Raw genomic sequence first — 72,089 nt, 5'->3', positions numbered from 1 at the left:
TATGCCATGCTATGATAAGCATCTCTTAAACATATGGACATTTTTCCCTCAATCACAATATCCATATGACCCCTAATAAAAGCAATAATTCCTTGGTATCATTTAACATGGACTCCACAGGTAAGTTTCCCCAGAAACTTTTTTTTCTGTTTGTTCAAATCACAATCAAAAGATAGACTACATGTTACATTTGGCTGTTACAGCAATTGAATTTTTTTTTTAATTTTTATGTTTATTTTTGAAATAGAGAGATATTTTGAAATAGAGAGATAGGTGAGAACGGGGAAGGGGCAGAGAGAGAGAGGGAGACACAGAATCTGAAACAGGCACCAGGTTCCGAGCTGTCAGCTCAGAGCCCAATGCGGGGCTTGAACTAGGAAATGGCAAGATCATGTCCTGAGCTGAAGTCAGATGCTTAATGACTGAGCCACCCAGACACCCCACACTTGAATGTCTTTTTAAAAATTATTTTATTTATGGAATTTACAGCAAAAAAAATTAAAAGGAATGTACAGTACAATTCACCTTTTTTACTGTACCATTTTATGACTTATGAATTTATAAGGCATAAATTTGTGTAACTACCACCACAAGATACAGATAGTTCCATCACTATCAAAAAATTCCCTTTTGCTGTCCCACCATAGTGCCACTCTCTTCAGCAGCTACTGAGCTCTTCTCCGTCCCTAGAATCTTGTCTTTGTCAGCATACCATATAACCCCGAATAGTACTCCATTTCTTAGGCATACCACAACTTGCTTATCCATTAACCAGCTAAAGGCCATTGGGCTGCTCCCAATGTTTGGGGGGATTATAAGTAAAGCTATCATACTTTAGGCTCTACTACAAAGCTGTAGTCATCAAGACAGTATAGTATTGGCACAAAAACAGCCACATAGACCAATGGTATAGAATTGAGAACTCAGAATTTGACTCATAATTTTATTGCCAACTTATCTTTGACAAAGCTGGAAAGATTATCCAATGGAAAAAAGACAGCCCCTTTAACAGGTGGTGCTGGGAGAACTGGACAGCAATGGGCAGAAGAATGAAACTAGATCATTTTCTCACACCATACACAAAAATAAACTCAAAATGGATAAAGAACCTGAATGTGAGACAGGAAACCATCAAAACCCTAGAGGAGAAAGCAGGAAACAACTTCCTGGACCTCAACCGCAGCAATTTCTTACTTGACACATCCCCAAAGGCAAGGGAATCAAGAGCAAAAATGAACTACTGGGACCTCATCAAGATAAAAAGCTTCTGCACAGCAAAGGAAACAATCCATAAGACTAATAGGCAACCGACGGGAATGGGAAAAGATAGTTGCAAATGACATATCAGATAAAGGGCTAGTATCCAAAATCTATAAGGAACTCCCCAAACTCCACACCCGAAAAACAAACAATCCAGTGAAGAAATGGGCAGAAGACATGAACAGACACTTCCCCAAAGAGGACATCCAGATGGCCAACAGACACATGAAACGATGCTCAGCATCCCTCCTCATCAGGGAAATACAGATCAAAGCCACACTGAGATACCACGTCACGCAGGTCAGAGTGGCTAAAATGAGCAAATCAGAGTACTCTATATGCTGGTGAGGATGTGGAGAAACGGGCACCCTCCTACACTGTTGGTGGGAATGTAAACTGGTACAGCCCCTCTGGAAAACAGTGTGGAGGTTCCTCAAAAAATTAACAGTAGAACTTCCCTATGACCCAGCAATAGCCCTGCTAGGAATTTACCCAAGGGATACAGGGGTGCTGATGCATAGGAGCACATGTACCCCAATGTTCATAGCAGCACTCTCAACAATAGCGAAAACATGGAAACAGCCTAAGTGTCCATCAACAGACGAATGGATCAAGAAGATGTGGTTTATCTATACCATGGAATACTACATGGCAATGAGAAAGAATGAAATCTGGCCATGTGTAGCAACATGGATAGACCTTGAGGGTGTTATGCTGAGTGAAATAAATCAGGCAAAGAAGGACAGATAGCATACGTTTGTACTTATAGGAGGATTAGGAGGAACTTAACGGAGGACCATGGGGGAGAAGAAGGGGAAAAATAGTTGGGGAGAGGGAGGGAGGCAAACCATGAGAGATTCTTGAATGCTGAGAACAAACTGGGGGGTGAGGGGGATAGAGGTGAGGGGAAGGGGGATGATGGGTATGGAGGAGGGCACTTGTGGGGATGAGCACTGGGTGTTATACGGAAACCAACTTGACAATAAACTATTTAAGAAAAAATATATAACATATAACATTGAACTTGGGAAAAAATAAGAGCATTATTTTATTTTCAAAAAAATTTTTCAAAAAATTAAAAATTAAAAAAATAGGTAAAGCTGTCATAAACCTTCACATCTAGTGTACATGCAAAGATTTTCATTTCTCTTCAGTAGGTACCTCCGAGTAGGATCGAATCATACGGTGAGTGCATGTTAAACTTCGTAAGAAATGGCCAAAGTATGTTTCTGAAGCAGCTATATTATTTCGTATTCACAACCTATGTGTAGGAGGGTCCTAGTTTGCTCTGCACCCTTGCCAGCATTTGGGGTTGTCACCATTGATTATTGCAGTCATTCTGATAGGTGCGTAGTGCTACATCTTTGTGGTTTTAGTTTGCATGCTCCCAAGGACTAGATAATGTTGAGGATGCGTAGATGTGCTTATTTGCCTACTATGTATTTTCTTTAGTGAAGCATCTGGCCCAGTGCATGCACCGCACAAGGGTTAGTCTGACACTGGAGCAGTGGCTTATATGGAATTCGGTTTTCAAACACTTTGCTGTGCGTATTTGGTCTGTTACACATACAGAGCTCACAGGAGGCCCTGGAACGTATGTCAGTTCATACAGAGAGTTGAACAGTGTACTTCTCCGGATCTCTGCAATCTGGGATCTTTCCTACTACCTCAGCCCCATTCCGTCTTTCCTAGTCCTCTGTCCAGAAAGACGGACCTCTCCAAGTTCAGCCTCCCACACCGACACACAGTTCCACGCAGCTGAAGCTGTCCACATCCTACATCATTATTCAGATTTAGACTTTTTCCTCCAGTCTGCCTGTGGTTAACTTTTCAGGAGCTTTTTTTTTTTTTTTTTTTTTTTTTTACAAATAGTTTATTGTCAAATTAGTTTCTACATAACACTCAGTGCTCATCCCCAAAGTGCCCTCCTCCATGCCCATCCCCCCTCCCCCCCACATCCATCAGTCTTCAGTTTTTGTCAGCATTCAAGAGTCTCTCATGGTTTGCCTCTCTCCCTTTCCCCCACCATTTCCGCCCTTCTTCTCCCCCTTGTTCCTCCGTCAGGTTCCTCCTAATCCTCCTATACGTGCAAACATATGGTATTTGTCCTTCTCTGCCTGACTTATTTCGCTCAGCATAACACCCTCAAGGTCCATCCATGTTGCTACACATGGCCAGATTTCATTCTTTCTCATTGCCATGTAGTATTCCATGGTATAGATAAACCACATCTTCTTGATCCATTCATCTGTTGATGGACACTTAGGCTCTTTCCATGTTTTAGCTATTGTGGAGAGTGCTGCTATGAACATTGGGGTACATGTGCTCCTATGCCTCAGCATTTCTGTATCCCTTGGGTAAATTCCTAGCAGTGCTATTGCTGGGTCATAAGGGAGTTCTATTGTTAGTTTCCTGAGGAACCTCCACACTGTTTTCCAGAGGGGCTGTACCAGTTTACATTCCCACCAACAGTGCAGGAGGGTGCCCGTTTCTCCACATCCTCGCCAGCATCTAGAGTTCTCTGATTTGCTCATTTTAGCCACTCTGACTGGCGTGAGGTGGTATCTCAAGGAGCTTTTTGATATTCCGTCCAGAGTTTTGAGTCGCGATCAGTGGTGGAGATGGGCTGTCGTCAGTCTTGTCCAGCTTGGCCAACACTAGACGTCACCTCGAGTCTCTAAATCTAGAAAGTTCTCCCCCTGTTTTTCCACTGTTCTATTGGATTTTTGAAGAGATTGGATCAGTAGGGCTGGATCACGTCCCACAGTCTGGCCTCACGTACTTCCACATATTGTTATGAACATTCCTTCATCCATGTATTTTCAGTCAACTAGACACTGGTTCCAAAGACTTGTTTAGCTGTGTGACTATGGACGAGTTCCTTCAGGTCTCTGGACCTCAGTCTCTTCTGAAGGTACAATAATAGTAGTTATTTAATTGCATTGCTATAAGGCGTGAATGGAATAGTACACATAAAGAGCTTAACAAGATTTCTAAGATAGAGTCATATATACTTTACAGAAACCTGAATATAGTGGTTTAACCAAAGAGGGGTTTTCTTTTCCTCAAGGAACTGGAAGTGCAGAGATACTTGGCCCAAGGCTGATGGTGTTGCCGATAAACCACCACACAGGACCCAGTATGTCTAGCTCTGGCTTTATCGCTCTGTCATATAAATGGCCCTCTGAGTACTGGCCCCAGAGTTGATTATTCCTTCACTGCAGGCTGACACCCATTAGCTCCAACTCGTGCCAGTACCCAACTCAAATTTTCACATATGCAATTATTTTAAAGATAGTCCAAACAACTAGATTGTTAGCCGCTTGGAGCCTGCCTGCTTTGCATACCTCACAAAACATAGCTCCACATTCGCTAGCAATAGATGGTATAGACAGAGCCTTATGGTTCTAAGACCTCGAGCTGCTGTGGCCCTTTGGGGTTCTCTGACCCGCAGACTCTTCACTGTGCTGCTGAGGGACATCACTTGGGCACATGAGACCCCTCTTCAATCCCCATCTCCTCAGGGAGTCTCCTTGCCTTCCTCCCCTTCCTGATAGTGGTCCCTCCTCACTGTGACCTTCTGGACAGCCCCATGTTGTGAAGACTTTCCATCTTGTTCAACCCTGTCCAAGCACAACCCAATTAAGTGTGTTGTGTGTTACTCTGCCTGGTGGCCATGTCTTTTTTCTCGATCAGCTCCCAAATCCCTCAAACCCGGCTACCCTTAGGGTATGGCTTTCATTCTCATCCCTGCAGACTAGGCTCTTTCTGAAGGGGAAACAAAAATGGTGCGTGTCATCTGACTTGGTCACCCTTTTATTAGAAAAACAAGTTTTCCTGTAAGTGCCAATGAAAGGTAAGGGGCTCACTTATATCTCATTGTCCAAAATGGCAAAAGAATCTGGAGAGGTGAGCATTTAAGCCGGAAACTTCTGGGGGCACATGGATGGCTCAGACGGGTTAAGCATCCGACTTTAGCTCAGGTCATGATCTCCGGGATCTCCGGGTCCATGAGCTCGAGCCCTGCATCAGGCTCTGTGCTAACAGCTCAAAGCCTGGAGCTGCTTCCGATTCTGTGTCTCCCTCTCTCTCTGCCCCTCCCATGCTCATGCTCTCTCTCTCTCTCTCTCTCTCTCTCTCTGTCTCTGTCTCTCTCTCAGAAATAAATAAACATTTAAAAAAATTAAACTGGGAACTTCCATACTCTGAACAAAGTCAGTTTTCTGTAGGAAGCAAGAGAAGAAGAAGGGATATTATCTAGATAAATCGCAGTGCTTGTCATCCAGACTGGCGGCTTTTCTGGTACTTAAAGAGAGGTGTTGAGCCACTGGCAAAGACTTGCTCCATGTGTCAGAAAAGAATAATGTGCTGGGTTTTTTAAATCACACATCAAACGTCACACCCTCTCACACACAGCTCGTTCAATTCCTTGGTCTTTTGCATATGGCAAACAAGCATCATTTTTTACTTTAGTTTTACTTCCCAAATAGTTTACAACAACAATCATTTTCCTGTGAAAAGGAACATCTTGGTGGAGGGACTTTTTCCTACCAGAATCATAGCCTCCCATAGCGGCATTATGGAATCACACTGTATTTGTGGAAATGGGGCAAAATCCCAAATATCAGTATATAAGCAAATATGAGTTTTACTTCTTTCATCTTTCCCTTTTGCCCGGAGCTAGCTATTAGTAAAAACTGCAGGAGGTGGATGGAAGAGTCTCTGTTACTGGGATTCAAGTGAAGAGAACATGCTCAAGTTCAAGAATCTACATTCAAATTGTTTTCAATAGGGAACTCTTGGTTGAACATGCAGTAAACGAAAGAAGTTTTTGCTTGTTCATTTGTTTTTCAAATGAGATCTTTAAGTTTTCTTTTCCTTTTTAAATGGAGCTGTAGTAAACCACATTAAAACGTGTACTTTGATGAAACTTTGATAATTCTCTACAGTTGTGTAACCACCACCCAGAGCTCGTATATAGCATTTCCTTTCAGGTAGACTGTTTCTTCTTGTCATTTGTCAATTACACTCCTCTTCCCCCACCCAGCCCCTTAGAATCACCATAGCTTTGCTTTTGCTGGAATTTAATATTTATGGAATCATCCATTATGGAGTCGGTTGTGTTTAACTTTTGTCCCTTAGCAAAACATTTTCAAGAGCCATTCATGTTTTGCGTCCTAATTTTCTGTTGTTCCGCAGTATGGATAAACAACCGTGTGCTTATCCATTCCTCAGTTGAATATTTGGGGTTCTTCCTGTTTTTTGCTACTATGAATCACATTGTTATGAACTTATTTGTGTACATGTCTTTGTGTGAGCATATGCCTTTATTTCTCTTTGGCAGTGCCTAGAAGTGGATTGCTGGGTTTGACAGAATATTTATGTTTTAATTTGTAAGGTGCTGCCATATTGTTTTCCAAAGCATATGAACCAGATTCGCATTCCCACCAGCAGTAGTGAGAATGCTCCACATCCTCATCAACATTTGTTATTGTCAGGCTATCTTAACTTCTATTACTCTAGTGGGTATATGGTAGTATTTCCTTACCATTTTAAGTTACATTTCTCTGGTGACTAATGATGTTGAGTATATTTTCTTGTGCTTACTAGCCATCAATGTATCACATTTTATAATGTATCTATTCAAATCTTTAATCTACTTCCCATTGGGTTATTTAGTCTTATTATTGAATTATAAAAAAATCGTGAGGGTTTCTGGATAAACCCTTGTGAAACATATGTTTCACAATTATTGTTCTGAATATGACTGTGGCTTGCTCTTTCCCCCCTCAGTTATATCGTTCAAAGAGAAAGTGATTTCATCTTAATGAAGGCCATTTTACAATGTCTGTGCATGTTATAGTTTGGACTTTTTATACCTATTTAAGAAATCTTTGCCTAACATAAAGATTTCTTCCTATGTCTTGGTTTTGAAGTTTTATAATTTTAGCTCTTATATTTAGGTGATGATACATTCTGAGTTAATTTGAGTGTGTGGTTTGCTTCAGTGTTCAAAGGTTTTTTTCCCCCTGAGATTCAGTTGTTCCAGAAACATTTTTTGAAAAAAAAATTATTTTTTGCTCTTTGAATCTGGTACTTTTGAAAAAAAAATTGACCATAAAACTGAGTTTATTTTTGGGTTTTCTATTTTGTCCCATTTATTTATGTGTCCCGTCTTATACATGATAATGCTGTCTTGATTACTGTACCTTTATAGTAAGACTTAAAATCAGGCAATGTTTAAGTTCACGTTTTTCTTTTCTTCTGGAATTATTTCGGTTATTTTGTGTCTTTTTCCTTTCCATATGAATTTAGAATTATCTTGTCAATCTCTTTCAAAAGCAACCAGTTAAGGCTTTGATTGGAATTGTATTGAATCTATGATCAGCATAGGGAGGACTGCCATCCTAACAATGTCACGTCTTCCAATCCATAAACATGGTACATCTCTCCATTAAGGCCCTCTTTAGTTTCTCTGTGCAAAGTATTCTAGTTTTTGGTACAAAGGCTTTATGTGACTTCCATTAAATTTATTCCTACATACATTTGATGCTATTGTAAATGGAGTGTTGTCTTATTATTTCATTTTGTAATTGATGCTCTATCTAGACTTTCGATTCCTTTTCATATATTGGGTTTGCATCCTGCAACCTTGCTAAATTCACTTATTAGTTCTCATAGCTTTTTTGCAGATTCCTGTCATCTGCAAACAAGGAAATATGTACTGCTTCCTTTCTTGTCTGTATGCCTTTTATTACTTTTTCTTATCTTATTGGACTGACCAGGATCTCCAGTGCAATGTTAAACAGTGATGTTGAAAAGCAAAATCTCTCCTATGTTTTTAATCTAGACAACATTAAGTATGTGAATTGCAGGTGTTTAGTACATGCCCTTAGTCATGTTGAGAAAGTTCATAGCTATTTCCTGTTCGCTGCATGTTTCTACCGTTAAATTTGATCAGATGTTGTTTCTGTACCTATTGAAATAATTATATTTTGTCATTTATTCTATTAATATAGTAAATTTACATTGTTCAATATTTAAATGCTGAACAAGCTTTGCATTTCAAGGATAACTCTACTTTTTCGTGATGTGTCATCTTTATATATACACATACATATACATATACATATATTTCTGGATTTGATTTTCCAGTCTAATAGTTTGACAAACATTTTTGCATTTATGTTCCTGATGGATATTAGTCTGTAGTTCTCATCCTTTGTGGTATCTTTGGCTTTGGACTCAGGATAAAGCTGTCTTCATAAAATGAATTAGGAAGTGTATCTTTAACTTCTGCTTTTCTGAAAGTTTGTATAGGAATGGTATAATGCCTTCTTTAACTGATTGATGGGATTCAACTGTGAAAGTACCTGGACTTTATCTGTGAAATTGTTGGGATTTTTTTTTGACAGAAAGTAAAATTTATTGGGGGTCATAAATGAGGAAAGCAATGGTGAGGCTTTCATGAGTACAAAGCCTGCCATTTGTCTAAAGAGGCCATGATCGGGGACGTATTTGACCCCACAAGCCATCTAGAATTAGTTGCTTTTCAACCTCCCTGTCTTCAAATGTATCCACATTAAACTTAGTAAAGCCCACTTGGAAATGTGGATCTTCTGGCAGTCAGGGAACTTGAACTTGGCCCTGCCTAGGGCCTCAATCACATGCTCCTTATTCTACAGCTGGGTACAGATGCCATGATAACTCCACCAATGTTCACTGTGCACGGGACTTTCCAAAGGGACCCCACATACCTGTCCGGAGCCTGTCAGCCTCATCGCAGGACAACATCTTGTTGAGACGGATGACGTGAAAGGGTTAGAGCCACACTGGGATGTGAACACCATCTTTGCTACAGCTTGCACCATGTGCTTGTTGGAACAAATACTGGGCAGCCAGTATTTAGAGGAGTGCTGCTCATATTAATCTGACACTATGGGAACTCATCCACTTTGGCCTTCTTCCACCCCAGGTCAAAGACACAGATCTTGGCATTAGAGACACCTGGGCAGATGCCAGACTTTAGATATGGCCTGTTCTCACAATACTGGTTACGCCAGGTGGGGTGGCAGCCCGTGGCAACACCAGAATCCTTAGTCCACCGCTAAAAAGGGTTGAATGTGAAATTACTTTTAATTATAAAGTTGACTTTTAAACTGAGATAGCAATGCTCACATTTGCTCTTTCTTCTGTGTCAGTTTTGGTCACTTGTGTCTTGCAAGGAATTTATCCATTTCGTGTAGGTTGTCAGATTCATTGGCCTAAAGTTGTCCATAAAATTTCCTTATAATTTTTTTAAATTTAAATTTGTAGTGAGTTAACATACAGTGCAATATTGGTTTCAGGAGTAGAATTCGGTAATTTATCACTTACATACACCACTCGGCACTCATCACAAGTACCCTCCTTAGTACCCATCACCCATCTAGCCTTCACCCACCCTCCTCCCTCCATCAACAGAGAACAAACTGAGGGTCCTTAATATCTTGCTAATGGTTGAAGGTTCTGCAGTGATTCCCTTTCTTTTATCCCTAATATTGTTAATTTATGCTTTCGTTTTTCCTAATGAGTCCAGCTGGGGATTGATCTGTTACATTAATCTTTCCAAATATTAGCTTTTAGTCTGAAGAGTTTTAGCTTATTTTTCTGTTTTCTGTTTTATTGATACCAGTCCTTACCTTTATTATTTCCTTCTTTTAGCTTGTTCTGGATTTAATTTATTCGCCTCATGGTGGAAGCTTACTTTGACCATTAGAGACTTTTATTTCTAATATAGGCAGTTAATGCTATTAGTTTTTCTCTATGTCCTGCTTTAGCTCTGTACATTTCTTAATTTCTCTTGTGATTTTTTTCTCTGACCCAGTTCATTAGAAGTGAGTCATTTAATTTCCAGGATATTTTGGGTTTTCCTGGTTGCCTTTTTTTTAATATTTCTAATTTAATTCCACTGTGCTAAAAGAACCTACTTGATATGACTTCAATCTATTTAAATTCATTAGGGCTTGTTTTATGGGTCAGACTATAGTCTATCTTAAGCGAATCTGCATTTTAAAAGAATGTGAAATATTTATTCTGCTGGTGGTGGTGGAGTGTACCATAAGTATCACTTAAATCAAAGTGATTGACAGTGTTGTTCAGATAGTCTACATCTCTGATGACTTGGTCTAATTTTATTAATTACTACGAGATGGCTGTTAAAATTCTCCAACTGATGTAGAATTGATCGCTTCTTCTCTTGATTTTGTCAAATTTGCTTCATGTTTTGGATGCACACACATTTATGATTATTATATATTTCTGATGAAGTGACCCTTATGTCTTTATTAAGTGTCTTCTTCTCTGACTATCCAATATTGTTAAAGTCTATTTTATTTGATGTTAACATAGACTCTTAAGCATCCTGTGCTTATGGTTTTCATTGCATATCTCTTTTCCATCTGTTTACTATCACCTTCTGTATCTTTATATTCAAATGGGATCCTGGTAGAAAATGGCTTGTTTTTGTTTGTTTGGTAACCCATTCTGACCATCTTTCGGATTGTTCAATCCATTAATATTTATCATAATTATTAATTTAGTTTAGTTGGGTCTATTATTTAAGCAGCCATTTGTCTCTTCAGGTTTTGTTCCCCTATTTCTGTTTTCCTACTTCTTAGATTATTTGAATAATTTTTAAAATTCCATTTTAATGTTTCTTCTGGCTCTTTTGCTATGCTATTTTGCATTTTTTCAGTACTTGCCCTAAGAATTATAATATGCAGTCTTAAATTTTCATTGTCTACTGGCAGTAAAAAATATAACTATTACAGTGTTCCTGGGATGCTCAGTCAGTTGAGCGTCCAACTCTTGATTTCATCTCAGGTCATGATCCCAAGGTCATGGGATCGAGCCCCGAATCGGGCTCTGCACTGAGCATGGAGCCTGCTTATGGTTCTCTCTCTCCTTTTGCCCCTCTCCCCCACTTGTGCATTCTCTCTCTAAAATAAAAAAATATATATTACTACTAAAATAATAGCAGTGATCTGTGTTACAGCTACATATGTTATAAACCCTAGCAGAAAGATTACCTCTTTCTTTACACAGCTCAATTATTTACAAAGGAAATGGAAGTAAAGGGAGCCAAAAACAATCTTTTGCAATATCCAGATATTCATCTTTTCTAGTGCTTTCCTTTTGTTTCTTGAGGATTCGTGTTTCCATCTGCGGTCATCTTCCTTCGACCTGAAGAACGTCCTTCAACATTTCTTGTAATGCAGGTCTTCTGGTGACAAATCATTTTAATTTTCTTTTATATGAAAATGACTTTTTGGTCTCATTTTTTAAAAATCCTGTGTGTGAGGGATACAGATCAAGTAAGATACCTTAAGCTTTGCCTCTAAAGACTTTCTACACTTCCTAATGAGGGAGAGTGCTTAGTTAATATGACATTGTGCTTTGCACACGTTTTCTTCCTAGAAGTCTTTTTTCTCCTCCCCCTCCTCCTCTGAATGGAAATTTTATCCTCATACTTTGACATACAATTCAAATATCATCACTTCTTGTGTGCTGTTCTGCCCACTGTGCTAGCCAGAGAAGTGTTATCTTCTCAGACTTCATGTTTATATATTATATATTACATCTCCAATAGGAAAAGAACAAATCCTAAGCACAGATGGTGAGGATGTCCTAAATGAGAGCATCTCTTATCAGAAAGTTTCATTTTACTTTCACTCCCACTTGCCCTGCACTGAGAATTTCTGTGTGCAGCTATGTTTTCCTCTTGTTTGTTAATCCAATTATGTGCCCTCCTCCACTAAATGTTTCATGAGCTTTCCCATTGCTATCTCTATGGGATCCTTGATTGCAAGTCTGTTACATTCTTTGCTGTTTCCTACATCTACATTTATGGCCCTTTTTTTTTTAAGATAGTACTGGAGAGTGCATGTGGTCCTTCACCTGGAAAAATCCCAATAAACAGAATGGCCAGTTGAATTGAAAAGTATCAAGAATGTTCCAGAACAGCTCTCCATTATCCCAGAAACCACATCTGGCTCTGGTCCCAGGGGCAAGTTTTTGCAAAGAGATCTGAGAGACTATACCACTGCTCTGGGCAGTTGCCTTTAATCCTAAATAATATTTTCTTTTTTTTTTTTTTTTTTTTTTTACAAATAGTTTATTTATTGTCAAATTAGTTTCCACATAACACTCAGTGCTCATCTCCACAAGTGTCCTCCTTCATGCCCATCCCCCCTCCCCCCCATAACTTTAGCATTTAAAAGCGCCTCCTAAACGCTGTCCACTTTTCAATCCCAGCTTGTCCGTTAACTATGTCTTGTCTACCTTTTCCACTATGTCGATGCAAAATGAACGAGCCTCTCTTAAAAAGTTTACAGAGAAAGGAAAAGAGTTTCCTTGGACCCCAGGTGAGGAGGGCTGCCCGGGATACACAATCTTCACAAAGAAGTCAGCCATCTGGGGAAGGCCTCATCATTGGGCACAGAGCTTGCCCCCCCCCCCCAAAAAAAAGGGCGCCTGGGTGGCTCAGCCGGTTAAGCGTCCGACTTCAGTTCAGGTCATGATCTCACGGTTCATGGGTTCGAGCCCTGCGTCGGGCTCTGTGCTGACAGCCAGTTCAGAGCCTGGAGCCTGTTTTCAGATTCTGTGTCTCCCTCTCTCTCTGACCCTCCCGCGCTCGCTCGCTCTCGCTCTCTCTCTCGCGCTCTCTCTCTCTCTCTCTCTCTCAGAAATAAATAGAAACATTAAAAAATTTAAAAAATCAATCACAACATCAAACGTCTCGTTTTGAGTGGCCCATAGAGCAACTCAATACACATAGAATTCTAGTTTGACAGTTGTTTTTCTGCTAGCATTTTCAAAAGGTTATTCTATTCTTTTCTGTCCTTAAGGGTTTCTGATGAGAAGTTGGCTACTTAACCATCACTGTTCCTCTATATGCAATGTGTCAGTGTGGTTATTTTTTTAATTATCTTTGGCTTTTAACAATGTGCCATGAGGTGACTTAGCCCTGTTTTCTGTGCTCATTTGGTTGTTTTTTGTATAACATGTTATATTTAAGCATTTCTATCATCGAATTCAGGAAGTGTGCAGCTATGATGTCTTCTAATATTTTTTTCTGCCCCGTTCTCTCTCTCCTTCTGGTATTCCTGTACATTTGGTGATTCTATCTGACCTAACAAGACATTGTTTCTTTTTCCAAATCTTGTTTTTCCTGTTTTTCATTTTTTAATCATTTCTATTGCTCTATATTTGCATTCACTTACTCTTCCCTCTGCCATGTCTATTTGACTATAAAGTTTTTCAGCAAGTTTTTTTATCAGCATTCTAATTTTCAGTTCTGTACCTTCCATTTGCTTATTATTTTATTGTTTTTATATCTCAGCTGAGACTACCCATTTCTCTGCTGAGATTCTCAATTACCGAAAACATGTTCTGTTTTACTTCATTGGCTATCGTTACAATAGCTGCTTCAATATCCTTATCTGTTCTTTCCAGCAATTTGCTCACCTCCGGGTGAGACACAATCCATTTTCTTTTCTCTCAAGAATGTGTTCCATTTTGGGCAATCTTTGTATGTTGGACAATTTTGGATGTATCTCAGACATTGTAAATGTTAACAGATCCTGGGTACTGTTTTTGTTTTTTGCTGCTTGTTGTTTTCTCTGACAGTGTGGTTTTCTTTGTTTGAGCGGTGAATTTTCTTGGCCAGTCGTAAAGTGCAGATGGTCTCTTGGACAGCAGATCCGGTTTGATTCAGATTTTTTGTCTTTAGCTGAGCTGCTTTGAGTCTATTCCATGCATGCCTGTTTCTGGCATCAGTCAGAGATACTGATAGACAGAGACTGGGGACCCCTTTTCTGCCTCTTACCTTTCCAGGATTACCCCCACTTCATAGCTTCACTATGGTTTTGCAGAAAAACCGAGGACCCCTGCCCCTGTTGTGTGAGCCATGCAGTTAACTCCACCGCTTAGCCCCACGGCTACTAAAAGGCATGGAGATGGAAACTTGACTGTATAGACCCACAGATCTCCTCCTGCAAGTGCCTGTGCACTCCCATCAGTCTGTGCTTCGGTTCACTGTCTAATACCATCAGGTAGTCTTCTCCTACCTCCAACTTCCATGCTCGTTTTCTGCAAAGGAAGGAATTGTCCAGTAGAGTCTAAGTCTATCAGACTCATAAGTGGAAGTGTCTGCATAAGTTTATTTTTAAAATAATTCTGTACCCAGGGGCACCTGGGTTAAGCACGCACTCCTGGATTTGGCTCAGGTCATGATCTCATGCTTTGTGAGTTTGAGTCCTGCATCTGGCTCTCTGGGGACAGCATGGACCTTCTTAGGATTCTCTCTCTCTCCTTCTCTCTCTCTGCTCTTCCCTCGCTCGTGCATTCCCTCCAAAAATAAATAAATAAAATTTAAAATGATAAAACTAAATAATTTTTGCCGGGTGAAAAAAAGCCTCTGTTACATAAGTATTAAGAAACTACTTTTAAAAATAAAAAGAAATTAAAATAAAAAGAAATTTTAAAAATGCCTTTTAATTTAAATGTAATGGAAGGAGTTTAAAAAAGCTATCTTGTTCACTTGCTGAAGGAAATCAGTGAAGATACCAGATCAATCCATAAATGCCTTGGAGATGTGAGGTTCTCTAGTCCTCAAGGCAGAAGTGGAGTAGAATAATTTTTAAAAGAGCAAATATTCACTGAATGCTTGTATTTACTCTTCAGAATGGCATGATGATTCCCATACTGTTTTCATTCCTGTTTTACAGCTGCAGAAATAGAGGCATAGAAAGTTAAGTAACATGACCAAGGTCACAGAGTGAGGGAGCCTGGACATTTCAGGGGAATTCAGGGACAGCCAGAGCTGGTTCTTTCCTCCTGTGGGCTAAACTTTGAAAGACTCTCAGTGTCCTCCGCAGAGTGCTGGGGCCGACAGAGCAAAAGGGAAGTATTAGCTTGTAGAGATACCTGAGGACTGGCTCAGAGAGGGCCGCCCGCTCTTTCAGGGAGAATAAAAGTCAAACCCACCCTAGACAGGAAAGGCAGAGGTCACAGTCACGTTCTCGGGTAGGGATGGGAAGGCTGTAGAGTGTAGGACCCTCACAACCCAAGGTGCTGGGGGAACGTGGCCAGCAGTGTGCACCGGCTCGAGGCTCACAACTAGCAGAAGACACTAGCCACACTCAGGGGACACCAGGGCAGGACACCCAGAAGAATCAGAGAATGCACAAATGCTGTCACCATCAACCCTTCCCACACTCAGATGCTATCAGGGAAAAAGACTGTGAGGGAAGAACCTTGAGAGACAGCTCTGAAGGAAGTTTGATTAAATACTCTCAAGACATCCTGAAATTAAAAGGGATGTATTACTAGCAAGCTTAAGGGTCTTCTCCTTCCCATTCACAGCTGATATGGAAGTTTTAAAGTAAGATGGCGTCAGTGACAGAAAAAAAAAATATTATTATTTTTTTTTTGGTCCACCTGAGTCTTAGCAATTTGTACATTTGGACCCTTCTCCCTTACACCAGCAAACAGACATCGGCAATGCAATGTGTTAGTCGGTCACTGGAGAACAGCAGAATCTTCTAAGAAGACGTGGCGTCTAAGCTAAGAAGCTGATGCACAGGCAGCAGCAAGGCTGGGAAGGGGCTGACGGTGCGAAGAGTGGAAAAGGGAAGGTGTTTCACGATGTTGCCTTCAATTGCTTCAGCCAATTAAAGGATTTAGAGGTAAGCATGATTGGTGTACAGAACTTCAAGTATACCGTTAGGGCTAGACTTTTCAGAATAAGGGAGAAAGCAGAAATGAGGGTAGAAGTGAGCGAGGGGTAGATCACTTGTGCTCAGTTCTCCATAAATTAAATGAATTATGCATAATGTCTTGGAAAAATACAGCAGGATTATTATGCAACTAGAAAAGCTGGCTCTAAAGTTAATAATGGAAAATACTAAGCAAGAAAACCATACCATATTTGAAGTGTAAGGGCGATAAGGAATCATTTGTTGTAGCGTACTGCAAATCTATACTCTAAAAAAACACAGTGTGGTTCTGGTGCTTGGGTAGATTGATCAAAGGAACAGAAGAGAAAGTCTAGAATTAGACTCAAATACATAAGGTAAGTTAGTAAATTATAAAAATGACATTTCAAGTCGATGGGTGGGGGGGATTGATTACTCAATCTAGGGTGTCTGAACATCTGAAAAATATAATAACAAAGGGAGAGCCATACTGCACACTTTGGTCAAAACAAATGCAGACTTCTGATGAATAAAAGTTTTAAGCATCAAAAGTAAAACCATTAACATTCTGGAGGAAGCCATAATTTTTTAAAAATAATGCCAGAATGAAGAGGACTTTTCTCAGTATGAAGCAAATCTCAGAAGCCAACACTTCTTGATAGATTTGGTGACATAAAATTGTTCCTCCCAGAGAAAAATGCCACAAGCAAAGTCAAGACAATGACAAGCTAGAAACCAAGTTTTTGAGAGAAACTTAGTCCACAAAGAACTCATTTCTTTAATGTGTAAAGAGAAGGACAACAGTATGATCGGGAATGAGCAAAATATATTCAGTTCACCAAAAGAGCTAATAAGAATATGAGAATGTGTTCAATGGCCCTTGTAGAATTTTAAAAATGGAAGTATCATAACACCCCGATTTTTACTTCTCAGGTGGACAAATCACCCCCGGGGGACTCTGTAGGCTCTTCCTGGTAATGAAACACTTGTTCCTTTCAGGGAAGGCGTGACCTGGGTCGGCCCAGAAGGGAGGGATTCTCAACTCCAACTGTACTTCAGCATCACCTACAGCCTCTGCAAATTCCTGATGGCCAGGGAATCACCCAAATCCCTGTGGTGGGACACAGGTACCTGCAGTTTTAAGCTCCCTGGGGGATCCCCGTGTGCAGGCAGGTTGAGAATCGTTGCTGGAAAGGATTGAGGGAATTAGGCTGCAGATACACGCACACACATAACACGATATGCACAAAGGTTAGTCTTCGGGGCATGGTTTGCAGTAACAAGGACAGGCAACACGGTAAGCACCCTCCAGCGAGGCACTGATTAGATGATCTCATGCCCCGCCATGATGGAAAATTCTGCCAAAGTAATTCTATGGAGGTTGACTTGGAGCCGTTGTGATAATGTACAATATTTTTAGTGAGAACAATGGAGCGTAAGAGAGAATATTGCCATTGGTGTTCATACAAACACTCTGTGCACATAGTCTGCTACCTGCACGGAGACTGAAGATGTCAGGAAGGTCCAGGGGGCGCTGGTATAGGAACTGCCTCTGAGGAAGGGATTGGGAGGGAGACTTCTTCTCATTATGTAACTGTTCCTTTTGGATGTCGGGCTGTGTGCATGCATGAACTATTTTTTTAAGTTAAATAACTGTTTTAAGTTTATGTATTTATTTAGAGACAGAATGAGAGCGAGCGAGCACACGAAGGGAGGAGGGGCAGAGAGAGAGGTGGAGAGAGAGAATCCCAAGCAGGCTCCTCGCTGTGAGCGCAGAACCCACCGTGGGGCTCAATCTCACCAACCATGAGATTATGACCTAAGCCCAAACCAAGAGTCTGACGCTTAACCAGCTGAGCCACCCAGGTGCTCCTAAAGCCAAATAAGTTTTTTTTTAAAGCAGATGGGTGTCCGATCTCTCAGGTAGATGTGAATTATTGTCCTGCACAAGGGTTTAAACTTTTTAAATTCATTGCCAGCATTTGAAAATCAATAGCTATACATTAAAACCCCACTTTTTGTGTTTCTTGAAAAAATCAGAAAACCTGGTAGCTCTGGGCCAAAAGCCCCCCCCCCCACCGTGCAGCATCCATGAACCAATAGTGGCAAGTGCTACTGTCCCTTACAGACTGGGCAGGGGGCTCCCATGGGCCACAGGAACCTTCTAGGGGCTCTTGAGGCAGGATTTTTACTGTGTTTATTTCTTACTCACTCTCCCAGGATAGTGTCACGCACATAGGACGTGGCTGATAATTTTTATTTCACAATGGAACCAAATTTCCATATTAATTATAAATGCCAGTTTATTGGCATGATAAAAAGGGGGAATAGTTTTGGAAGGGGGTGCTGCAATGATTATTCTTATCTTACCCTGAAACGATAGCTGTTAACATATAGTGCATGTGTTTGGTATTTAAAGAAGCTCTAGCTATTCTTTTCTCACGATATTGCAAGACTTAACAGACACCAAAAAATACAAAGGTACATGAAGGGTGGAAATTAATGTTTCCAAATCAACATTTCCAGAAAGATGGACCTCTCCTTCAGAAAGATTTTGCTTACTTATTGATGTATTCCAGGGAAACTAATCTGTAATCTGGTCAGGATGTGCTTATGAGTTAATACATTCATTTTTCTCTCACCAAAAAAAAAAAAAATTAAAAATTAAAACGTCTATCAACTCGTATGCAGTTCAGAGAAAGGAAATTGGCACGGGAACTAATTGCAGCTCACAGAGGAAAAAAAAATCTGCTCTCTTGATGAATATGTGTATTCCTCGCGTTTCTGTTATTTCCGTCGGTAATTGCAGAAAACAGTTTTCGTGGGAACAATGGTTATGGTTCTCTATGTATTTCTATTCTGAGTTGTGAATAAGGCAGTGTTCCTGGCAGATACTGAAGGATCCTTCTGGAAGAGGGAAAAACGAAAATTCCAGAAGAGAAGCCTTCCTGGTGTCAGTGTGTCTCCTGGCTTTAAACTGTTGGTTCCATGAAAAATATGCATGATGTGCAGGCGACTCAGAAACCCACGCGTATATGTTTCAGTTTCGAAAGAACAAAAATCCATAGGATACTTAAATATCTGTCCGGACACCAAAACGCTAAACAACTGTGTGCTCTCGGTCTGCTGGATACAGGTTAGGGTCAGTTCAGAAAGTCTAGCCCACAGCCAGCTGTTTAGTTTGGAGGGTGGTAGGGACATTCTTTGGCAGAGGGCGTTTTGAAAAATTTTAAGGATTCTCTTCCAGGGTCCCATGTGGCCCCAGAGCTGACTGTAGTCTCAGCTGTCAGGATGAGGAGGCTGCTGGGGCCCAAGGAATGTGAAAACAGAGGAATTAATATGTAAAAGAGAGATCTGGTTTAAAACAGCATGGAAGTGCCAGTATTTTCTAGATTTAGAACCATACATTTTCAAATCAATTTCACAATTTATTCTATAATGAGTTAAAAATCCCGCTTGCTACTGGCATGCATTTCAAATTTGAAGCACATTTTTCTATTCAATCAATGTAATAAACGATGCTGCCTGGAGCCTCAGAGGAACCCCTGAAACTTAGGTGCAGCTGCAAAGTTGCCCAAGACCATATACTTTAAAGGAAACAAAAATAGTACAAAATAGGAAAACAGTAAATTTGTATTTGAAATAGTTAACAATTGCCTTAAAAGCAGTTTCTTGCCATAGAAAGAAACTAATCAGTAGTGATGAGACAGATAGTACAAAAATGGGGAAGATCTATTTCATCATTACAGGGACTTGAAAGTCCCTTCTTTTCTGTCCTCATTTTATATACATACCCTGTCCCTTTTTTAAAAAAAAAATTTAATGTTGCTTAATTTTGAGAGAGAGGGAGAGAGATGGAGTGTGAGCAGCAGAAGGTCAGAGAGGGAGGGAGACACAGAATCCGAAGCAGGCTCCAGGCTCTGAGCTGTCAGCACAGAGCCCAACGCGGGGCTTGAACTCATTAACCGTGACATCATGACCTGAGCTGAAGTCAGACGCCCAACCGACTAAGCCACCCAGACATCCCTCCTGTCCCTTGATATAGAGGAATCCTTACCCATATGTGTTAAGGTTGTAGGGAAGAGAGATTGTCCACAGACAACTGGGCACAAACTGGAAAGGAGGGAGAAGATTGGGGGTATGTGCATATATCAGCAAGAGAGGGCAAGCTTTCCATGAAATAACTTGAGCTGATGACAGAAACGACAAATCTGAGCATAATGGGGCGTGAGACCCTCAAGAGAAGGTAGCAGCCCACCAGCTAGAGAGTGAGGTCCTGTCTGTTGGTTGACCCTGGGACCCAAAGGACTGTTTTCAACTCATGGTTTTACCCTAGAGCTGGGCATGTAGCAAAGGGTTCACAAACATTGGTAGAATAAGTGACTGAACAATTACATGGACATATGAATCCTGACCGCTGGGGGGAGTCTGGTGTCTTCATGCATGCTTGCACTTACACACACACACACACACACACACACACACACACACACCTCCCTTTCTGGAGAATGGCAGAAGTAGGAGAGGCAGGGGGGGAGGGCATTCAGGGGAGGGGTCTGGGGCCGTCTGGGGAGGGGCAGGAGGGCCGTCCTGCCCAGGGTGCCCTTGCTCCACTCCACCAGTCCTTGGGGATGTGGATCCGACTTGAGCTGGGCACCCTCCCTCAATCTTGCTTCTCCACCCCTTCAGGCTCTGAGGATACATTCCAAGATTCATTCTTGCACTTGAAGGTGAGAGAGAGAGAGAGAGCCCAGAAGAGTCCAGGCAATTTTTCCAAGAGGACTCGCCGAAAACTGATCCCTGACCCATTTGGTGCTGGGAAAGAATGACTGAGTCAACCATGGTTAACGCAGTAAACTGTATTCTTCCGATGTAGTTCTCCTTTCTCGTGTTTACATGGGCTTGATAATGGGCACAAGCGATTATTTTATTGGTAAGAAGATCTTCACTGTAACTATTTTCCCATGAAGCAGTGTGAGACGAAGCAAGGTTAACTGACTTACTTGAAGTTAGGAAGTGACAGAGCCAGGACTGGGCCCCAAAGAACCGGATCATAAGGCCATCACTCCTGCCACCAGTTGATAATTAGCCCCCCAGTTGTTATTATAGGCAGAACATCGAGCTGAGCCTAGATCTCAGTTCCACAGCCTTTGTTCTCTTGCAGCTGGGCTTAAACTCCACCCACACACTTGGCTTTGTCTTGGATCGTGCTGTTGCCATCAGCCGGGTGCTGGCCCCTGCCCTGGTCTCCAGTCCACTTATCCTCGGGCTCGGGCCACCTGGCTGTGCTTTCGGTTGCCCCCACCCAACGACTCTGATAGTTGGCTTCTGCCCTCTCCTGCCTCCCTGGGGGCCTGGCCATGGACTTCTGCAGTGACCTTCCACTTTCCGCTCCAGTGATCTCTGCTCCTATCATCTATTCAGCATGGATTGGTATCATCTATTCAGCATGGATTGGTATCATCTATTCAGCATGGATTGGTATCATCTATTCAGCATGGATTGGTATCATCTATTCAGCATGGATTGAGCACCTAGAGAGGCGGATACCTGTTCACCACGAGGAGCCAGCAACAGGTGAGTCAGAGCCCTGCCTTCAGGAGGCTTACAGTCTGTCAGCTAAACTGACATTGGACAAGGATGACAAGGCTCCTGACTGTCATAAAATAAAGACCACAGGGTACTGTGAGCCTACCGGGACCAGACAGAAGTCATTCAGGCCTCTCGACAGACTTTTGGATGACACCGCCATTTGCACACCAGACTGGAATGTGAATGAAGCTGGATCATGTGAGGTTCTGGCCTGTCCTCGCCCACTGTGGTCACACACCACATGCCACTCCCATGTCAGAATATGTCAGAAATGATATCTCGTATGAACACATCCTCGATCCGCAGCATATTATTCATTTTTCTCCTTTAATCCACACCTCTCCACAGACGCATGCCCCTTATCAGAGACAATGTCCCCGAAGTGGGCATTGAGTAAATGCGTCACCCTGTATCACCCTGGCCACACAAGTCTTATCGGAGCATGAAAGAGCGAGCTCCGGAATATATTGCCAATCGACTCTGTTAATTCAATTTTTAAAATGCAGCTCGTTCATGTGAACATGAGTCAGCCTGAGTCCATTCGTGGGCTTTCAAGAGGCACTTAAAGAGTTTCTGAGTCTCTCCCCAACCCACTGAGTTCTCTGGGGGAGTAGCTGAGGGGGAGCGTTTACATTGCCAAGGTGCCCAGATCTCTTGGTCACTTGGAAAGCTATGCTGGCCAGGTAAAGGCACAGGGAAGGGGGCATCCCTATGGCCCCCGCATGCTCCTGCCCATTGAGGAGAGAATCACTGAAGTGAGGTGGGGGTGCGGGTGGGGGATGGAAGAGCCAGGGAAAGAACAGAACCAAGCATGACAGAGTAAAACGATAGTTTTGGCTTTTGGCCAAAGACGAGAAAGAGCCTGATTATGTTGCATATTTTAGGATCCTTTTTCTATTTCATAGAAAATGAGGAGGCAAAAAGCTTCTCTTTGTCATAAGAAATCAATTTCTTAGCTGCCGTTTCTGCTTAGCACAATGTTTTTCTGCTATGTCCTTTAAAATGCCATTTGTTAGTGTGATTACAGAATGAATTCCGCTCCATGTTTAATTCTTTAAAATCATCTTTTGCTGTTTAAAGGGTATAAAAAAGCATATGGATGAGCATATTAATAACAGCTACTATTTCCAGGGTCTGAGTGAAAAGTAGTTATGTTAATGGTGTATGTGGCTGAGCATACAAGTCTAGAAATGTTCCCAATTACCAAAATTATCTCTTTTGCTGCAACGAGAATATAACTGAAAGAATAAATTACCATTAAGGACCACAGCACACCCCATCCAGGGTAGCTCTCTGGGGTTAAATTCCTGCTCTTTGGATCGAGGTTACAGAATATATATTACCAGTCACACCACTTAGGCCATGATTGAATGAGCCAAAATGTTTGGCCACATTCTCTGGCTCTGACCCGGAATTAATTTGGAAAGTCCCAAATGCACCCAGTTGGGCTCCCCAGAGAATCAAACCTTACAAAATTATTCCTTGTTCGCTTCCAGTAAAATCTCTTGCAATCAGTAACTTGGTTGAAAATTGGTACCAGCAAGCCATACGTCACACGCGGAGGCCACCAAAGGGCTGGGTGCCAAATGTCATGCAAGTGTAAATCCTACACATCATGTCAGAGTCAGGCCGGGGAAGCTATGTGCACATCCTTCAGTGGCCTGGGTCTTCGAAGAGTATTTTAGAGCCAAGGTGGGGAAGTCTTAGGAATGATAAGCCAGTGTCACGTATCAAAATCACATGAAACAGGATAGGACTAGCTGTCTCGGATTTCTCATCTGCTATTTTTCGTTCCATGAAGTAGGACAGAGTGTCCATCACACGCATAAAGGAAGCTCAAGTCAGTATACTGTTTCCAGAGATGAAGTTTCCATTGCTGTTAACTCTGAATTACAACCGTGAAAACAAGTGACTTTTTTTAGTCAATTCCAGAAACACTGTGAGTAACCACCATTGTTTTCCTGTCAAAAAAAAAAAAAAAAAAAGATGAGCTAATACCTGAGCATCTAGGGATGACAGGTTAGGACCCCAGGAGCCTAAAATGATCAGACCCTGGATATCAGTTTCTGCTGCTTCTGCTAGGTTTCAGTCCCAGGAACAAAAATTACGAGAAGCTTCTGAGATGAAAAGAGTGCGCTTCGCCATGTAAAGCTGAGGTTTTCCTACATTACCACATATTTCTTCAATGTATGAGAATAAAATGTTAGTAAGCACAGAGACCCTCGTGTCATATTTCAAATTCATCAGGGGGCCCTTGCTAGCATTGCATTTATTGTTCAGGAGTAAAGAAAGAAAATTAATGAAAGGTTTTAGAACTACCACCAATCGAAGATGTCACCCCCATGGCACATCTGTGTGCCTGAATGATGGTAACAAGAGCAATAATTGTTAGACTTTCACCAGAGAAAGGTGCTGCTTGGCATCAATACATCAACAGGCAGGAGCTCTGTCACTTAGGCTAACTGTCATCTTTCTCAACATCCTCATGTCCAGCAAGCATCTTCAATCACCCACTACATGCTTTACCCATGTTAATTCATTTAATCTCTATGGCAGCTGTGTTTGTTTGGGTCCTTCCAAAAACAGGCAGAAAGATGGAATTAGATCTGCAGGAGATTTAAGGGGAAAAAAACAGATTTGAGGGCATAGGAAGTGCGCTGAGGAGGTCATGATGAAGACTAAACTGGAAAAGACTGGGAGGGAAGGAAGGTTGGGTAAGAAAAGTCTACAGCATAGTTTTTGAGGAAGTCTGTGGAGAGTCTCTGAGCCAAGGCTGCCCATCCAAGGAGCCCACATTGACCAGGAACAAGCATGGCTCCCTGTCTGTGCCTCACTTGGTCATTGACACCAGAAGTGTGGCCTTGGCGGGGACACTGCCATGTATCAGAGCACAGAGGTGGGACTGTGTGCCCATGGCACCTCCCTGAACCAGAGATCTGAGAAGGACCATGATCATTCTGGGGCCAATTAAGAGGGAGAAACCACATAGTGAGTTAAACAGGAGGGGTTTAAAAAAGAATAATTCAATTCTGATAGAAGAGCTGCTATAAGACCCAGAGATGCTCTGTATAAGACCCAGGGCTTAAGGAGGGAAACCCAAGGAAGGACTTGAAGGGCCTCCTCCCCCAAGGCTGGTGTTCAGACTTCATTGAGAAGTAGCCCAGGGACATTTGCTGGTTGGCCCCAGCTAGAGCTGGGTTGCTGTCACCAGGCAGGCAGAAAGTTGTCCTCTGGGGTACATGCGGGGTGCTGGTGATCAACAACAGGTGGCTTGGGCTGTGGACAGAGTGCCTGCTCAGAGGGAACTCATGGGTGACAGCCAGGCATACCCCAGCCTGCAGAGGGGGCTGGGGACCAGCGTGGGCAGGAGGCTTCAGGACGCGGGGGTAGGGGGTGCAGCTTGCAGATTGAGCCACGGGATCAGCAGGTCGGGAGGAGGTTCTGGGCACACAGCTGGGGGCAGGGCTCACTAGATGCCTCACCCTCATACGGGGACCCACCGTGAAGGAAGGACCCCTTCTCCCGCAAGGACTCTGCAGGGCGTGGCCCTGAGAGGGTTCACCCTCCGACTCACTGGGAAGGAGAGACGTGGAAAGGAACACCGTCCATTTGCGGGGAGCATCTATGGAAGGTGAACCCGGACCCGAGAGAGGGGATCCATTGACAATGGGAGCAGTCACCTCAGGAACCCGGGAGATTAGTGTGCCTCTGGTCCCTATGTCAAGAGGGGAAAACAGAGCCTTGGGGGGGGGTATATAATTTGCTCAAGGTCACCTCCATAGCAAGGGGAGGAACAAGCATTCCATCCTAAGTTTGTATTATTCCAGGACACATGTTCTTCACCACCCCACTCTTTTATCATGAATCATCACAGAAGATACTAGAGGCCTTCATAAAGCCCCTGATTATGACAGGAAACTCTTTTCTAATAAGCTCTGGGATTTATTGGTATACCATCAAAATAAGTGGTATTTTCCTGCATCCTTGAGAAGACATTCTTCTCTTACGTTCTGTAATCATTCAGCTCTGCCAAGAGCACAGAGACAACTGTTTAACCAGATGTGAAGAAAATAACCCCCCTCGTGTAATGGGATCAGAGATGACAGAGCAATGGTGGCCAGCGTCCGTGAGGGACTGTGGGAGACCCTTGGCTATTCAGACCGGGGAGAAACAGGAAAGGGGTGTTGATTGAATATGGTGAGGATTTTCTGGACTGGGAGACTCAGCAGCTGTTCTCTTGCCCTGGGGTCTGAATCTGAGGAAATGAGCTTGCTGATTTCTGCTGCATCTAAGGAAGAACGTCTTAACCATTGAGATGACGAAACACTAGAAGAAAATTCCTTGTGAAGTAAGAGAGTCTCCATTCCCGGAGATATTAAAAAAGAAAAATCAAAACTATTTGTCATGAATGGGTCAGACATTCCTCTAGATGAAAATAACAGCTCTTCAAGGTCTTTTCGTGTCCCAGATTTCCCATATGCCTTAGTCATCTTAAATTCTTCCTTGCCACTAGAGAGAAAGGCCTTCTAAGGACGTGGGCTAAAAAGGGGCATCATTAATAAGAATTCATATCTATGGGCTGCTCATATTTGCCAGACACTTTATGTATACTGTCTCTCATCTTTACAACAGTACAAAATAAGCATCAGTATTCCCAGTTTCCAGATTCTGAGGCTCAGAGAGGTCAAGTAGTGTATCAAAGATCACACAGCAAATAAGCAGTAGTCAGAATCCTAACCCAGGACTGTCTGTGAACGAGCCTGTAAGACCGCATGGGTAAACTGTGCTTTTTTAGCCTTTCAGCAGGTTACTTAGCAGGAAGCCCTTAGAGGCTTCCCTCCACTCCTGAAATCTCCCCAAATCTGCCAAGTCTAATTTGTACAACTCATTTAATACTGCATGCCTGGAAAACTAGCAAATAAGTAAGCTACAGATGGAAAAAGAAAGATAACTGATAAAGACAGAATAGAAGCAAAAGTTTCAAGAACACACACGATCTTGTATCTCTACTGCCCAGGCTCCCATCAAATAGCAAAGAATTGACTCTGTTCACAAACCTAATCTAAAGGGAGAAATACAGGATACACAGCCCTTGTCAAGCATGTGAAAACTGGGACACCACCCTCTCCCATGATTTTTGCAATGGGAACGTGTGAAAACCGAATAAGTTTTGTTTTATTACATGTGCGCATAGAAACGGAGATGCCTGAAGTACATAATCCCATGTATTTCTCTGAGGGATTGGATTACGGTGTTTTGACAAGTGAAGATTCTTTCTTATTCCCTTGCCGTTCATCTTCTGCATCCGAGGTCACAGAATGAGGGAGCAAATCTCTTTCACATAGAGCCTCACTGGGATAACTCCACCTATCGTAAGCATTAACTAAGCGTAGTGGCTGGTACCCTACCCAGGAAGGGGGGCTCACTACCGCCTCCCCGGCCACGCCAGCTGGCTGGCTCAGGACCTCTGTCACTCTCTCTGTCCAGATGAACTCAAGCTGAAGTTACTTATGAGAGCCCTACAGCAAATGTCTATCTGCCTTGAAAGATTTTTACAAAATACTCTGAAATGATCAACCGGCCAAATATCGTTCTTCCGTACCTCTCTCAACATTAGCATAAACAACTTATGTGCTGGAGGTTTTGAAACAGAGATGAATAAAAGACGTTCCTTGCCTTCAAGGAGCTCACAAGAGTAGTGCGGAAAATCGAAATGACAGTAACCACAGTAAGATGTGGGGCTCTGATGAAAGTGTTCAGGGATTCCGTGTCGGCAGATGAAAGGCCTCAAACCTTGGACCTTGGGGCTCGCTCTCCAGGGCCTGGGGTTTGAGCAGAGCCTTCAGAGCCAGTCACCTCAGGCTGTGTGACCGAGGGGCTTTCAGCCACAATTTAAGGTCTCCGCAGCTCTGGAGACCGGGAGTCTGGTATGAGAGTGCCAGTAAAGTTTGTTCCTGTGCCCTCACACAACAGGGAGAGAAAGAGCTCTCTGGTATCTCTTATTATAAGGACCTTAATCCTATGGGATCAGGACCCCACTCTTGTGACCTCATTACTTCCTAAAAGCCCTATCTCCAAATACAGCCACATGGGGTTAGGGGCTCATATATGAATGGGGGGGGGCTGTTATGGCTATTCAGTCCATAGCACCTTCGGAATGAAGTTGACCAGGTGGAAGGTAGTCAGATCAGGGCTGGCCTCCCAGGCAAATACATCAGTGAGCACAGGTTGAGAGGCTTAGATACAGCAGGTTAGAGGAATGGGGATCAGTCCCACATGGCTGACCACGGACCGTATGGTGGGGGGTGGGCAGGAGGGAAAATCTGTAATGATTTCTAAGCAATCGGGATTTTTGTAGGACTTCGTGATAAAGGATCTGAACAGATTTGTATTTTAGGAAAAAAAAAAAACGAGTCCACATTTGAAAAATAAATAGTAAGACAAGGGGAATTGGAATTTGGGACCCAAGCCAGGGTCACTGCAATGATTCCAGGAAAGCTAACAAGGGGTTTTGCCAAGACAGTAGCAAATTACGTGGGGATGAAGAGACAGATTTGCGAGTTATTTAGGAGGCAGAACTGGAGGAATGTGGGCTGGAGAATGGGGAAGGGGAAAGGTAGAGTCCTACTTCTCCGGAATGGGTGCCTGGGCAGCATGGAAAATTCTATGTTTTCACTACGGTTGAGTTAGAACGACATGCTTTGCTTTTTGTGTCACTGTTGTTCTTCTCTCTGCAGACACCCCCCAACCCTCTCCACGTCACTTAACACAGTGGTGGGGCCAGCATGGGGATCACAAACCATCATCAGTTTAAAGATTAGAGTTTAATACTTGATAATGGTAGAAAATTAGATGAAATAAACAACAGTATTATAATACAGAGACCACTTGCGCAGATATTTTGCATCTTACCTTACATGAATGGTAATTATAGAAGTCTATACCTGTGAAGCTAACCCGACATATCAAATATAGCGTCATTTCACATGTAATTGAAATAAATATTGTTAACGAAATCTATTATATGTTTGGTCTACTTTGTCCGTGAAGTCTAGCTGGTATTTTATACTTACAGCACAACTTACTCCGGTGAGTTACATTTCCAGTGCTCCGTGGTCACATATTGCCAGTGGGTTCTGTATTGGACAGCAGAGGTCTAGACCAAGAAACGCTCTTGATACAAGCATTAAATATCGGAAACTAGTATTTATTAATCAAAAGATCCAAGTACAGGTAGTCGTTTATTGCAAAAATGTGAAACACTGAATGTTGTTTTGAAGAAGACGTCACTATTTAAAAGCCAAGCTTCCTAAAGCTATATAATAAGCCAAGTTTAATGCTCCTGTTTTGTAAGTAAATTTTCCGGCACATTGCTTATAAAGCCATCTGAGGACACGCAGTCTGTGATCGCCCAAGGGCATTTGATTAGACTACCTTGTCACAGAGATAAACGAGATATCCTCCGCCCCCACAGACTAGCCAGAGGACTTTGGGGGATAAGAAAAAGTCTACTTTTATTACGTGAATAACTTGTTATTGAAAAGAACAGAGGATATCTGGAAAGCTCCTCAGATATCTGATGCGATGAGACGGTAAATGTAAATTAGTCCGGTTTACCAATATTTATTTGTCACAATTACAGTACTCTGGCTCAAAACCATTTTGTCAGTAATCCTGGGACAGTTGCTATGAACACAACTTGAAAACGATTTTTTTCAACTGAACTGATTTTAGGTAAGAGAGAGTTTCGCACTGTGTTAACTTCATGATGAAACGATTAGAGAAAGAGTTGAGCATTTTCTGCTGGAATAAAGTAAGGAAAACAAGTTACAGCCTGCCAATCTTTTTTCTGGACATTTGCCATGGCTCCTAGGTCCATATGTATATTATACCCTATAGCTATAGCCAGTATAAAGAGAAGGCAGCTTCCATTTCCGCACAAAGCAGAAAGCCCTGCTGGATGTTCTGTCCAGGGAGAATGTCCTTTTATCACAACCTGTCAATGTCATCCCTGAATGCAGGCCAATACCGCCACTCACCAGTTTTACCTAGATTTTGACCCGATCCATCCATGAGCTAGGCTTGGGCTTTTTCCTTCTCCATCATAAGGAATCCCTTTTGCGCAGCAGATATAAGCTGAGGAAGAGGTGATGGCATAGCAGTGGTTGATGACATAGGGTCTGGTCACCTGCTTATTCAGCTTCTGGGAACATAGCCAATCACTATCCAAGATCAAGTACTGTCCAAACCAGGGTCGAGCAGAAGCCTTGGAGCTGTTTCTAGAAAGCTCTATGATTCTTCTGTAATTCATTCCTCTGAAATTCAAGGCCTCTGTGTGGTGATTCTCTCATTGAGGCTATGAGGTTGATCCTCATTTGTGGCATGAATGCCACATAGCATCTTTTCCCACCTCTAATAAGGTTGCTATATCGTAGGCCAAGTTGGGTAAGTCACATGGCCCAAGTGACAGAGCTGTGCGTACTATGGTCTGGACCAGCTGCTAAGCCCGTTGCTGTCCTGGCTCCACTCAGAACTGACAGCCCCTGTGTCCCCAGAGCCTCATGAGGACCATCAGGCACTGTGTATCCATCCTGCTTGTAATCAAATGTCCATATTATGTATGAGCGACCTCTGAGCTCTGTGTTCTGTTCCACTGATCTATGGGTCTATCTCTGCTCCAACTCTACATAGTTCTGACTATGGTGACCTTTCAATAATTCTTGATTTCTAGTAGGATAAGTCCTTCTACCCTGTTCTTCTTCAGCTATGAGCCTACTCTCGGCCCTCTACATTTCTGCATAAGTTTAGAACCAGTTTATCAATTTACAACACATACACACACACAATTGTTACTGTGACTGGAATTGCTTTGACTCATAGATCAGTTTGGTAATAACTGACATCTTTAAATATTCAGGCTTTTACATAAGAAGAATACGTTTTTTTAATTTTTTTTATAAATATTTTTATTTATTTCTAGGAGAGAGAGAGAGAGACAGCGTGAGCAGGGGAGGGTCAGAGAGAGAGGGAGATACAGACTCCAAAATAGGCTCCAGGCTCTGAGCTGGCAGTCAGCACAGAGCCCTACGCGGGGCTCAAACCCACGAACCACGAGATCATGACCTAAGCGAAGTCAGACGCTTAACCGACTAAGCCACCCAAGCGCCCCTATAAGAAGAATACTTTAAAAATTAGGTATTCTTTCCTTTTTCTCAATAATCCTGTTCTACGTGGAAATGTATGTATTGTGTTAGTTTGATGCTGAGGTATTTGATATTTTATATTACTGCAAATTGCATCTTTTTCATATTTATCTTCTTACATATTTATCTTCTTTCTTATTTATATTGAACATTATGCAGAAATGCAACTAATTTTTGAGTATTGAACTTATATCCAGAAACTTATTCAATTTGTTTATTAATTCCAATTGTTTATCTCTAGATTCTTTTTAACTTTCGTGTACATAATCATATAATCTGTGAATAAGTAAAAGAGTTATTTCTTCCTTTCTGATCATTATACTTTTATTTCACTAATTAAGTTAGTTATTTGCTTACTCCACTGGTCAGAAGCTCTGATACAATGCTTTTATTTTTTTTTTTAATGTTTTTTATTTATTTCTAGGAGAGAGAGAGAGAGACAGCGTGAGCAGGGGAGGGTCAGAGACAGAGGGAGTCACAGACTGAAACAGGCTCCAGGCTCTGAGCTGGCAGTCAGCACAGAGCCCGACGTGGGGCTCGAACCCACGAACTGCGAGATCATGACCTATGCGAAAGTCGGACGCTTAACTGACTAAGCCACCCAGGCGCCACTATCAACGACATTCTTAAATAAAACTGTCTNCGGGGCTCGAACCCAGGAACCGCGAGATCATGACCTAAGCGAAAGTCGGACGCTCAACCGACTAAGCCACCCAGGCGTAGTCAGAATAGGGGCGCCTGGGTGGCTCAGTCTGTTTAGCCTTCATCTTCGGCTCAGATCATGACCTCACGGTTCGAGGGTCCAAACCCCGCATCGGCTTTGTGCTGACAGCTCAGAGCCTGGAGCCTGCTTGGGATTCTGTGTCTCCCTTTCTCTCTGACCCTCCCCTGCTTGCGCTATGTGTGTCTCTCTCTCAGAAATGAATAAAACATTTAAAAAAATAAAGTAGTCAGAATACACACTTGTGTTTCATCTTGGCCTCAGAGAGAAAGCTTTTAAAATGTCACTATTATGTATCTTACTTATACCTTTTTAAAATTATTTTTTGGTAGATACGAATAAAGGAAGCTCCCTTCCTTTTGTAGTTTGCTAAAAGCTTTTATCATGAGTGATGTTAAATTTCAACAAATGTTTTGTCCACATTTACTGATATATGATTTTTCTCTTTATTCTTTTAATACAATGACATGTCCTTTTTAAATGTGAAATTAACCTTGCCTTTTAAAAAATAAGTCCACCTGTATTTTGATGTATTTTTTTTGTTTTTACAGATTGTTGGATTCTATCTTGATTAATATTTTACATCTTTTCTCATCAATGATATTGATATGCCAATTTTTTATTATAGTATTTTCCATATTTTGAATCTGAGTTATGCTGGCCTAATATAATATGTTGTGAAGGGCTCTTTTTTCTATTTTCTCAAAGAATTTTTAAGATTGACATTATGTATTTCTTTTTTTTTAGCTTATTTATTTATTTTGAAAGAGAGAGAGAGAGCATGCACAAGCAGGGGAGGGGCAGAGAGAAAGACAGAATTCCAAGCAGGCTCCACGCCATCATCCCAGAGCCTAACATGGGGCTCGAACTCATGAACTGTGAGATCATGACCTGAGCCAAGATCAAGAGTCAGACGCTTAACCAACTGAGCCACCCAGGTGCTCTGACATGATGTATTCTTTTAATAATTGATAGAATTCATCAGCAATGCCCTGGGTGTGGAGTTTCACTTCTGAGACTGTTTTTAATTACAGACTCAATATTTTTAAAAGCCCAGTATTTATATTTTCAATTTCCTTTTGTATGAATTTTAGTAAGTTGTATGTTGCTAAAAATTTATTAACATTAATTTGGTCATAATATTTTCTTAACTATTTAGTGAATAGAGAATCTACAATGATGTCCTCTTTTCATCCTGACACTGATTATTTTTTACATTTTACCTTTTCCTTGGTTAGTATAGGTATTTGTAATAAGCAAAATATGTGCAAGATCTTTGCACTAAATACTACAAAACACTGCAAGGATAAATTTAACAACACCTTTGATAATGGAGAAAAAATGGAGGGCTATATGCCCATAGGCATAGAATCAATAATATAAAGATACCAGCTCTTTTCAAACTGATCTCTATATTCATGGAAACTCAAATCCAAACTCCAGTAAGCTATTTTGAAAAAAACTGAGAAGCTGATAATGAAATTTGCACGGAAATTAGAAAGATACAGAATAACCACAACGATCTTGCAAATGAAGAACAAAGTTGGAGGGCTCATGCAAACTGATGATAAGACTCACTATGAAATGAGAGTAATTATGATAATGCTCTATTGGCGTGAGTATAAACAAACTGATGAGTGGAGCAGAATTGAGTTCAGAAATAAACCCACTCAAATATGGTCAACTGCTTTTCTTCAGCAAAGGCACCAATGAAATTCAGTGGAGAAACGGAAGTATTACCAACAAATGACACTAAAGAAACAAGAAAGTGGTAGGGTTATAAGTCATGACCCGTTTCTCATGCCCCACACGTAATTGAACCTAGAAGAGGTTGTACCGGCAATTGTAAAAGGCAAATAAAGATTTTTGATGGAAACGTAACAGAATATCTTTGAAAACTAAAATAGGCAAAGATTTTATTTCTTCGATAGATGTCACACAGAAATATCTTTTAAAAAAATGGCCAATGCGACTTCATATAATTTAAAAACTTTGCCCCAAAGGCACCAGTAACAAAATGAAAAACCAGTCTGCAGACTGGGAGAAAATTTAGATGGTAGGCAGGTAGGTAGTTTGGGAAATAAAGGGATAGATTCAGACAAGCCTTTGGTCCCAAAATTTTTATCACCTGATTAATATCTATCCTGGTTTCGTGTGTGTTTTTCTTTAAAGACATTATTTAATATATATTACTGATTCACTATGGCTCATGTCTGAATGAGGCTTATCTAACACACAGATTTTCTCCATAAAGGACCAAGGAACAGCAGACAGCACTTTAGCATGTCACTTAGGGGCCATTGTAAACATCAAAATCATCACCAAAGGAGATAACAAAAATGTAAAAGTTGGCACTAAATAGGCTTTAAAAGGTCATTTATTTATAGTATGAACCAAAACAAGAGAGCAGAGCATCATTTTGACCTCATCTGGGAAGAGGTGTATCAGGTGACTCAAAATATTCACAACTCTGCTCATGTTGGTAAAAGACCACACAAGTGCTCTGAGCACTGATTTTGAAGTTACAAACTCTTTTGAGCAAGTAGACAAATTTGCAAATTATGAAATCCATGAATAAAAATGCACTGTGTATATATTTGAATATGTGTGTGTGTAGCAAAAGAATGTTTCCAGAATATATAAATAACTTTTAGAGAGTAATAATAAAATACAAATACTCAATGAAATGGACAAAAAGAATAGACAATTCAGAAAAGAATAGAAATGCGCAATAAACGCATCCAAGGTCAATCAACTTTATTAGTTGTAAAAGAAATATAAATTTTAGCTAAAGGAAAATAACCCCACATACTCATCAGATTGGCCAAAACTAGAAGGCTTACAATATCAGATGTTGAAACAGAAGCATAGGACTAGGAACTTTACTACATTGTTGGGGAGATGTGTAAATAATATTTGGACAACATTTTATGCAGATTCTCAGAGAGTTAAACATACACCTACTTCAAGATCCAGCAATTCTACTCTAAGTTATTTGTTCCCCCGAAATGGAAATACATGTTTACAAAAAAAGAAATTTACCCAAGAACATCAGTGGGACTTAATATTAACTAAATACTGTAAACAACTCAAATATCTCAGCAAAGAAATGGTTACACATATTGCGTTATACTCATACAATGAATACCACCGAGCAACAAAAAGAAATAACCTTCCAATATTCACAACAATGTGAGTGAACCTATGTTAAAGAAAAGAAGGCAGGACCAAAAAAAAAAAAGTCGTATGTTATTATTCTATTAATATAAATTTTAAATAAACAAATAATTAACACATGGAAATCAATATAGTTGTTGCCTCTGGAGAGGAGAGAAACTGATTGGATTTTATAGGATGTTAGACATGTTGTATATCTTCACGGAAGTATCAGTTTGACTAATGTGTACATTTGCTCAAATGCACTAAATTATATAGTTAATATCTATGCATCTTAATATACCCGGTCATATCTTAATTACAAAAGAAAAGGAGAAGAAAAAGTTATAAGGAAAAGAGAAAGAAGAGAGAGAGGGAAAGAAAGAAAGGGAAGGGGGAGATTCCTTGACAGAAACATAATGAAAACAGAAAAAGTGTGGGTGGATTTCAGACTAATTTCTCTCCATCTTTTCTAAGTACTGTGATCCTAAAAACGTAAACACACAAAGGGAAAGAATGTATATGATGCATTAGGAAAACTTAGTTTGGAGTTCATGGACTTCTTCATCCCCAGGAATATTTTCACATATGGATTAAGGGATTTGTGGACCCTTTGGATTCACCTGAAATCTCGTGTTTGTAGATATTTTCTGTGTAGACGTTTTCAGAAGATAAGGCCAACATCTGATTTTTCAAAGAGCTATGGATCTCAAAATATGAAGCATCACAGTCTCAAAAAGAATTTGCTAACCGTCAGGCTAGATTACTGGGTGAACATATGAAGTGTCTTTCCCAACGGATCCCAACAAAAAAAGTAGCCTCTGTATTAGGCAATATTTTTAAATTAATGTCAAATTCCTCGAGCGTATGTTGATGCTGTGGTTATGTAGAAAATGCTCTTATTCTTAGTAGGCATATATTCAAGTACTTCTAGGTATAGTTTCATAATGTCTTCAGTTCTCTTTCAAATGGTTCAAAAAATATGGATATATAGGTAGCAACAGCAGTAAAGCAAATGTGGTAAAATGTTAAGAACTGGTGAGTCTAGGTAAAAGATGTATGGGCATTCATTGTACCAATCTTACAACTGGCCTATGGCCTTGCAGTTTTCCAAAATAAAATGTTGAGAATAAGGAATGAGACACATACTCAAAACTTTTTGATCAGGTAGGCAGAAAGATTAAATTTCCTCTACAGTTGCAAAAATTCAGGCCGGCCTCAGATTTCACTATGATATTCACTGCCAAAGATCTTAAAGGAGTACTAACAAAGTTCTTAGGGAGAAAAAAATCTAAGCCAAGACTTTAAAACCCAGCCAATCATTTGATTAAATATAAAGGCGACAGAAAACACACTTCCCAAGAACCCTTCTTGAAAATACATATCTCACTGTGGTTCTGGATTGCTTTTCTCTGATAATTAGTAACGTTGAGTAACTTTTCACATGCCTTTTCTGTAGCGATGGTATCAAAGGCAAATGCATATTTCCAGACTCATGAAAATGTGTACATTATAAATGTGTAAATTTTTTGTATATTGAGCAGACCTCAAAAAAGCTGAAAGAAATACAAGAGAATAGATTTCATTTAACTTAATTAAGACATTGAAGGAGAAACTATGGCAAAGAAAATGGAAGTGCACGATTGTAATATAACTTAACGATTATCTGAACACTGAAACATACCAGAAGATTAGAATTTCAAGATAAAATGTAAATTTCCTAATGGTGAGGAAATGGAAATAAAAATGTTTGGGAAGACAATGAGGAGGGAAAATTGAAGGCAGTGCAAATAATACACTGATTTTCTCATCTTTGACACGTAGAGTTCAAGAAAGATAAATAAAAATAAGCCAAACATATTCTGGAAGACACAAAAGTGAATTTCAAAAAATGATATCAACCAAAAAAGTGAGTGAAAGACAGAAGGAGATTAGTTGAAATACACTAATTTCACCATTGTCCGTATAAAAGAGTCACTACATTAGCACATTCTTTAAAAAATGAGATAATCCAAGGAGGCACAGAAAAACCATTTGGAGAATTTAACAATGATTCATAATTAAAATAGCTAACTAACTAAAATGAGAAAGGAACTTCTTAATCTGATATGGTGCATCTATAAAAATACATTAGGATAGCTATCTTGAACCAGAAAGTATTCTAAATATTCCCTTAAAATCAGGAACACGACAGAGATGTCTACTAACATCACTCATCGTCACCTCACAGTAGAGATTCTAGTCAGCCCAAAAGCCAAGAAAAAAAATTAAGACATAAGAATTTGAAAGAGGGAATAAAAACACAAATCATTTGCAGATAGCATGACTGATCAGAAATATTTAGAGATTTTAGCAAAGTGAAAAGATGATAGGCCAGTATACCAAGTTCAATTGCATTTCTGCACATTAATCAGCAACAAAGAAACAGGAGGTATGATTTGAAAGATAGTATTTATTACAGCAGCAATATCTTTAAAATATGTAGGAATAAATCTGACAAAAAAATGTTCTAGACTCACACATAGAAAATTACAAAGCATTATTGAAGGAATTCTAAAAAGACTTACCAAGGGAAGAGATGTTCTTATCCATTGACAGGAATACTTAATCTTGTAAAACTCTCAGTTGTTCCCCAAATGATTCATAGATGCAATGCAGTTCTAAAAATTTAAAAAATGCCAACACACACAGCTTGAAACATGGAGCTTTGCTTCTAAAAGTTATATTGAAAAGCAAAGAACCAAAAAATAAATAAGAAAATGTTGAAGAAGAATGGCTGACACAGTAGGGTAGAATGGGGGGTGTCCTGGCAGATGGAAAGAGTTCGCACACGGCTGTAGTTACTAAGGGATTGTAATATTGGTGTTGGGATAAAGAACACCCCAGGGGCAGAATGGAAAGTCCCCCCCCCAAAAGTGACACAGCACAGGAACCAAAGTTAAATGTTATTTAAACTGACAAAAGATGGAGGCCACAACAAAGACGGGATGACTTGGAGTCCCTATTTACTATCTAGCCTAGTTTTAACATTATTAAAGCAGAAAGAAGCCATGAAAGACAGGCAAAAACACATTACGAGTGGAAATTATTCAATTCCATTAATTTTACTTTTAGCAGATGTATAAATCAAAGGCCTGTAAAATTTAACATAATCCTATATATATTAAATAAAAGAATTATGTTTTCAATATAGACTACATAGTGATAAGAAATATATTTTTATGTATTAAAGAGGGAATTCCCATTTATTTTAAGTATACGTTATAATACAATAAAACTGAAGTCGGTCACAAAACTGGAAAGCTAAGTAGAAGAATAAAGGAAGTTGTCAAGGGATTCCTTCCCATCAATAAACATCAAGTCCGGATGTGTTCACAGAGGAATTCTACAAACCATCTAGATAATTTTAATGTGAGTTTGAACTGTCCCTGTGAATAATGTAAAGGAGATTTTCTCAATTATGTTAAGGAAAAGATTTTCCTTAAATCCCAATACCTAATCTATGTGTGACAACACTAGAAAAGAAATTTAAAGGCACCCCTGGCACACGCAAAAGAGTTGAGTGTCCAACTTTTGATTTTGGCTCAAGTTATGATCCCGGGATCATGGGATTGAGCCCCACATCGGGCTCCACACTGAGCATGGAGCCTGCTTGGAATTCTGTCTCTCTCTTCCTCTGACCCTCTCCCCCACTTGCACACACACACACTCTCTCTAAAATAAAATCTTAAGAATTAAAAAAAAGAAATTTAGAGAACCTCACTTAAAACATTTAGGAAAAATACTAATAAAATATATTTAACCAACAGAATCCCTGCATACAATAAAAGAATAGTATATCTGATTAAGTGGGGCTTATGCTAATAATACAAGGTTGGTTTAACATCAGGAATCACCTCAAAAGATGCTGGCTGTGAAAACATTTTGTAAAAATTGACATCTATTTTTAATATCTTTTTCAATCTTAACATAATATAAGCATATATTTACTTAAAATAAATAAATGTGTGTACACATGTCCCAAAATGCTTAGTGAATAGAAGACACATTTCTATTACATCAGCAGCAAGACTGGAATGTCTACTCCTACTACTATTATTTAAGGATCCTAGTAAATACCAGCTAACGTAATAAAAAAAGAAAATAAATAAGATCGATAAAAGCTGGAAAAGAATAAACACAATTGTCATTATTTGTAGATAATTTGGAGGTAACACTGAAAAACATTTAAGAGTAACTTTAAAATAATCACAAAAAATAAATTTAGTACAATGTCAAGGTACAAAATTAGTAGGTGGAAATCAACATTTATCATATATTGAAACAACAATTAGAGAATCTAACCGAAGGGGGAACCCAGTTTACAATATCAATATTAACAACAACAATAACAATCTCTAGGGACACACTTAGCCAGAATTGTACAGGGTTTACATAAAAATCTTTTCAAGCAAACAAAGGACAAAAGAGAAGGCTTGAGCAAATGAAAAGGCCTACTGTGATTTTGATAGGGGAAAGTCAGCTAATGACATAAATTCTCCCTAAGGTAATGTGAAATTTTAATGTGATATCAACAAATTACTGTCGGATTTCTTTTAACTGTATAAAATCTTTCAAGAAGTCCCATGGAAATACAAATGAGCAAAAATATCAACAGCCGAGAAAATTATGAAAAAGAAAGGTACTAAGGGGAAACTAGCCTACTAAATACTAAAACATGTGACACATAGATTACAATCACAGAAGAGCAAGTCCAGTAATGCAGCAAAATTCGTGTGGAAATTCAGTATATGGTCAAGGTTGTATGTCCCATTGATGGTAAGATAAATTAGTCAATAAAAAATAACAAAATAATTATATAGATGCCTGAAAACTATTATTTGCACTTATGACTCACACTTTATACCCTACCCATCCAGGTTTTTAAAGATTTAATTGTCAAAACTTTAAACATACATTAAAATACTAGAAAAATATCGTGAAAAGAGATTTTTGGCTTTGTTTGCTTGTTTGTGTGTCTGTTTTGTTTTAAATAACTTTGGAGTTGGGAAAGCCTGTCTAGATGACACAAAAGGCAGAAACCATAAAATCCAAAACTGATGAAGTCCACTCCTTAAAATTAAAAAACATGTCTTCAAGGAAAAATACACAGAGTCAAAAGACAACAAAACTGAGGAAAATATATCTAATGTAACAATTCCATTTTAGGAGCCCCTGGTTGGATCAGTCGCTTGAGCGCCCAAATCTTGATTTTGGCTCAGGCCATGATCTCAGGGTTGAGGAATTGAGCCCCATGTAAGGCTCTGCACTGAGCATGGAGCCTGCTTCAGATTCTCTTTCTTCTTCCTTTGTCCCTCCCTGACATGCACTCTCTCTCTCAAATAAAATTTTAAAAAAGTTTTTTGACAAAACCAATTCACCACGAAAGAGCCTAAAAATCCAAAAGAAAAATAAACTTATCGTGAGATTTTTCTCCTAGCAGATCAGCAATAATCAAAATGTTTGCCCACGAAGCATGCAGGTAATGGTAGGAGGTCCCAACAGTGTGAAGCTCTGATAGTGAGAATGGAAATTGGTACAACCTCTGTACATAGAACTTAGGTAATAGCTACTGAAATTGAAAATGTCAATGACCTTGGATCCAGAAATTTTACCTCTGGGGTGCTTGGGTGGCTCAGTCTGTTAAGCGTCAGACTTCAGCTCAGGTCATGATCTCACAGTTGGTGGGGTTGAGCCCCGTGTCAAGCTCTGTGCTGACAGCTCGGAGCCTGGAGCCTGCTTTGGATTCTGTGTCTCCCTCTCTTTCTGCCCCTCCCACATTCATGCTCTGTCTCTCTCTCTCTCTCTCTCTCAAAATTAACATTAAAAATTGTTTTAAAAAGAAAGTTTTAAAATTTCTTTTAAATTTTAAAGAAATTTGGCCCTCAAGTCCACAAGACATGTATAAGGTTTTTCAATGACAAATTATTTGTGCTATCAAGAGCTTGAAAATAACTTAAACACTCAATAATATGGGTGACTGAAGTAGCCTTTGCCTGTCTACAAAACATACAACTTTATGTACTCAAAAGAACAAAATAGCTTTATTTATATATTTTTATAATGGAACAGTCCCCAAGATATATTGTTAAGTGAAAAAGCAAATGCAAAACACTCAGGTAAGGTGAAAAGAATATATTTGAACATGCTAGTTTAAGCATTGAATACCTCTGAATGACATGCAAGAAGTTGATAACCATGAATGTATCTAGAGAGAGATCATGGAGGCTGGGGGTATGAGAGAGACTTTCTGTGCTGTGAATTTTTTCATGTTTGTACTAAGAACATGTTGATAAATGTGTTGGTGGAATAAAGGGCCACTTATCTCGGTGGTAATAACCACAGTTGTTATGGTAACTACTCTTGGTTCATCCAACGGGAAAATGGCTAAAAAAAAAATCACTTAAACTGTGGGAGATAAAATTAAACTCCCTATGAGACTAATTTTATGCAAATGTATACTAATTTTTGTTTTCTGAATATACATTTTGAGTTTCCAAGTATACAAAACCAAAATATATTATTAAGGAAATAACAAATCTTATTATCCAAAATAACTATTGATGTGATACTGTTACCACTTAATTTAACAAAAAAGATTTTTTAAAGTAGGAATTCAATATTCAATAGACTTAAGTACTGGTAGTAGGTGCTAGCCTACAGCCTAAGGGCCCTTATTTGCTAATTATACAGAAAAGTAGCACATCTCTCCCAAGTAAGAAACATAATCATGAAGAGACAACACAAATGAAGATTTGGGGCTTTGATATATTCCAGTAAATATTCAGTTGGAAATGGAAAATCCATTTGTCTCTATGGTCAGATAAACCTAATGAGACGATTGTATTACAGCAGGCTCTTACTAAGATATCACATTCTACCATCTTATGCCCACTTCATGAAACTTGCAGTGCCATGTGCTGGGTAAGTACTAATCCCCCAAACTGGGAGCCTCAGAGTTGGAAAAGTGAGACAGGAGAAAAAGTATTGTTTTGTTTTGTGAACAAAAGGTGGATCACAAACAATAACATTCAGTTACGAAACTCAAAGCTTGTACAAACCACTTCTGCCCCCTCTGCGCCCTTCCTCATTGCTGGTCCATCACAGTACATCACTCACAGCAGGACCTTGGTGTTTTTCCTGTGAACATAAACAACTTCATAGAACATTGATATCAGACAAGGTCATTCTGTGACCATAATAAAGGAGTCAAAAAACAGAACACTTCATAATTTTATCTAAGGACGGACAAAAACAAGGTCACTGTGTGAGCCACAAAACCACCACCCTGTCCTAATATAAGTGACTGCCTAATACAGTTTTGACTTCACTCTATCTTCCTGCCCTGGTGATGTTTTATTAAGATAGCCGATCATAGGATTATCTCCTTTCCAGACAGCTTCCAATCCAGAGCAAAGATCCAGTTACTGAAACCTTTCCCCAAATCATCAAACATCTTGCTGACAGGTTCACTCTTCTCCATAGTATGTGGTCTCCCTCACTGTAATATAATGAACAACAAACCCAGTTTGCTCAGCTACAATATATTCTTGGTGGTCTCTGGCTAGAGAGGCAAAAGAGTTGCCTATACTCAATGACACATTCTTCTTCAATTCTCTCTTTTTAAAAAAAAAATTTGTTTTACATTTTTTATTTATTTTTGAGAGACAGAGCACAAGTGAGGGAGGGGCAGAGAGAAAGAGACACAGAATCTGAAGCAGGATCCAGGCTCTGAGCTGCAGCACAGAGCCCGATGTGGGGCTTGACCTCACGGACTGTGAGATCATGACCTGAGCTGAAGTCGGATGCTTAACCAACTGAGCCACCCAGGCGCCCCTTCATTTCTCTCTTAAACCCACACCAGTCAGACTTTCAACCATACTTAGCCACTGAAACTCCTAGTCAGTGTCACCAGTAACTTCTAGGTGACTGAGTCCAATGGTCAATTCCCAGTGTTCATGTTACATTTACTGCAGATTATTTCCTCCTATTGATAATAGTTCCCTTGACACCCATGACACTTGGTTTGCCTCCTCCCTGGCCTGCCATCCTTCATTAGAATTTTCCAGATTCTGCCTCATCTCCCTAACTTCTAAACATGGTACACCCAAAGGCTTCAGTCTCTCACTTCTATCTATACTTACTGCCTTTGTGATCTCTAGTCCCCGACTTGTAAATATCATATATGCTGATGACTTGTGGGTTTGTATTCATTCACTCCATCCTCAAGTATGTATATTATGAAATACAGAAGTCTGGCTAAACTGGAATAAATAGGTATTAATTGTATATTCATTCCATTCAACTCCATCCATCTGATCTCCACATAATGGCAGTCTGTACTCAGCATTTAAAAATGTAAGTCAGATAGCTCAAACCCTTGCAGTGGCTTGCATCTTACTCATTGTAAAAGCAAAGTCTACACAAAGATCTGCATGATCCACTCCCTCACACGCATACACAACACAAACTCACCTCCAAAACGCTGTTCAAGTTCTTCAAGGCTTATACTTTGAAACAAAATTCAATTATTCAAATGCATTCAGAAGATTAGAACTCAAACACAACATTTCGGGACAACAAAAATTTTTTAATTCAATTAGTATGATATGGGATTTTTTTATTCAGATGATTTATAAGAGGCTAAGGTTAGGGACACCTGGGTGGCTCACGTGATTAAGCATTTGACTCTTGATTTCAGCTCAGGTCATGATCTCAAGGTTCTTGAGTTCAAGCCTCGCATCGGGCTCTGTGCTAACAGTGCAGAGAATGCTTGAGATTCTCTCTCTCTCCCTCTTTCTCTGCCCTTCCCCCACTTGTTTTCTCTCTCTCTCTCTCTCTCTCTCTGCTTTTTTCAAAATACATACATATATACATAGAGGCTAAGATTAATGAGTGACTGCCCAATGTACTGGTAACCCTAAAATGTGTAAGGGTTCTTCAGATCATGGGCCCTTCCCACCCCAGATGTTTGATGAGCCATCTTCTTCCAGGACCCTGAGAGCATCCCACAACCCACCTTTCTTCTGGGTTGCTCCTCTTCTACTGGGCCTCTCAGGGGTTACCTCATACACCTCTGTCACACCTTCCCGGAAACAGATCATCAAACCCTCCCCAAGTTAAACATTAGGGGTTAATGTCTACCAGCTGCTTTGCACCAAGACTTAATCTAGAAATCTTGAAATAAAATTTGCCAATTGGGGCACCTGGGTGGCTCAGTCAGTTGAGCGTCCGACTTCAGCTCAGGTTAAGATCTCACAGTTTGGGAGTTTGAGCCCCGCGTCGTGCTCTGTGCTGACAGCTCGGAGCCTGGAGCTTACTTCAGATTCTGTGTCTCCCTCTCTGTCTCTCCTCCACCACTCACGCTCTGTCTCTCTCTCTCTTTCAAAAATAAATAAACATTTTTAAAAAGTTTAAAAAATTGCCAAGCAAAGCATTTTCTTTATTCAACAAAAAATGTTAGTTAAAGCAATAGAATAATAAAGAATCACAAAATGTTAGATCTACGTGAGCTCTTGGGTATGTTCTAGTCCAGGGATTTTATCTGTAAAGGGCCAAATAATAAACATTTTAGGCTTTGTGGGTCTTGCAGCCTCTGTTGTACTGACTCAGCACTGCCAGTATAAAGCAAAAACAGTCACAGGAAACATGTAAACAAATGGCTGTGGCTGTGTTCCAATAAAACTTTATTTACAAAAATATGCATCAGGCTGAATTTGGCCTGTGAGATATAGTTTGCAGACCTCTGATTTAATCCAACTCTGTCATTTCATAAAAGTAGACAAAGTAATTTGACACAAAGAATATGGGTGACCCATGCACATATTGACCAAGATAGTCTCTGTATGTGCCTGTTGTCTTGATACAATTATTAACATGCCCTTTGTCACTCTCAAATGCATCCCGGTTTGGATAATAAATTATATGGTCACCTTTTATAACGTTACATCCTTCAACTCACATAAATCTCTATATTTTTGGTGTATTAACAGTACTCCCCAAACAATTTAAAACTGAGTAAACATACAGCACAGATAACACTAATGTTTAAAAACGACTGAAGTTCGTTTAAGAGGTTTATAATATTGTTCAAAATTTTAATAGCCCAATGGTAATCTATTTTCTAAAAATCCATAAGTAATACTGCATAATGGAACAAAAGATTCTATGTTTGTTGTATGTTATTTAAAGATGAGGTAATTATAACTATTCAAGAAAAGTATTAAATAGCTTTCTTGTGAATGTACAAACCATCTTTCAAAACACTAATAGCATTAAATATTTAGAAAGCTGTAGGCCCAGTGGTGCCTGGGTGGCTCAGTCCGTTGAGTGACCAACTCTGATTTTGGCTCAGGTCATGGCCTTCAGCCCCCAAGTCCAGCTCTGTGCTGGGCATGGAGTCAGCTTAAGATTCTCTCTTTCTCCCTCTCCTTCCACCTTACCCCCCAATCTCTCTTTCCCTCTCAGAATAACAAAAGAAAATAGAAAGCTGTGGGCCCAATATTTCCCGAGTCATCTTGAGTTATAAATTTAAATTGTATCCTTTCACATATTCCATGAATTTACTTCTTCTCCTGGACATTCTTCCTTGATGTTTTTAACATGGCCTCAAAGTCAGGCATGACAATAGATGGAAGCACTTTCTAGCTTTGAATCTTAGAGCAAAGCAATCAACTGTGAGAATTAAACAGAAACAGAGGTTTCATGGGATTGCATTTCTTTCCTGTGCCCCTGACTCTTCCACCAGCCTGATTCAGGCTTTTAGATTGGGTCCTGAGTCTCAAAGACTCAATGCAAGATGTGGTTAAACCCTAATTATGGACTGAATGTTTGCATTCCCACCCCCCAAATTCATCTGTTGAATCCCTCGCCCCAAATGTGATGGTATGTAAAGATGGAGCCTTTGGGTAGTAACTAGGTCTAGATGAGGTCATGAAGGTGGGTCTTCATGATGGAATTAGTGTTTTGATTAACAGGGAACTCTTTCTCTTTCTCGTTCCCTCTTTCTCTCTCCCTGCCATGTGTATATGGAAGGAAGCCATCTCTAAGATGGAAGGAAGGTGTCTGTAAGCCAGGAAGAGGGCCCTCACCACTGAATCTTCTGGCACCTCGATCTTGGATTTCTTAGCCTCCCAAACTATAAGAAATAAATGTCTACCATTTAAGCCCCGAATCTATGGTATTCTGGTATAGCAGCCTGAGCTCAGATATCCAGCTTCTCACCAACACTATCTGTGAATGAACTTACCACAACCCATTCTGTGGTGAAAGTGGATGAATTTCCTCCTGACTGATGAAGCATAAGGTTTTAGTTGGGACATTCAGTGATAACACGCCTGTGGGCAGTTTTTAATGTCTGAGAGGAATCAAAGTTTTAAATAGCTTTGAAAAGGATGCTGAGTATTAGATTTAAGTTTTCAGAAGAAATTGCATTTTAGAAAATAATTGTACTCCTAGATAAAATATTTTATTTTCGTAACAGAGATGCATGGAATAAGCTTAGGGTATCATTCCAAATAAAATGATAAAACTTTATTTCACAGTTTAATATATTGTCAACATTTTTAACCCGTCCTACGAAACTTGGGCCTGAGGCTTGCAAATCATTCAGTTGTCATCTGCCCAAAATAAAATCTTATCTTTCAAGACATCTGTGTAAGTGGCTAACATGCTGAAGGACATGCAGTTATTCATTTCTATTGTCCCAAGTTTGAATCGGAAATTAGAAACAAAACAGCCTTGTTTAGGATCATCAGGTATGGGCAGATTATGTCCTGTATAATTTATAGAAGGGTTTTTTTTTGTTTTGTTTTTGCATTTTTCGTAGGACACTTATTTTCATTTCAATTCTAAGCTACTTGAGAACAAGGATCATACCCTAGTTTAAAAGTTTCTCAGTAGCTCCCTAGTTATGCCAAGAATCTTGGTTGGCCATGATGGCCCAGCACAACTCTTGGAAAATTCTTAACTACCAAAGGCTTTATCTCAATTATCCATCTATCAATGCATCTGTTGATGTACATCAAGAGGTCAATGCACATGTCTCGGCTCCTCCAGGAATTTCCATACCTCACAAATATGCCCCAGTCTAATTGTGAGGAGGCTAACTCAAGGCACTGGACATTTATGGACCACATCTGTATGGGTTAAGAGTGAGAAAAACAAGAAAGGACTCGCAGGCCTATGAAATACAACCTCTGCCTTCTAACTCTAGAAGGCGGAATGAGGCCACGATATAGCAACGGCATCCTCTGGTTTACTTCATCTCCAACCGTGGAGCAGTATGGAAACTGCCTAAGATTCAGAGGGAGAATAAGCAATGCTTCGTTTCTTCTCCTTACATTTTCGCCTTTATATTTCCTAACAGGAAACCTAGAAGAGTTAATTAATGCTTAGGAAGAAGAGTGGTATACAAGTTAGTGTTATGGAATCAGCTGAGAGTCCACCAAAAATCTGTCTTGCTTTGAGCACATTGCCAGGCTATACTGTACAGTTTTCCTCTCTGTTATGTGTGACCATATGACTAGGTTCTCAAAAACTCAACCTGAAAAAGTGAGATATGCTATTTCTATAGAGTCTTAAGATCTAGGATCTTAAGACAATATCCTTGCTTCCTTTGCTATTTATTTTTCCTTTGTGTAAACTGGAATCTACCAGAAGGATAAGTGTGAGTAGAACAGGTAATTAACCCCCATCCCAACCCATAGACTTGGGACTCCTGTTTCTTCATGGGGTGTTATAAAGGAAACATCCACTCTTTCTCTACCTCTCGTAAGCTTTTCCAAACGGAAAGAGAGTGATTTATCTGACTGGTGAAATTGAGCACAAGATTCACTCTCCATGTCTTGCCCAGTCCAGTGACTCTTATTCTGAGTATCACCCCATTCTCAAAAGGCTTATTTTCTTTTTAGTCCCTTCTGTTTGTAGCTAATAAATATACCTGGGTAAGGGGTCAGAATCAGCTTCCATGGGACGACCTGGAAGCCCATCTTTTTTGGCTTCTGCTTTCCTAGACTTGATGAGTACAACACAGACTACCATTTTCAAGGCAGCTATCTGGGTAAGTGTCCTTATAGATGGTACTCTTTAGATACAACCCTTTCTAGTAGCAAGCTCTAGTCCAGATTGGGAAAAGGGGAAGATCCCTGAAAACTCCTATTTTTACTTGAGACCCAAGCAGAGTCTCCGTTCAACTCATGGGATTTGCCATATTATGTTTGCCAACTAATTTCTAGGTGTATTTCTCATTTTGTTTCAGAACCTTCAGAGAAAGAGGGATGTAATTCTTTGGCACCTTTAAACCCCAAGTGAGAGGGCAATACCTCAAAGAAACATTACAAAGCCCAATCATTATTTATTTCATTACATTGCCTCTGCTTTAATAAATATGAATTTTGACTCATTGGGTACATGGATACAATCATTCTGGATGACTTTCTCACATGATCTATCAACAGTTTTAAAAATGTGCTATGACTGGGGCACCGGCGTGGCTCAGTTGGTTGAGCATCCAACTCTTGGTTTCGGCTCAGGTCGTGATCTCACGGTTCATGGGTTTGAGCCCCACATTGGGGTTCACATTGACAGTGCAGAGCCTATTTGGGATTCTCTCTATCTCCCTCTCTCTCAGTCCCTCCCCCAGCTCACACCTGCACACTCTCTCTGTCAAAATAAATAAATAATCTTAAAAAAAATGTGCTATGCCTGAGACAGCTACAGGTCTACCACCAATTCATGTGTCACCAATTCATCACCCTCACCTAGGGTGGAATGACTATGCTGTGCGGGGTCATTTCCCATCCCCCTAACTAACCCTTAAGTGAGGTCATGTGACTCACTCTCACCAGCAGAACATAAGCAGATGTGAGGAGCCTCATTTCTGTGCCACATAGCTTTAGGGGCATCCTTTCCCCATCCCTTGGGTCTCCTTCCGGTGGCTGAAGCAGACTTGTGTGATCATGCTGGAGGCCTCGTCCAGAAGATGGTGGAGCTCAGTACCACCAGCGGAGAGAGAATCCGCAACAACCACTTTGAAATCTGAATCAGAACTAAACCGTTTGCATTTGAGCCATTACACTTTTTCTGGTCTACTTGCTACAGCATGTGGCCCCTAACGGCAGTATTGAAGCCACAATTCTACCTACAGGCATTGATCCAAGGAAATAATCACAGATACACAGAAAAGTCATATCCAATGATGCTATTAGAGCATTTTATGATAGTGAAGCCACTTGGAAGCAACCTAAAGGTCAAACAAAAGTCAGTTAGGTAAGCAAATTAATTTAGGATACTGTATTTTTAGGCATTTAATATATATTTTAATTTCAAATTAAAGCATATAGTAATAATTTTTAAAAAGCTAATTAATACCTACGAAGTAGTTGCCACATTTCGGGCACTGTTCTAACTATTTTAATCTTTATCACAACCCTGTTATGTGCTTTTTATGGATAAGAACACTGAGGCCCAGGGGTTAAATAACTTACCTCAGGTCACACAGCCAATAAATGGAGGAGATAAGAAACGCGCAGGGGCGCCTGGGTGGCTTAGTCGGTTAAGCGTCCGACTTTCGCTTAGGTCATGATCTCGCGGTTCGTGGGTTCGAGCCCCGCGTCGGGCCCTGTGCTGACTGCCAGCTCGGAGCCTGGAGCCTGTTTCAGTCTGTGACTCCTTCTCTCTCTGACCCTCCCCTGCTCACGCTGTCTCTCTCTCTCTCCTAGAAATAAATAAAACATTAAAAAAAATTAAAAAAAAAAAAAAGAAACGCGCATAAAATAATATATGGAAATATCTATTAGATATGGAGATTAGGAAGCAGAGAACAAAATTCGTATCCACTCTTAGCTCTATTATTTTGTATGAGTGGGTCAGGTCAGTTAGGGGTCATTCATGCATTCATCCATTTATTCATTCATCCGTCCATTCAGAAATATTTCTTGAGCATTTACTACACGTCAGGTACCACTCTGCAACACTACATAACACCGACTTCATTTTTTAAAATGTTTTACTTATTTCTGAGAGAGAGAGAGACACAGCATAAGCAGGGGAGAGTCAGAGAGAGAGGGAGACAAAGAATCTGAAGCAGGCTCCAGGCTGTGAGCTAGCTGTCATCACAGAGCCTGACGCAGGGCTCAAACCCACTAACTCTGAGATCATGACCTGAGCCGAAGTCGGACGCTTAACCGACTGAGCCACCCAGGAACCCCAGCACCGACTTCATAAAACTTCAGTTCAAGTAGGAGATACATAAGACACAAATAAACATGGGATCAAATGGTGGCTTGAGAATTGCTGTGAAGTGAAGCCAGGTAAGTAGGCAGATGAGTGAGCGGGACACTCACTTGAGGAAGGGTCATCAGAAAAGGCCCAAGAGAAAGAAGGAAGCAGGCCACCCAGGAAGGATCCCGGAGGACAATTCTGTTCTGGGCAGAGAGAAATGCAAAAGCCCTAAGGAAGGAGCAAACCTGCGGTGTCGGTGGAAAACCAAGGTGGCCGTGATGGAATGCGTGGGGAGACAGAGGCAGGAGAGGAGCAGGATTCAGAGAGGTCCGGTCTGCACATGGCTTTGGCAGGAAGGAGTCTGGATCCGTTTTGAGTGAAACGAGAAGTGTGGCAAGTGGAGTTCCCTGAGACAGACTCCGAGGTCCTGCATGGGCAGGACGCTTCTGGGAAGGGATCTCAGGCGTCTGTACCCACATAAGAGGGAAAGAAGCGGGATTGGCAGAGGGAGAAGGCCAGCTGTGGCGTCGCCTCTCTCACTGGCAGCTCAGAAGCTAGAAAGCTAATGAGATGAAGGCTCAGTGCTCCTGCCTCAGTCATCAGGGCTTGCAGGCGGCCGTGGGGGCACCGTGATGAGGTCACACTCGCCAGCAGAATTCCTAAAGAGACGCGGCTGAGGGCCCTCAGCGGCCTGCCATCTCAGCATCGCAGGAAATTAGTGCTTCAGTCCTGGGGAGGGACGTCGAGGCAGCACACCCGACCAGCCACTGCAGAAGGCCGTTGGAGGGTTCTGAACGGGGGTCACAGGACTGGAATCCTGTTTCTAAGGGTCACTCAGGCTGCCCTGAGAAATTACTGTGGGAGCAAGATCAGACGCAGAGACCAGTTAAACGGTGAGCGGCCACCTTGGGCTTCTGGTCTTGCACATTCTAAACAATAAACCAGGAAGCCGCATGAAGCTTAACAGGCATCCAAAGCAACGTCTTGATTAGTCATATCAGAGAATCTGAGCATCCCTCGGAGAATTCCACTTACACTTTTAACATGAGCAACAAAGGCTGAAGAAAGTTACGGGGACCTCAGGAGGCATCGTCGGTCTGACTTCAGAGAGAGGCGATGCCATGATCGCTTCCTGCAATTGTAATAATAAATTGACTCAGAAAAACTGAGGACCTCAAAAAGAACTATAGGGGCGCCTGGGTGGCTTAGTCGGTTAAGCGTCCGACTTTCGCTTGGGTCATGATCTCGCGGTTCGTGGGTTCGAGCCCCGCGTCGGGCTCTGTGCTGACTGCCAGCTCAGAGCCTGGAGCCTGTTTCAGTCTGTGACTCCCTCTCTCTCTGACCCTCCCCTGCTCACGCTGTCTCTCTCTCTCTCTCTCTCCTAGAAATAAATAAAACGTTAAAAAAAATTTTATAAAAAAGGAACTGTAAGGGTGACCTTGCTGTATCTCATTAAGAAAGTTGGGAAATGGTGTGGCTGGTCACTGAAATTGACAATGTAAACAAAACAGGAAACACCGATTTTCCACCCTGTGGAGGAGCTGCTGTTTGTCCAGGCTACAGAAATCTTTACTGCAATAAACACAGTGATGGGTATATATGTGCAAAATTTCTAGACCAAAAATTTAACGCTACATCATCTGGTATATGAACTTAATCAGATCTTATTTCGTTAATATTTTTCCAATTTGGATCTTAAAATACCTTTCATCAAGAATGTGGTTCTGAAACTTTTCTGTGCACGAGGGCCACCTTGGATGCTCATTTGAAATGCAAGTTCTGCGGTGCCTGAGTGGCTCAGTCAGTTGAGCATCTGACTTCGGCTCAGGTCATGACCTCACTCACAGGTTTGAGCCCACATGGGGCTCTGTGCTGGCAGCTCAGAGCCTGGAGCCTGCTTTGGATTCTGTGTCTCCCTCTCCCCACCCCCTCAATCATGCTCTCTCTCTCTCTTTCTCAAAATAAATAAACATTAAAAAAAAAAATTCAAATGCAAGTTCCAGGGCACCTGGGTGGCTCAGTCGGTTAAGCGTCTAACTTCTGCTCAGGTCACGATCTCGCAATGTATGAGTTCAAGCCTTGTGTTGGGCTCTGTGCTCACAGCTCAGAGCCTGGAGTCTGTTTCAGATTCTGGGTCTCCCTCTCTTTGACCTTCCCCCACTTGTGCTCCATCTCTGTCTCTCTCAAGAAATGAATAAACATTTTTTTAAAATGTTTTAATTCAAGTTTCGGGGCACCTAGGTGGCTTGGTGGGTTAAGCATCTGACTCTTGATCTTGGTTCAGGTCATGATCTCATAGTTGGTGAGACTGATTCTTCCCCACTCCCCCCACCCCCTACTCCCATCAGGCTCTGAGCTAACAGTGCAGGGAATCTCTCTCTCCCTCTGTGCCTCTCCCCTGTGCTCTCTCTCTCTCTTTCTCAAAATAAATGAATAATCTTTAAAAATACAATTAAAATTAAATTAAAATAAATTTAATTTAATTTTAAAAAATGCAAGTTCTAGGCTTCCACTCAAGACTTGATGCAGGTCTGGGTGTGACTCAAACACCCAGGATTATTCTGCTGGAGGTGGCTGATGGGCCATCTTCAAGAAACTGGCTAAGGGAGCGAGCATTCACCAACAACAGAAGACAACTGGCATTCTTGTGTGGCCAAGGTATCTTGGTAGGTACAGCAATGATAAACAGCTGTGAATGGATTTGTGGTCACTGTCAACATAAACATCCTCTGCCCCTAACAGTTGTATGTCACCCTTCAACATGCCTGAGTTTAAGAGAGTCCTCAGCCACAAAGTCCTATAAACCCAAGTTCGTAACGTTAGTGCCGGAAAATAGCTCAGCTGAAAGTCATTAACCAAAGGAAGTACCATAGACAAAACCACAGGAAGACAGGTAATGACTTGCACTTATCACCACAGCCGCTGCACTGCAGGAGGTTTTGGTTTCACACCCAAAGTGAAAGGAAAACTTAAAGTCCCATAAATAATACATTGGAGGCATCAGAGTTGTTCTCATGCAGCATCTGGAGAGGCCCCGCTAAGATAAAAGTCTCTCTTCAGTGTTCATCTTGCTGGTGGAGAACAAGACAGGCAGTGAGGCAGGCTTGTCATTGACCCAAAAGTGTCTATGAGAAATGAACCAAGGAGAGCGTGGGTTTAAAAGCTTCCTAACAGAAAGAGTGCGATAAGGTAGAGAGTCCGGCAAGTCTGCAATTCAAATGATGTGAACACATGTTTGATTCAATATACTGATTCACTGAATTTGTATGGAACTCAGGCTTGTGTTCTAGTGTATTTGGCAAGGTACAGAAATAAATTTGAGGTGAAAGTTTTAGCATCCTCTCTCTCTGAGACACAACAAAGGATACAATTAACCAAAACAGCTGGTGACAAGCTTTATTGGACCCTTCAGGAAGCCAGTACCTTCTACTAACCAGGCTACAAGCTAAAATCTGCAATAAATATTGAATTTGTAAGCCAAGATGCTTATTAACTCTGATCAACATACAGTCTTCTGACCAGACCATACAATTAGTGTTAGAGCATCTATTTGATGATTTTTTTAATTTTTTAAAATGTTTTTTATTTATTTCTGAGAGAGAGAGAGAGAGAGAGAGAGAGAATGAGCAGGGGAGCATCAGAGAGAGAGGGAAACACAGAATCTGAAGCAGGCTCCAGGCTCTGAGCTGTCAGCACAGAGCCCAACGCGGGGCTCAAACCCACCAACGGTGAGATCATGACCTGAGCCGAAGTCTGATGCTTAAGCAACTGAGCCACTCAGGCGCCCCCTATTTGATGATTCTTAAATGAACAGATATTTAAAACTGTCTTATAACCAAAGTTCTGTTAACAAGCATAAAAAAAGGGATTTTTATTTGATAAAAAGCCTGATATGGAAAATTATATTTAGTATAAGATAGTCGATTCATAATTATCTACAAGAATCAAGAAATAAAACAGAGCAAAAATAGTTAAACTCGACTTTAATATTTACAATATTTTATAGATTTATTCGATCACTTGCTTTCTTTGAGAAAAAAATACTTCCTTTAGATATGTTTTACTCTTATATCCCAAGCACACTCACAATGAATGGGGATTGGCCCAGAGAAGAAGGTGTTGGGATAATCATGTTGAGGTTTAAAGCTTACCCTTGATAATCTGGAATCAGAATACAAAAGTTAAATATAGAACTTCCCCTTGCATCTCTAATAGAGCAACTAGGAGATTTACCCTCCCCCAAAAACAATCATAAGAGTAGACAAAATATATGAGGCAATTGCTTACAGGCATTGAAAAATAGGCAGCACAGAACTACGATCTTTGAGAGAAGAAAAACACACAAAATAAGCTTCACACTAACCCAATTTTCTGCCTGAGGGCAAATCCCATCCGAGGCAGGAAGGTAGAGCCCTAGAGTAGCGGCAGTCTCCACCAGATGAGATGAGCAAAACAGAGCAGACTGTGGAGGCAGCCAGAATTTGCAAGGCGAGTTATTAGAGAAGTGGGGGAAGCCAGGGGGGGGAAGGGGGGGGTCACGCCACACATCTGCACAAACCTTGAGTCCTTGGCCAAGGGCTATGCACCTGCTGGGTATGCCTGTGAAGCGCCACTCTAAAAAGCCTAGCAAGGCTCACGTGCGTTAGGGCTGAGACCTGTCTGGTGACATCAGAGGTTCAAAGTGCTGAGAAACATTGGGGCTCCTCGGGCGCCCGGGTGGCTCATTCGGTGAGAAGCCTGACTCTTGATTTCGGCTCAGGTCATGATCTCACGGCTCAGGAGGTGAAGCCCCACATCATGCTCTGCACTGGGCATGAAGCCTGCTTAAGGTCCTCTATCCCCCTCTCCCTCTGCCCTCCCATGTTCACACTCTCTCTTTATAAAGAAATAAATAATCAGGAAGCATTGGAGCTCCAGTCCGATCAGAGTACAGTTTGCTCACTAAGCAGCCACTTAAGTAAGAGACTTACCTTAGGCTGAAGTTCAAAACAAAACAGATTCTCCTAATAAAGAATATAATGAAGAATCATGGGACAATAAGGACTCACCATTCATTCAACTGGCTGCCAAAAGAAAACTCAAGCTCAATACCCTTTACAGGAAGATAATATAATCCAGACTCTATAGAATATATCATCTGCACTATACAATGTACCACAAAAAGGACAATCATAAAATAACAAATACAGCAGACATATAAGAAGGAATGCATAGCTCATAATTAAGGGGAAAAAGAAATTAATAGAGATAGAGCCAGTCACAATCCAGATGTAGAGAAAGATGGTCATAATGAATGTACAGATGGTGAAAATTAGCAGGGAAATGGGAACTATAAAAACATAAAATGGAAATGATAAAGCTGAAAACTATAATATCTGAAATTAAAAACTCAGTATATGGGTTTAACAGCGGATCATAAACAGAAAAAATAAGTGCTTAAAGTTAAAGATAGACCAGTAGAACTTTGACGATATGAGGACCAGAGAGAAGAACATCAGGAAAAGTCAATGTAGATCATGAGCTTTGGGGCAACATAAAGCAGTCTAAATGCAATGAGAGTTCCAGAAAGATAGGAATGGGGAAATGGGAAAGAAAAATACCTGAGGAAATAAGAAATGAGAGTCAAAATAATGAGAAATAAGGGTACAAAGTTGCATACATTCAGTAAAAACAAACCAAAAACAAAAACCCATAAACTCACAGATCTAAGAAGCCAGGGAAATCCAAGCGGGGTGAAGATAAAGAACAACATACCTAGGCACATCATAGTCAAAGCACTGAACGCAAAAGACAAAGACAAGATCTTGAAAGTACTCGGAGGGAAAAACAAACAGCTTTCATAAGAAAGGTAAAAATAAGAATGTACAGAGGATTGTCCTCAAAAGTCATAAAATTCAGAAGACAATAAGATCATATCTTCAAAGTGCTTTGGGAAAAAAATAAAACCCTGCTAATCTAAAACTCAAGGTTCAGTGAAAATATTCCTCAAAAATGAAGATGAAATAAAAACATTTCCAGGAATAAGGTAACTGAAAGAATTCATCACTAGCAGAGCTGTGCTGCAAGAGTAAAATTGTTACCAAAAGGAGCTTAGGATCTTCACAAAGAATGAAGAACACTGGAAATGATAAATGTGTGGGTAGATATAAACTAATCTCGTTTTCTTTCAATTTCCCTAAAAGAAAACTGACTTAATAAAATAATAGAAATACCAAAGTAAGATATATAACAATGTAGAAGTATAATGTATGACAAAAATAGCAAAAAGCATATGATGGGTAAAAGTATAGTGCACTGAAATGCATCACATTATATGTGATATAATATACAAAGCTAGATGGTAATAAGTTAATGATGCTTATTGTAAGCCTTAGAGCAACCACTTAAAAAAATTAAACAGACATAGCTAATGTACCAAGAGAGGAAATTAAAATCCGTTACTACAAACACTGAACTAATCCAAGAGATGAGAATAGAGAGAAAAATTCAAAGAACAAATGAGATGAATAGAAAACAAAATAGCAAGATGGTCCACATAAGTCTATCCACATTAATAATTAAAAGGGTTTAACACCTTGATAAGAAGGCAGATTGTTAGATTTTTCCTTGCATCTCAAAAAGGGAAATTATCTAGGCAGAAAAATATTATCTATAATATATATGTAAAAATTCCACATATATGGCGATAGAAAGTGTTCTACTTGTGCCTAAATTTAATCTTGGAAGTTCTGGAATCTTTACCTTCTCTTCAGGCTGTTACTCTTTTTGATCATCACCAAAAGTGTACTCCGAGGTAGGTTTAGTCTTCTGAACTTATCATTAGTATACTTGTTGATAATAGTAATAAGACAGACACTACTAATTCAACATTACCAATGAAGAAGCTGGAACTTAAAAAAATTTATTTTGTACCTTCCCAGTGTCAGTTGTTAAAGTAGCCACACCAACTTTGAGAGGTGCCAAGTGGCTCGATTGGTTGAGCATCTGCCTTCAGCTCAAGTCATGACCTAATGGTTCGTGAGTTTGAGCCCTACATCAGGCTTTCTGCTATCCATACAGAGCACATCTCAGAGCCTCTACCTCCCTCTCTCTGCCCCTCCCCTGCTTGTGCACACTCTCTTTCTCAAAAATAAATAGATGATAGATGATAGATAGGTAGATAGATAGATAGATAGATAGATAGATAGATAGATAAAAAATATTTTAAAAATAGTAAAAACAGGGGCACCTGGGTGGCTTAGTTGGTTGAGCGTTCGACTTTCGCTTAGGTCATGATCTCGCGGTTCCTGGGTTCAAGCCCCGCATCGGGCTCTGTGCTGACTGCCAGCTCAGAGCCTGGAGCCTGTTTCGGTCTGTGACTCCCTCACTCTCTGACCCTCCCCTGCTCACGCTGTCTCTCTCTCTCTCTCTCTCCTAGAATAAATTAAAAAAACATTTAAAAAAGTAAAAAATAAAAATAATAAAAATAAAGCAGCCACATCAATTTCTAAATACATAAACTCAGCACATCAATCAAAATCCCAAAATGTGAGACACAGCGTCATGTAGGCATATCTTAAACAAACCAAAAAGTTAAGTAGAATGTCCAGCTCAATGCTTTAGTACATCGTTTCGATGCTTTAGTACATCGTTTATTTACCGCTGTTCTTCAGATTTTAAACTTTGGTGAAGAAGGTATTTGGCCTGATAAAAATGTTGTCATCATGGATTTAAAATAAGAAAAAATTAATACTGATACCAGCTAACATTTATTGAGCATATACTATCTGCTAAGCCTATGCTAAGCAGTCTACATATAATATCTTCTTTGTCCTCAATTTTTAAAGATGAGTCTTAGATTAAGTGACCTGCCCATGATCACCTGAGGTGGAGCTTGAGTAGTTTTCAATATAGAATATCTGACATTGAAGTCTGTGCGGTTTATAGCTTTATCTTCATTCTTATTTCTCACCATATCCCTCTTCCATCTTTGGAAAGTATTTCTATCGATATGATCTGCCAAAGTAAGCAGATTGTGAAATAAATCAGATTTCAGCGACAAGGGAAAATAGTGTCACTTGGAGATTGAAATCAGGCTAAATATTCAGCTATGGAAACACTTGGTGTCATTCTACAAATTTAACCACAGGAGACCATTCAAACCATCTTGGGAAGAAATGAGTCAGGGATACAGACGTATAATTTGCTATACTACTGAATATCAGTCTGGGCACCTCAATCTCTAATGTGAGCTCTGTGAATCAAAGAAGTGAATTCACTGTGACAGAAGTGTTTTCTGTCACTTGCGTGCTGGTCAAGAGTCCATCAACCCTGCTTGCCAAACAGAATGCCTGTGACAGGGTCATCAACAAAGTCACCCTTAAGTGACTGGGCTCAGTTGGTTATTACATAAGCACTCATGGCTGGCTGTGGAAATGTGGAGGGCTGGTGTATAATAAACAATCTTAGGCAAACCATGAGAGACTCTTGAATGCTGACAAAAACTGAGGACTGATGGATGTGGGGGGGAGGGGGGNACTCTTGAATGCTGACAAAAACTGAGGACTGATGGATGTGGGGGGGAGGGGGGGATGGGCATGAAGGAGGGCACTTTGGGGATGAGCACTGAGTGTTATGTAGAAACTAATTTGACAATAAACTATTTGTAAAAAAAATAAAAAATAAAAAAAATAAACAATCTTAGAGACTGGAATTCCATGCTTATAAATAGAAGGTAAGACTACCTTTGTCCTATTGAGCAATCATTTTATTGCCAACAGGATATAGTTCATTACCAGCAGAATATAAAATATGCCAGGGGCACCTGGGTGACCCAGTAGTTTAAGCCTCTGACCATTGATTTTGGCTCAGGTCATGATCTCACAGTTCATGAGTCAGGCTCTGTGCTGTGTCAGTGCAGAGCCTGCTTGGATTTCTGTCTCCCTTTCTCTCTGCTCCTATCCCACTCATGCGTGCACTCTCTCTCAAAATAAGTAAATAAAAGAATACAAAAAAATATAAAATATGTTTGAAAAAAACAAGAATCATAATTTCTTGCTACTGACTAGATTTTGACGATTCCATCTCAGGGACTCAAACTAATGATCATACAACTGTTCTCTGAATTGATACAGGTACAAAATCATCACATTTCCTTTACAGTAGGGTAGGTAAGTGAAGTATAGATACAGGACATAATGAATTTGTAAACAATTGTGATTCAAGTTGAAGAATAGAATTTGCTCATCATAAGAGCAACCATAATCACCCACATTATATCATTCACATATCACAAGTTCGAAGAGGTAACAATGACATGGTGATTCCTCAGTATTTCAGCAGTTGACTGTGAACTACTTTTAGGAAATGCCTGGCTGTATAACAAATACCAACTTTGAAAATGGACTTCAGGGAAGAAAAATGGTCTTTGGGTATCTATCTGCCTCCATTATTTCAGCTCACTAACTTCTATTACTCAAGAGAATTCTGTGCTTATTTATTCTTGGAGAGATATAGGAAGGGTCTAGGAATAAATAACTTAGGTTTTATTCCTTCTCCAAGTCAGGCTTTCCTAAAAGCAGAGTGAAACAGGGTGCCTGGGTGGCTCAGTCGGTTAAGCCTCCGACATTGGCTCAGGTCATGATCTCACGGTTCGTGGGTTCGAGCCCCACATCAGGCTCTGTGCTGACAGCTAGCTCAGAACCTGGAGCCTGTTTCAGGTTGTGTCTCCCTCTCTATCTGACCCTCCCCTGCTCACGTTGTCTCTCTCTCTCTCTCTCTGAAATAAATAAAACATTTAAAAAAAAAAGCAGAGTGAAACAGTAGGGATCATCTATTAAACTAGAATCTTTTAAAGAGCAAAAGCTTTTTACTGTTGAAGAAGTCTTTCTTGTTTATGGATTGTGTTTTTGCTATCAGACCTAAGATATCTTTGCCTAACCCAAGGCCACAAAGATTTCCTTTTATATTTTCTCCTGGAATTATAGTTTGGGATCTTCCATTTAGGCCTAGGATCCATGTAAGTTAACTTTTGTGGGTGATGTGAAATAAGAGTCTAAGTTCATTTTTTTGCATATATATATGCATATACATATATATATACATATGCATATACATATATATCTAATTGTTACAGATCCATTTGTTGAAAGTACTTCTTTTCCTCATGGAAATATCTTTACATATTTCTCAAAAATCAATTGACTGGAACTAGAATAACTCAAACAATCTTGAAAAACATGGAAATAAAGCGGGAGGAATGTAACTATCCATTATTAAGGCCTTGGATACAGCTGTAATAATTAAGACAGTATGCATTAGCAGAGCCAGTAGAAAAATGCAAATTAAAACCACAATGAGGTATCATTATGCTTCTTTCAAATGGCTACAATAAAAAAATGGTGATAACACCAAATATTGGTAAAAAAAAAAAAAAAGATGCAGAAAATGTGGATCACTCAGATTGCTGGTGGGACTGTAAAATGGTACAGTCAATCTGGAAAGTAGTTTGCTGGTTTCTTTAGAAAATAAACATGCAACTACGATGAATCCAGCAATTTCACTTTGGGGCATTTATCCCAGGGAAATAAAAACGTATGCTTATTCAAAAACCTGTATACATCTTCTTAGCCGACTTCTTTGTAATAGCCAAAAAACGGACACAACCAAAATGTCCTTATGTAAATTGTTGGAAGATACATACATTGAGTACTCCTCAGCAATAAAAACAAAAGGAAAAATTCGGCAACAAAAAATAGGAAAAACTATTGATGCACTCAACAATTTGGATGAGCCTTAGAGAATGCTGCCTTCTAGAAATTCCAGTTTTGAGGCTCCTAGATGGCTTGGTCAGTTAAGCGTCTGATTCCGGCTCAGGTTAGGACCTCACAGTTTGTGAGATGTGGCCCCAAGTTGGGCTTTGCGCTGACAGCACAGAACTTATTTGGGATTCTCTCTCTCCCTCTCCTTCTGCCCCTCCCTGGTCATGTGCATGTGCATGCGTACAAGCTCTCTCTCTCTCTCTTAAATAAATTAATTTAATAATAAATAAATGAATAAAAATTCCAGTTTCATAATGTCATATATATGATTTCACTTCTATAACATTTTTGAAATGATAAAATTATAGAAATGGAGACTAGACTAGTCATTGCCAGAGGTCAAGACTGAGAGGAGGGAACAGAGGTGGGTGGGTCTATAATGGAAACAAGAAGAATCTTTGTGGTGATGGAAATGTTCTATATCTTGACTATATCAACGACAGTATTCTGGCTATGATATTGTACTACAGCTTTGCAAGATGTTAGCATTGGGGAATAAAGAATACATGAGATCTCTTTGTATTAGGTATTAGAACCACATGAGAATCTACAATGATCTCAGAGTAAAAATGTTTAAGTATAAAATATTAATAACTACTAGTATATCAATTTATTCGTAGACTCTGAATTCTGCTTTATTGATTTGCATATTTATCTTTAGACAAATTCCGCACACTCTTGATTCTGTGATTTTATAATAAATTTTTAAGTTTGGCACTGTACGTGCTCTGGCTTTGTTCTTCTTTTTCAAAAATGTCTTGGCAATTCTAGTTCCTTTGCATTTCCACATAAATTTTAGGATCATATTATCAATTTCTCCAAAAACTCTGCTGGAATTTTGGTAAGGATTTTGTTGAATTGAGCGCCTGGGTGGTTCAGTTGGTTAAGTGTCCAACTCTTGATCTCAGCTCAGGTCTTAATCTCAGGATCATGAGCCCAAGCCCTGGGTTGGGTGTGAAGCCTATTTAAAAAAAAAAAAAAGATTCTGTTGAATCTATAGATCAACTTGAGGAGAACTGACATCTTAACTATTTTTTCTAGCCCATGAATATGGGATATTTCTCTACTTATTTATATCCTTTTAAATTTCTCTCAATATTTTATAGTTTTCATATACAGGTCTTTTTCTTTTGTTCAATTTATCCCTCTTCTTGATACTACTGTGAATGAAATTGTCTTAATTTCATTTTTGGATTGCTTGCTGCTGGTATTTTAAAATTGATTTTGGTATATTGATTTTGTATTCTGTAACCTTGCTAAACTCATTTATTAGTTTTAGTAATTTTTGTTGATTCCCTAAGATTCTCCACATACAAGATAATGTCATCTGACAATTAAAAAATAAACTGTCTTACTTCTTCCTTTCAAACCTGGATGACCTCCCTTCTCTTCCCTTCTTCTCTCTTCCCCTTCCCTTCTCTCTCTCTCTCGTTCTCCCTTTCCTTTCTTGTTTCTTTCTGTCTCTTTATTATTACATTTCCTAGAACCTCCAATACAATATTGAGTACAAATGTGATAGTTAACATCTTGTCTTCTGGTTCTTAAGACAAAAAACATTCGGTCTTTCATGATGAAATTTAATGTTAGCTATACGTTTTTCATAGGTGCCATCTATCAGGTTAAGAAAGTTCATTTCTATCTTTATTATCTACTGAATTCTTGGATATTTGTAATCAAATTTGGGGTGTTTTGGCCATATTTCTCCAAATATTCTCTCTGCTTCTTTCTTTTCTCCCTCTGGGACTCCCACCATGCATATGTTGGTAAACTTAATATGGTCTTACTTATCTCTGAGAGTCGTAAATTTTTCCTCTATCTTTTCTTTCTCCCTTCTTTAAATTGGATAAATTTGATTGGTGTATCTGTATGAGCAGTGATTTTTTTCTTCTGCCATATAATTTTACTGCCAAATCTATTTTGTGCATTTTTCATTTCAATTAATATCTTTTAACATTAGTATTTCCATTAGTTTCTTTATATATATATATATATATATATATATATTTTAATTTCTAGGAGAGAGAGAGACAGCGTGAGCAGGGGAGGGTCAGAGAGAGAGGGAGTCACAGACTGAAACAGGCTCCAGGCTCTGAGCTGGCCGTCATCACAGAGCCCGATGCGGGGCTCAAACCCACGAACCGTGAGATCATGACCTAAGGGAAAGTCGGACGCTTAGCTGACTAAGCCACCCAGGCGCCCCCATTAGTTTCTTTTTAAAAGTTTCTATTTTTATTGATATTTTCTATTTGTTGAGTCATTGTCATATTTTCCTTTAATTCTTTACACATGGTTTCCTTTGGTTCTTGGAACATACTTATAATACCTGCTTTGACATCTTGGTTTGATAAATACAACATCTAGACTTACTATAAACATTATAATTTATAATGTTGACTTTCTTCTCTCAGTGTGGGCCACACTTTCCTGCTTCTCTGCGTGACTCTGCTTAATATTTTGTTGAAAACTGAGCATTTCAGGTAATACACTGTGGATTCTGATTTTTGTGTGTTGTGCAAGAATTTTTGGTTTGGCTTTGTTTTGTTTGTTTTTAGGAATTTTCTCTGGACTAAACCTGCCATATCTGTATCTCCCATGATGTGCAGCTGCTGATGTCTCTGGTTATCTTTTATAATCTTATTTTCACTTCCCAGCCTGACTTTCTAGAGTTTGCCTATATGTCTGCATGGCTTAATAGTTATTTAATGATTGGTTAAAAGCTATGCTCAAATATTTTATGTCTATTAGGTTCAACCTTATGCAGATGGATCTCTGAATGATTTGGAAACATATTTGAAGTTCAGACATTTTCTTTCCTTTTTAAAAAGTTTATTGATGTTGGGAGAGAGAGAGAGCACATGCGTGCATGCACATGAGAGGGGGTGGCGGGGAGGAGGTGCAGAGAGTGAGGGAGAGAGACAGAATCCCAAGCAGGCTATGCATAGTCAGCGCAGAACCTGACACAGGCCTAGAACTCATGAACCGTGAGATCATGACCTGAGCGGAGATCAAGGGTCAGGTATTTAACCCACTGAGCCTCAGGTGCCCCTGAAGTTCAGGCATTTTCAAGTCTGATGGCTTCTACTTTCTCCAGGTCTCTCTCACATCTTCTTTAAGCCTACACACAGTTTGTCCTCTCTCTGGTCACTCCTGTACATGAATGCAGCCTCCCAGTCAGCCAGCAGGTAAGAAGAGTTTAGCTACTACTAAACTATCCAGTCTATGGCTCTTTGAGTTTTAAGATCTCCCTCTCTTAAATTTCTGGAGAATCCATCAGTCTGCCGCTCCCCCAACCAGGATTATAACCTCAATTCTGCCCTGTTCATATCCTTCCAAGATGGCTACTTTTACTGGTAACACCCCTGAGTGTGGATTTCTTCCCCTCCACTCTAAATCAAACCAGCCCCCACAGTGGAGCTGCTGGTTTTCAGATTCAGCCCCGTCCTTCTAGAATGGCCACACCTACTGGGCTGCAGTTGGGCATGGGGAAGGCCGCCCCACTAGACAAGAACACCAGCGACTTTTACTGCTCATACCTGAAGCTTAGGAGGTTTTCTGTCAATAGAGGTGTCTCCATTTATTATTTGCTTTTGGTCAATTTTTGGGGCCAGAAGTGTGTTTGACAGTTTTGTTCAGTTTCATCACTAGTTTTGGAGAAAGGATTTTGCCAACCCCTTCAGTTGCATCTCTTACATCCAATTTATTCTTAATTCTCTAGTTTATTATCTCCTTGCACCTGCCCTTATCAATCCTCCTACTTTTCAGCTTTTGTTTTCTTAATCTTTTCTAGCCTCTCAGTTTCTATTTTCAGCTGTTTACTGTATTTAACTGGAAAGGCTGGAATGAAGAGAAGAGCATCATCTATGGATATTATGCTATAATTAAAATTATATAAAATGCCAATTAAGATAGAGAATGTACAAACTATGTTAGTAATAATCTTTTTTTTTTTTCTAGGAGAGAGGGAGAGAGAGAGACAGCGTGAGCAGGGGAGGGTCAGAGAGAGAGGGAGTCACAGACTCCGAAACAGGCTCCAGGCTCTGAGCTGGCAGTCAGCACTGAGCCCGACGCGGGGCTTGAACCCACGAACCACGAGATCATGATCTAAGCGAAAGTCGGACGCTTAACCGACTAAGCCACCCGGGCACCCCTAGTAATAATCTTTAAAGGCTGTGCGATAGTAGGTGATTGCTTCTTAGTTTATCAGTGTTATTATACTACCATTCTTGATAAATGGTGGCTTCGGGGATGCTATTTTTCCTCTGAGAACTTAGGAATAAGGAGCATCAGGCCACCATTCAGGAATTAAATGTACAACCAATGTGCAGTGGGTCAGAGCAAAAATATATAAAAGTATCCTAAAGGAGAGGATGGCTCCAAGGTCACTTAATTTGACAGTAACTGAATGGATATGTTAATGTCTCCAATGGCAGTTCATAAGGAATCAGCCACAGAGGGATAGAAAAGTGACAATCACAGAGTTAGTGTTAAAATGTCAATCCAAACGCTATCCAACATGAGGGTGTTCTGGTGCAAGGACATGATATATCTAGTCTGAGTGATACATTTATCTTCCTTGTGGAGGCCAATGTCTCCAGCTAACTTGTCTTCATATCATTAGACAGCTCAATTCTGTAATTAGTTCCCCTACTCTGATGCCATATGCACCAATCATCCTTCTGATTACAATTTGGCTTCCCATATAGCTTGCCTTCAAGAAGCAAATTAGCTGGCCCCAGCATGAGTATCCCCTTGACAGATAGCTTTCTCCTTTTAAATTAGAATGCTGGCATCCTGGTGAAATGGAGCATTAGGACGGTGTGGGATAAAGCTGCATCTCTGGAGAAGGTCTGAAATCAGGGAGATGAGGCAGACAGCTATGGCAGCGGTTGTAATATGAAGCATAAGGGACCTTAACAGAAGCAACTACAGGCAAATAGAAAGAAAGAGAAATACAAGAGACACTGGCCACAGAGAATAGACAGGAAGAGTGTCTGGCTGGACAGGGAATGGAAGAGGTAGGAATCAACCTAGAGGCTACCCAGTTATCCCAGGTAAGTCTGGGATTTGACACCCAGGTGAATGAGTAAGTGATGGGCATGAATCGAAAACAAAAAGCCTAGAAGAGAAGCCAGTCTGAGGATGAAGTAATTGATGAGTTCACTTGGACATGCTGAATTTGAGCAATGGTGAAGCATATAGAGAAATCTCCACTAGGGTGATGAAAAAGCAGAAGTGAAGTCCAGGAAATACAATGATACCAAAGATTCAGGATCTGGATATGGGCCAGAGATTGGATTACGAAGCAGGGGCTATAATATCTGGGTTGGTTTCCAGGTGATCTCTCTGGAAGACAGCAGGAAAGAAGAGGAGAGCAAGACTGGGACAGTGTAAGGTAGGGAGTAGCCACATTAGGTAGAGGAGAAGTTCAATATCAGGGTTGCAAGTCACGTAACCTGGTGTGACCTAACTTGCCCAGCATTCAGAGTCATGTATGTGGTTTATTAAAATTACAGACTCCCTGTCCCCAACTTAGACATGTTGTCCCAGGAACCTCCACCGATGGGCTCAGGAATCGACATCGCAACAGGTTCCTTTTTTTGATTTCTTTGAGCTGGCAAGTTTCATCAAGAAACATGTCACATTGGATCAGGAAGTTTCTGAAAGCCACTGAAGGAGAATGGAGTGAGCCGATAGGAAGGAAAGAAGAACTGTAAAGCATAAGAAATAAGCCCTCCAAAAAGTTTAATTTAAATGGGGAAACACTTAAAGCAAAAGAGAAGGACTAAAAAGGAAGTCGAGGGGCACCTGGGTGGCTCAGTCGGTTGAGTGTCTGACTTTGGCTCGGGTCATGATCTCAGGGTTCGTGGGTTCGAGCCCCACGTTGGGCTCTGTGCTGACAACTAGCTCAGAGCCTGGAGCCTGCTACAGATTCTGTGTCTCCCTCTCTCTCTGACCCTCCCCTACTCACGCTGTCTCTCTCTCTCTCTCAGAAATAAATAAAACATTAAAAACATAAAAAAAAAGGAAGTCGATATGGAAATGCTGGGGGTAAGGGAGGGGTGAGTAATGTGTTGAGCAAAACCAGGAGCTCCGTGAGAGTAGGACCAGGCTGACTGTGTCACACGGGTCCCCAGCTCACTAGCAAATACGTAGCATGCCGTAGGCTCTTTACATATATAACCTAAGCACAAAGGATTCAGGCATGGGAGCCAGTCAACAGTTAGAAGGGCTGAACGTACACAGGAAGATGAGTTTATTACGCTCATGCTATAGGAAAGGATGGAAAGATGCATACATATAGTTGAAGGGACAGGAACAGAACACAGCTGATCCTTAATGGACAAGATTTTTCCGGTTAACTGAAAAGAAGGACATACATTGAGAATGCCATGGGGAAAACACAATACAACTGTTAGAGAAATGTATACACTTGTATTCCTTTTAAGTGCGGCTCTCTCTTCTAATCTGTTTATATATATTTTTTTGATGGTCTAAGTGGTTACTATTTTACAAACAAAAACACTGTCCAATCAGTAAAGGATTTCAAAATCACAAACCAAAGACCAAGATATTCTAAACTATGGTTTCTCTCAAAAGAGGGAAGAAGTAAGAGTAACTGGGCTCAAAGCAAGAGCATGGCTGCCATGGAAACAGGAGGAAATTTCTGGCAGCGATTTGGGGGAAGATATTCTGGAGTTAGATCAGATGCTCCACATCTCGTTTTCTGACTAAAAAGAAAATCGAAGGGAAGTTGTCCTGGGTCTTCGCCAGCTATGGCGTGAAAAGAAGGCAGGACCGATAAGACCTGATGGGCACTTCATTCAAGGTGCGATGCCCGTGGGGAGCGGGAACCGTGTGGTGTTTCAGGAAAGATGGGGCCGAGAGAGAGGGCCAGGGGTGCCGAGCAGCTCGGGCTTCCGGGACTCCGACCTACAACAGCCCGATGACACCCCCTGACACAGCTGCAGATGTGGCCATGGCAGCTGTGGTACGTCGGTGCCCATGGGAGGGCGGCCATCAGCTCCGACGCTAGAGGACGACCCCAGCCCAGCCACATCACAAGAGCGTTTTGACCTGGGAGAAGACAGATGCAAAAAACCCAAACCTATTATCGAGTTGGAAGTACATCAATCAGAAAGTTAGCCTCAAGGGGCTACGGGCTACAATTTGAGACATGTGCTTTCTGCACTGGAACTGCATATTTGTTACCAGTGCAGATGGGTGGCCGATAGGCAATGCATTTTTTGTCAGCTTATTTGACTGTATTTTACCATAAAATCATTTTTATTTGCTTCTGACTGCAGAATACCATTCATGGAAAGAGAAGCAAGTCAGTGCTGACTCATCTCCTGAGGAAACGAGAACGCCAAGGCTTCCTGAAAACTGGAATAACCCGAAAGAGAAACGATTAGGGATATTCTTAGTAAGTCACTCATAAGCGCTTTCAGATAAGACCGCATTTAGGTACGCAGTGATTAAGGATATGATGGGGGAGTGGACACCCATAGAAACACCAAACAGTCATCAACCATCTAGCAAGAGTATAATAAAAGAAGCACGTTGGATAAAAAAGTAAATAGATCAGTACAGCCTTCCCCTGAGTTTCGCTGCTCTGTGACTCAAGGAATATGCCATTTTGACTGGGGATCATCTTTTTTTTTTTCTTAGTTTGTCAAGTTGGTTTCCATATAACACCCAGTGCTCATCCCCACAAGGGCCCTCCTCCATGCCCATCCCCCCTCTTCCCCTCACCTCCACCCTCATCAGCCCTCGGTTTGTTCTCGACATTCAAGAGTCTCTCATGGTTTGCCTCCCTCCTTCTCCCTCACTATTTTTCTCCCCTTCTTCTCCCCCATGGTCCTCCGTTAAGTTCCTCCTAATCCTCCTATATGTGCAAACATATGGTATCTGTCCTTCCCTGCCTAACTTCTTTCACTCAGCATAACACCCTCAAGGTCCATCCATGTTGCTACACATGGCCAGATTTCATTCTTTCTCATTGCCATGTAGTATTCCATGGTATAGATAAACCACATCTTCTTGATCCATTCGTCTGTTGATGGACACTTAGGCTCTTTCCATGATTTGGCTATTGTGGAGAGTGCTGCTGTGAACATTGAGGTACATGTGCTCCTATGCATCAGCACTCCTGTATCCCTTGGGTAAATTCCTAGCAGGGCTATTGCTGGGTCATAGGGGAGTTGTACTGTTAATTTTTTGAGGAACCTCCACACTGTTTTCCAGAGGGGCTGCACCAGTTTACATTCCCACCAACAGTGTAGGAGGGTGCCTGTTTCTCCACATCCTCGCCAGCATCTAGAGTTCTCTGATTTGCTCATTTTAGCCACTCTGACCGGCATGAGGTGGTATCTCAGTGTGGTTTTGATTTGTATTTCCCTGATGAGGAGGGACAATGAGCATCGTTTCAGGTGTCTGTGGGCCATCTGGATGTCCTCTTTGGAGAAGTGTCTGTTCTTGTCTTCTGCCTATTTCTTCACTGGATTGTTTGTTTTTCGGGTGTGGAGTTTGGGGAGTTCCTTATAGATTTTGGATACTAGCCCTTTATCTGATATGTCATTTGCAACTATCTTTTCCCATTCCCGACGGTTGCCTATTAGTCTTATGGATTGTTTCCTTTGCTGTGCAGAAGCTTTTTATCTTGATGAGGTCCCAGTAGTTCATTTTTGCTCTTGATTCCCTTGCCTTTGGGGATGTGTCAAGTAAGAAATTGCTGCGGTTGAGGTCCAGGAAGTTGTTTCCTGCTTTCTCCTCTAGGGTTTTGATGGTTTCCTGTCTCACATTCAGGTCTTTTATCCATTTTGAGTTTATTTTTGTGTACGGTGTGAGAAAATTGGGGATCATCTTTTTATCCTAAAAGTCGATTTATTCTAATTAATTATCCCCAAGCGCTCTAAACTCGTGGATATAATTTTCTACCTCATGCCAGAATTTTTCACTTTCAGTGAGAGTGCAGAAAATTTTTATTCTCCAATTAAAAACCTAGCCAAACATTCTATTTAGTATAGTACAGATCTAACCAAATATTCTCTTTTTGAGAGAAAAATGCTTTTGAAGAAGAATAATTATTCCCTCATCTGCCTTTTATAAATTTGGAAGTTGCTTGGATATTGTCTTTAAATTAGGGAAATACACACTTATGTTTATATTACAAAAGTTATGTTTCTATTACCAAGTTCCTGAAGTCTTATTTAGCACTAGCCACCACCCTCCCCCCAGCCTCTACTAAGGAGGGTGGTTTTCTTTGGCAGCCTGGAGGGCTGATAGGAGAGTAAGTGTGAGACACAGTTAGATGGGAGGAAGGGACTTCAAACATCAGGAATAAGAACAAGTATAAGCTACGATGAGGAAAAAGGCAAAGGGTTTGATGAAAGGAGTCCTGAGACGTTTGGGAACAGAAGCGCAGACAGGTGAAGCAAACTCCACATATGGACTATGACCTACATGAGGGTGTGTATGTGTGTGTGTGTGTGTGTGTGTGTGTGTGTGTGCAAGCACGCACATACAATGGCCATTGTGAAGAAGATAGTGAATATTTAAGTCGTGAATCAACCCTAGACCATAGGAGCTGAGTGGCTTATGATACACGGGGCTGAAACAGAGGCTGAACATTTTAACAGATTCCTGGAGGTTGAAAATGATCACCATAGACAGATTTGACAGGTGTCTCATATCAAACACCATGCCGAAGCCACACATCAGAGCAGGAAGGCCAGAAGTCTAGCACATCCCTAACGTGTTTGGCAGAAGCACTGTGATTATTTCCGGCCTAGAGTTAGGATGACTTTGCCACTAATAAAATGATCCCTATATAAAATTCTTGGAACACTGGGGAAATAGACGTAACTTCCTGGAGCATGTTCAAAATGAAAACAGGAAGCATCTCTGAACAACAGGGGTAAAGGGTCTCGGTGAGAAATGGGCTGTGGGAGGCAGGCCCAGGAGCCTAAGTGTGGAGGACCAGTGTGGGAGCAAGATCCGGAGCTCCTATAGGCTTCCCCCCAAGACAATGAAACAGTCTTGGAAGAGCCTCAGCCTCCCCCAGGAAGGCTGGTGCTGCTCAGTGGTATGATTCTTGACCACCCGGGACCAACTCACCCACCAGAAGGGAGCCGATATTTTGGTTATTCCCACCTCAAATAAGAATAACCTCTTCCTGGGGCGCCTTGGTGGCTTAGTCGGTTGAGCGTCCGACTTTCGCTTAGGTCATGATCTCGCGGTTCGTGGGTTCGAGCCCCGCGTCGGGCTCTGTGCTGACTGCCAGCTCGGAGCCTGAAGCCTGTTTCAGTCTGTGACTCCCTCTCTCTCTGACCCTCCCCTGCTCACGCTGTCTCTCTCTCTCTCCTGGAAATAAATAAAACATTTAAAAAAAATTAAAAAAAAAAAAAGAATAACCTCTTCCTATTTGGGGAAAATCCATGGGAAGTGTATTTGGATTTTGAAGTTTGTGCTGACCAACCCAGCTCAAGCCGCCCCCACTCCATTCCCTAGCATATTCCCCTTTCTAATTAGCTTTAGTGCCTGTATTACTAACTGAAAACATGGCTTTGTTTTGTAGGTTGCTTGCTTATGTCCCTGTAGACGATACTTATTTTGAAATGTCTTCACCATCTACACACTCAGCATTTTCTCATAGTCCTTACTTCAGACGCTGTTTCCAGGGTGCCTCCCTCCATTTAAAGCAAAGACCTGTGAGGGTGGAGACTTAGGAATTATTCACCACTGAAATGCTCAGCCTGGCATTTGCTTGGGGCTCAACAACTATCTGACAGATGAATGAATTCTATCAATGTTTGGGTGGGTTTCTCATAGTAGGATTCTATTTTTTTCCATGCCTTTTTTTCAAAAGTTCAAAAGACCTTTTGTTTGTTGTGTTATTTTTTCAAATAAAAGAAAAAGATCAAATAGAATAAGAATAAAAGCACTCTATTCTAGCAGAGTTAGAGGATGACATCATAGGAAATGATCAAGAGTCATTTATTTTAGAAGGACCTATTACACTGTTGACTTCATGTTTGAACAAAACACTCACCAGTGGACAGACAAGTTCAGTCAGAAGGGATGTTTGAAGTAATATGATAGAGCAAAGGGTTTGAAGTGTTCTTGTATCTTGATAGAAAATGGGCTAAATTTTAAAACTTTATCCCCCAAATAAAATATCCAAACTTCTTAAGCCATTCCATGCTTTCTAAGGCAGAGAGGGGAGTTTTGGGTGAAGCAAGTGGAGGAAACACAATTCAGCCACTGTGCAGAACTCCCTGGCCAACGAGGTTCAACTTTCGGGGATCTTTCCCACAAGGTATTGCACATCCTTCGACATCTGTCCTTCTCCCAAACCCGC

The sequence above is a fragment of the Hyaena hyaena genome, unplaced genomic scaffold, assembly GCF_003009895.1.
Source record: "Hyaena hyaena isolate Hyena2069 unplaced genomic scaffold, ASM300989v1 scaffold_495, whole genome shotgun sequence".
In the NCBI taxonomy this organism is placed as follows: Eukaryota; Metazoa; Chordata; class Mammalia; order Carnivora; family Hyaenidae; genus Hyaena; species Hyaena hyaena.
Note: the sequence above shows the minus strand (reverse complement) of the source record.